Below are 72,089 nucleotides of genomic sequence, written 5' to 3'. Positions count from 1 at the left end.
TTCGTCAGGAATAAGATTAATACCAAACTTGGCTAACTCAGTGAATTTAATTGAGTATTGTTTCACTGACATAGTACCTTACACCAAGTTCTGAAATTCAATAGCTCTTAACTGCTTCTGAGACCTTGGGAAATATTGCCTATTGAATTCCTCAACAAACCTTCCCATGTGATAACAACACCAGGTCCTATCAACTCTACCTGGGACTTCCACCATTTAAGGGCTTCACCAGTTAGCCTTAATACGGTGTATGTCAGCTTTTCCTCATTTGTACACTTGAGCGTGTCGTGCAGCAGTTGGATATCTGAAATCCAAGCTTCAGCTACTGTATGTCCTTGAGTCCCATTGAAAGTACGAAACTGCTGATCAGTAAAGTCACGCATCGAGCAACCGATATGCTGGACTGGTGCAACAAGTTGAGACATCCGTGAAATTGCTTATGTGAATTGCCTAGTAATATCGCCCATAAATTGGACTAATGTTGGGTGTACACCATCATGGAATGCTGGAGGTGGAGGTGGAGGTGGAGGTGGAGGTGGTATTTCATTGTTTTCATTATGAGGTGCTTCGCCTTCCTCAACGACAGGGGGATCACGTCCTCGTACCATAATTCTGTACAAATTAATTAACGACTTATCTATATCAAGGCAAACAACAAAATCACTCAAACATGTAAATAGCATATTTAGGCTTCTATCGCTAATACTTTATTCTCAAACAAAAGTTTTTATAAAAAGTTGTGAGTATTTTATTTAGTGAAGCTCTTGTGTTGTATACCCTAGTCTAGTATGATACTAACTTTCCCATAGAGCAAACCGCTCTGATACCATAATGTAACGCCCCGATATTTGAACTAGCAAATATCGAAGTCGTGACGCTGCAACTTTAGAAAATACAATCTTACAGCGGAGTATGTATATTTTTTTCTTTTTCTACGACCTAGTAATAACTTACACAACACAGTTGAGCTGACTGAAATACCTCGAGGTGATACATTATTAAATAAAATACAAACATGGTTTTCATTACAACATATGTACACACTAGGTGTACCAAATATATGCCACAGACGGCACCTAAATTAACATAGTAATATCTATTAAGTTTACACACATCACCATACATAATAAAAGCGATTAACATAAATGAGACTTGCTCCATAGAGTAAGCATAAATCCTGCAGCAGATGGTCTATCAACCATCAAAACCAGTAAAAGGACCATCGTCCTCACTTTCTATCCCTGCATCAAGATCTATGTAAAGATGACGTTATCATATTTACATAGGCAAACAAGTGAGTAATCTATTTTCCTAGATATAAAGACTAAAAAGACTAGTTTGAACAAATAAGATTAAAGACTAACATATATAATAATGAATGAGTTGTGAATGCAGCGTAATGACAGATTAGTTTGTGTTTTATGATAATTTTTCTTTAGACCTCTTCTCATGAGCTCTCAGCCTGCTTACGTCCGTTATGTCCCTCACACTTTAGAGGTTTACCTGTTTGGTGTTGGCAACTACACCGCCCCAGCTTAGTTATATATTAGGCCTGTTGGACGGTTATATACCCCCATCCACTGAGATACCGACAGTTCCTCGCGGCAATCCACCCAGCTTGTTCTTAAGGTGGCTATCTTATCAGCCCATTTTATTAGACACATTATGTAGCAGTTGTATTGCAAAATTATATCAATAAGACAAAATAAGAATTCCTATAACAATAAAACAAATCTAGTACTCAGTAAGTATATCCATACTTACTCTCCTTAGTGTAGTATTCTGCTCCACTTCTGCACATAATACATACATACAAACAATACTTAGTTCATCCTCCAATAAGAAAATTGTTTAAAGACCCTCATCTTTTTATATTTATTTATTATCCGTCACTTCATCTTTATTTACTCATTTTATTATATTAATCTAAGATAGTCATTTATAACTAGTTAAATGACTGAATGTAAATGTTAAATGCATATTTCGGGGATGAGATCAAATGGTCCTTACCGCCAGAAATATGAACAGAAATTTAAATGACATAAAAGAAATGACTGAATGTAAATGTTAAATGCATATTTCGGGGATGAGATCAAATGGTCCTTACCGCCAGAAATATGAACAGAAATTTGAATGACATAAAAGAAATGATTGAATGTAAATGTTAAATGCATATTTCGGGGATGAGATCAAATGGTCCTTACCGCCAGAAATATGAACAGAAATTTAAATGACATAAAAAGAAATGACTGAATGTAAATACTGTAAAGTAAATAATATATAGATAATATTATAAGTCCTTAATTGATTTTGTCCGCTAGCTCTTTATTATTAATTCACTTGTATCCATTACTTTATTTTACATTATACACTTTATTGGGTCTTTAAACAATTAAATGAGGACAAGTAATAAAAGCAAAAAATCATGATATTTATACATGAAACACTTACCCAATAATCCTTAGAAGTAAAACTCCACCAAATCTTCTCTAGGTAGCTAGTTTTAGAAAAACACTTGAACACTACAAGAAAGATCTAGGCTATATGGTATTTGACTAGACCTAAGAAATAAAATGAAAGGAGGAGCAAACAATTTTATTTGGTCTAAGATTGTAAATAAAAAGCAAGTGAAAGTGACAATAGCTTAGGCTCTATTTATAAGAGAATGAATGGTTAGGATTTATTTTTAAACCTTTGATCTAAGGGTTGAGATGTATTTAACCATAAGAATGCACCTAGTCCATATTTCATACTCTATACCAAATAGTATTTTCGTCCAAAATGAGGGCAGTGCATTCCAATCCATTTTTCAATGTCCAAACGTACTCTGATTGACATGAAATTTTGAGAGTAGATAGAGGACTTCGAGACAAACATTTTATATTTTTGGTTCGTCTACATCCGAGTTCGTTTGAGTCTATTTTTGGCCTATACAAGGTTTCCAATTCAACTTAGGCTTTAACTATTTGCATTCCCACTTGGCCACTTACCTTGTTAAATCATTATAATCTTGATATTTACTATAATCATGATTACTAGAAGACTTTAAGCTTTCAACAAAGGTGACTAGCCTTGGTATCTTTCTTTAGCAGTTTTAATCCCATTTAGACAGTATGAAAATCAAGACACTGCTTTTTAGGCTAAAAACTACAAAGCTTCAAATTAATTTCTAACTTCACTAAACACCAATATAAATAATTTATTTACTAGATTGTGTTTAATTATGCCCATAAACATATTCGTGAAGCTAAATTTTAGAATTGAATGGATATACAAAAGATGTCAAAAATCAATGTAATATACATGTAACACTAAATAGTTATTCAATAACATTAATCCACATATCATTGATCTAATTTATTCATTTAATCTATTTAATATTGTTTATATGAGAGTTTTTAAAATCTAGGTTGTTACATTAGCTTTAGTATTTTTTGATCTTTTTTGTTAGTTTTGGTGTTTTGATGTGTTGCAGGTCATTAAGAGAAAACTGCGGTTTGAGGGTGGAAATAAGCAAAATAATTGAAGATCCTTGGAAGTGCGATCGAGAGCACGGAGCGACGATCGAGTGCACCTGCGCTCGAGCGCAAGCACGGCACGCTCGAGCGCACGACCGCGTCAGCCCTAGCATGCATCATTTAAGTGCAGCGCCGCAGGAGCCTTGAAAGAAAAACCGAGTGCGCTCGAGCGCACTCACACTAACCTGGCAGCGCTGAACCCTAGTTTTTTATTATTTATATACAACTTTTTCTCTTGTAATGGGCATTAGGAGATGCCGTTTTAAGCTGAAATACGACGTATTGCTGTGGGGAAGCTTTTGCTTTGTTTTCCATTGTAAGTTTTATTTCTCTGATAATGACAATTCAATTTTTGTTTGTTATTGTTATCATGAGAGGCTAAATCTTTCAACTAAGGTTGAAGATGAAGCTTCGTCATTGACAAACTCATGTATGCTCGTATTTAGTTTATACAATTTTGACTTTGAATAAGGATGTTGTGGATTTTCATTCAATTGGTTGATTTATATCTTTTAATTGAATGTGATGAACTGTCATGTGTTGGAGTTGGATATTTGATGTGTTTCATCCTTCTGATACATCAATTCATTCGATTGAAATCGGATATCCTTTGTGATTCGTTAACCAAACGGATACATAGGATGATTTAATTTCAAATCGGATAATTGTTGTGATTTGTAAAAATGGGTGGATTCATTGAATGATTTAAACTTGATATATGTAAAAAAATCAAACAACAGTTTGAGCACAATAGTTTGTCGATTGTAGGAACAAATACGAGGATACAGAGTTAACATTTGGCGAAGTGAATTCTAAAACCTTAGTGCTCTTTACCATTTTATTTCATCATTTTCTTTAGTTTATATTTTATTTTTGCACGACAAAAATCACAAAATTCGGAACTAGGTTAAAATAGAATTGGTTTAAATAGAAATTGGTTTACCCAACACAAATCCCTGTGGATCGACCTCGCACTTGCACACGCTGTACTGCACGCGACTCGTGCGCTTGCGAGTACAATTAAATTTGTACATCAAGTATGAATCCATGATAATTATGTGGAAAATTCTATAGATATTAACAAATGTCAATTATCTTTCTTTGTTTTAAAATATCTTTTTGAAGACACTTTTTTTTTTTTTTGCCCTACTTGGATTTCTTTCCATCTATTGCTGCATTTTCTTTTGCTAGAGGTGCATGTTAGCTAATATTACTGGGTAGACACGGGCTTCCTTTTATTTTTCATTTTTTTTCCTAGGGTGGCAAATATTGTCACAAAAACATTTTGAAAATGCACATTTTCCACCTGAATTTCGAACTTATATGATAATAAAATGTTACACTTAAAATTTTTATAGCATTAATATATGCTATGTTTTTATCATCTAGAATGAGATAGCCTAAGAGACATAAATGATTGACTTTATTATTTCATGCATTATGACTTTTGCAATTTATATTAATCATCAGCTGTATGATTACTCTTATTTTGTACCGATAGTTCTATGACGAATCACACATAAACTCAAATACAAAAGTGTTACGAGAATGGATTTTTATGCAGAACAATTATTAATATTATGATATATTAAAATATATGATATGGTATGATATTTTATTGTATTTATTTTTCTTTGATATTGTCTTTATTTTATTCCATGCTAGTCCTCATTTTATTCCATGTAAGAGTCTTGTTGACTAAATCCTAGTTTATATTTCAATAAGAGCTGATGATTATTCCAAACTTTGTGTTTGAAAAGGTTTTAGGTTCTTGTTGTGCCGAATACTACCAAATTAATAGATAATAATCGGTATGTTTTAACTCGCAAGTGCACAAGATCAAAACAGTAGTATAGGGTGCAAGTACGAGATCATTCCCACGAGGATTAGTAAATTTTGATTAAAATTAATTTTGCAATTAGAACAAGAGAAAAGATTGATTTTTGATTCAACAAGAATAAAAGGTAGGTCTTTGATATCCACCACTAATCAGACTAATTAAGATAACAATATGCTAATGCGCCAATCATACTGGTATATTTAATGTTTGCCAACCTAAGGGTATGTGTGTATACTCCTTAAGCTATTGACCTCCCTAAGCAATGAATTAGGCATGGGTGTATACTCTAATTCTTTTCTTTCTCAAATGATTTAACATGGGTGTATACTAAGTTCTTTTTTAAGAAAACATTAATTCAATAGAAATCGACAAATACATGAGGCCTAGGGCATGGGTGTATACTCTCGGTTCCCCATATTGATTACCCTAAGAATCCGCAAAGATATCTTTTGTTACTCTATTAAACCTAGGACTTGATCATCCAAATTGATTTAAATAACTAATTTATACCATATGCATATGCTAGCCACACACATTCATATGAGAAATTCAATAAAGCAGGAAATAATCAGGTTAAGCATCACAATATGATTATCACAAAGGCGCCAATATTGAAATATTAAAAAGATATGATTAAGGCTTCAATGTAGCCCTACTAAAGTATTTAGTTATACATAAGTTTGATACTAATCATGTTCATAATAAAATAAATAGGAAAAGAATAAACCTGGAAAAATGCTCCTTGAAGAGCCGCAAATTCTTCTTCTAGAGATTGTGTATCTTTTTCTATGTTTACAAGCCTATTTGTAGAGGTTAGGGAAAACCTAGAAGCACTTAGAAACCCTAGAAATCGTAGAATAAACCCTAAAGCTCTTTCCAAAATAAGGCCAGCCGCCACACTGTTCTCTGGCGCACGGGTGCGCTCGATCGCAGGGATGGTGCGCTGGATCGCACAGCTACTATCGATCTTGGTGTCGGGCGCTCGAGTGTTGGTGAGCACGAGCCTAGGTCTCTTGCGCTCAATTGCAGTTCCAGCCAATTTACACTTTAATTCCAAAATATCCAGGAATGCCTCATGTTCTTCCATGACCTATAAAAACATAAAAAACACAAAAGGAAGTAAAATTGCACAAACTAACACAACTAAATCAAATATAAATTAAGGGGCTAAAATATGGATATTTTAGCACTTAACACACCCCCAAACTTACATATTGCTAGCCCCTTAGCAATACAAAACTAAAATTAAAATGAAAAATAGAAAACAAAAAGATAAATCCATCTTTCGTGGGATGTACGATTGCATTTAGCAAATGCAACAAGCCTTTTAAACCCCTAGGCATTCCCTAGAGGACGAGCGAAGTCTCGTGAGGGTTCTCCAGGAATGTTACCCACAAACATTGTGCAAATTTCATGTTATCCAAAAATTGAAGTGTCACTCAAAACCATGGTTTTGGCAAGCTTAAAAAGATAAACTCCATCTTCTCAATGAATTGGAATTTAAAAATTTAATTACACAAGATAGGCTAAGGCATCACAAGTTTGAAACAGTGTAAAGTGAACTAGCACATAAATATGAAGCTTCCAATTATTTCCAATGTGCAATATCTCAATATCTCAAAGTTCACTCAAATCCCCATCAGAATGAATAAGTATGGATTAATTTTTTTTTTTTGGTCAGGCTGTGCAATGCTTGGTTCCCTTAAGCTTTCTAATTGACCCATGTAACGAGTGTTAAGTCAATAACTCCCAAACCAGGTGGTTTTAGGGCATTTGGTACACCCATAAGGACTTACTAATTTGAGTCAAAAAGGCTATGAAACCAAACTAATCATGATATTAACCAAATCAAAATTTTTCTCCTTTTAATGTGAACACTCATTGCTTAATGATGCAAGAAGTCCAGTTACTTAGTGAAAAGCTTATCCATGATCTTTTTATTTTTATTATTTATTTATTTATTTTTTTTATATCATGCCAAAGTAACATCTAACAAGTCATTCAGTTTCACCCAAGACATCGAAACATACACATCAGACTCTCATGTCATACCCCCCAAATTATGTGCAAATGTGCATGTGTTAGATCAGATCAAACAGGTGAATTCTTAGATGCCTAAAGTAAGTAACCAAACCGAAAAACTCTATCATCGGATCATGTGTTCAAAATTTTAAGCTCACCAATGAAATCAAATCACAAGTATTCAGATCAGCCACTTCTAAGACACAATGTCTGGATCAGCCACTACCACCACCTTTGAAAAACTCTATCATCGGATGATGCCTTCAAAGGTGGTGGTAGTTGGTCTAGAATGGATCGTAGCAAAGCATCTTGTGCCTATAACAAGTCTCCTTGCTTCTGTAGTAGTTCTTATTGTGCCTTTAAACGTTGTGCAACCAAGAACTATTCCTCCCGAGCTTCCAGTCTCTGGTCAGCTAGCTCATATGGGAGGAATGAAAACTCATCACAGATGTAATGGTACTCAGATATGCCCATGGTGATGGTCTCCTTTTCCCCAGCCAGCGCAGCTGCAGGTTCATCCACATCCATAGGTTCATCCTCCTCCATCTCCTCCTCTGCTGCTGGCACCCTAGGTACCCTTGGCATGTGTGAGCAGCTTTAGTTCCATTGGATGCTGCCAAATTTTGGATGTTCTTTGACAGGTCCATCTTTTGAGGTGCCTTTAATGCCTTTCTTCTGTAGTATGTAAGTGATGAGAAACAGAAATGGTAATCTCCATTTGTTGGTACCGGTTGCTCCTCCTACATGTACCCCTTCCTAAAACTTATGAATCTTGCTTCAGATGAGCACAGGAATGGAATAACAAAGGCCTTTATGAAAGGCGTAGAGTGCTAGGAGGAACATTTCTCGCCTTTGAGTTTTGTGTCCTAAGGGAAAGGCATTGCCATGAAGAGTAGAGTCCACAAGCTAGAGTCGTTGAGGAATCTTGGCCCTGTTGCCAGCATTGTTGTGCTTGTCTGTAAACTGCCCCTCACATATGTCCTCAATGATTTTTGCAATGTAGAATCTAAGAGGTTGCTCCTCAAATTGTGTATGTTCTAGAGGTTGCTCATCATTGCACTTTAAACCAATGGCTATGTTAGTGGATGTCACCTCAATATCCTTGCCTTGTACTGATGAGGACATCACACCCGGCTTGGTGCAGTTATAAGAGAGGTGCTCAAAGAACTATGTGATGAGGCTTTTGTAGGCGGTGGAAGTGACAGGCTTGAACAATCTCGTCAACCCACGACGCTTAAACTCTTCAACCGCCCATTGAGTAGCTTCCAAGTGCTTGCAGTGGTCTTTTATTGGAAAGGCTGTCTCAAAAAGAAGCTCCTTCTCCGCAAAAGTGGGCAGGGAGTCTACGGTTGGGGTTTCAAAAGACCAAGAAAATGAAGCTCGAGCTCTAGGCATTGTTCAGATTGCTTTAGGACTTGTGTCGAACAAGTGGCGTGAACTCCCAAAATCAAGTGGTGTAGAACCACTTCAAAAATAGCTCTAACCCCTTGCAAAACAAGAGAAAACCAACATAGAGACAAGCACAATCCGTAGCTACAGTTTGCGCTTGCCAAAACAAAGAAAAATGTGGTGAGAACGGGGGAAATCGGAAAAAATGGGTTTGGGCAAGAATGGGGGAAAACATAGATGGAGGGACAATGGTGAAGGTGTGTGTGTGCAGGGTGGCATGCGGCGGTGGAGAGCAGTGCAGAAATGACCAGTGAACGGTGCTGGGCAAAGATGGTGGTGCAGCAGTGTGCAGTGAGTGAAGAGAGTGTGCTGGGCGGAGTTCACAGCGTAGGGAAAAAGTGAAGGGGGAAAGGGGAAAGTGACCTAAAAAAGGTCACGTGCGCCCTAGATCAAGTGCGCTCGATCGCACTCATGTAGAGTGTGTGCGTGTAAGTGTTGCGCTCGTGCGCGCAGGAGTGGACGGTGGGAATGCGCTCGAGCGCACAACTGGGTGCGCTCAATCGCACTAACAGAACTAATTATACGTGTATGGTGAGGATGCACTTGAGCGTACACAAGGTGCACTTGTTCGCCGGAACATAATTTTTTTTTAAAAAGAAAAAACAAAATCTAAGTAAAGAAAAACAGACAACAAAAAGAAAAAAAAAAAAAACAAAAACAAAAACACTAAAATTACTATGGAAAGTAAAGAAGAACTAAAAATAAAATTTGACACAATTGAAAGGAAAAACAGAAGTTAAAAAGGATAGATACTTTTACCGCACTTAGTGGCCTCAGTACCACTGGTTTGAACAGACACGCTTAAGCTCTTGAACTGCTCAAACACTTTTGGCAGTAGCTTCAGTGCTACTGTTTTGGGGAGATGCACTTGAATTCCACTGAATGTGGCTCAAGTGCTCTTGGTGGTGCTGCATATTGGACAGCCTAGAGTGCCACATCTTCATCTCTTGGTACCAATTTCAATTCAAGGTATGGCTTTGTTCTATGTCCATTCACCTTGAATGTCTGATTTTTCTTTGGACTACGAACCTCCAATGCTCCATGAGGGAACACTTTGGTGACAACACAAGGCCCAAACCATCTAGACTTAAGTTTATCAAGGAAAAGTCTTAACCTCGACTTATAGGTCAACACTTTCTGTCCCACATGAAACTCTTTCTTACATGCTCCTTGTCATGATAAGCCTTGGTTCTTTCTTTGTAGAGCTTGGCATTCTCATTTGTTTCATGCCTCAACTCCTCAAGTTCATTCAACTGCAGCTTCCTCTTGGCACTTGGATGCGGTGGAAAGGTCTCTAGTGGGTGCCCAGCTTTAATGATGTCATCAGTAACATCTTCACAATTTGGTGGAAAGTCCTACCTTGTGAAACTGTGAGTGCGGATGGCCTCCAATGGATCAATATGTTGGACCTGGGAAACTTTCTCAACAACATCTTGGATCATACAGACATTAAAACTTTCTAAATCATCTTGAGATAATTTTGATGCATCAAATATTTTGAATTCTATCTTTTCACCATTTACCTTTATACTCATGGTACCCTTTTCATATAAATTTTAGTATCAGCAGTTCTCATAAAGGGTCTTCCTAAGATAATAGGCAAAGGCGATGGCATAGGGGATTCTTCCACATCCAATACAATGAAATCAGCAAGTAAAATAAATTTACCTACCTTTACCAAGACATCCTCTAGTACACCTCTTGGTCTTTTGATGCTTCTGTCTGCCAATTGTAAGGTGATTGAAATTGGTTGAAGCTCCCACAAACCCAGCATCACATACACATTGTATGGCAGCAAATTTACACCCGCTCCTAGATCCAGCAATGCACGCTCAAAAGAATGGTCACTAATCCTGCAAGGAATAGTAAAACTATTGGAATCTTTAAGCTTTGGTGGTAATTTCCTTAATAACACCGCACTTACCTCTTTTGTTAAAGCCATTATTTCATGCTCTTGAAACTTCCTTTTATGAGTGCAAAAATCCTTTAAAAATTTAGCATATGAGGAATTTGTTTAATTGCATCTAATAAAGGAATATTAATCTCTACTTTTCTCAAACTCTCAAAAATGTCAAGGAGTTTCATTTCTTTCTTTGGCTTAACTAACCTCTAAGGGAAGGGTGGTGAATTCACCTTCTCCATTTCACTTACCTTGAATGTTGAGGCTTCAATTGGAGGTAATTGTGTTGTCTCTTCAGTTCCTATGATCTTGCCATTTCTGAGAGTTGTTACAGCTTTCAGTTGCTGGTGACCCCTTGGATTGGGTGATAAGTGCTAAAATATATGTATTTTATCCCCTTAACTTATATTTGTTAATTCCTTAATTTTGTTAGTTTGCGCTATTTTATTTCTTTTATGTGTTTTCTATGTTTTTGTAAGCTTTTGGAAGAAAAGGAAGCACTTTTGGAAAATTCGAGCATTAAAGAACAAATTTGGCAAAGCTAGAGATTCTGATAGTGCGATCAATCGTAGGAGACTTGCGGTCGAGCGCACTACCAGAGAATCTCAAGAAACGAGTGCAGCCTTGCGCTTGTGCGCACAGGAAGCAACATCGATCGCATGTATGATCGAGAACCCAACACAGAAGATCGATTGCAAACCCGCGATCTAGCGCACACGGGCCGTGATCGAGCGCACCCATGCGTTGGAGAAAAGACAGATGTGGCCAAGCTTCTTATGCTTTCCATATTAGGGTTTCTCTAATCCTAGTTTCACTAGGACTAAACCCTACGAGTTTACTAAGGTTTATAGGATTTCTAGAGTATTCCTAAGCCTATAAATAGACCTCTAAGCCTCACAATTTAGGCGACAACCTTGGGGAGAGGAATTGGAGCCTTTGTGATGATCATATTGTAATGCTTAACTTGATTAATTTCTGTTTTATTGAATTCCTCATATGTGTGTGATTGGCCATTATTTGCATGTGATATGGATTAGTTATTTAAGTCAATTTGGATGATCGAGTCTTGGGCTTAATAGAGTAACAAAATAATTCCTTATGGGTTCTTGGTTTAATCAACATGAAAAATCGGAAGTATACACCCATGCCCTAGGCTCCATGTGTTTGTGAATTTTTATAGATTTATGCTTTCTTAAAGCACAACTTAGTATACACCCATGCTAAATTCTTTAAGAAACAAAATATTTAGAGTATATACCCATGCCTAATTCATTGCTTAGGAAAATCTATAGCTTAAGGAGTATACACCCATGCCCTTAGGTTGGTAAACATTAGGTTTTCATAATATGATTGGAGCATTGACATATTGTTATATTATTTGAGCATGATTAGTGGTGGATATCAAAGCCCTACCTTTTATTTTATCTTTATTTCTTTTCAATATATCAATATCAATTTAGTGACAACTTTGATCAATTCTAAGCAAAATCAACAATCCATGAGGGAACGATCTTGTACTTGCTGCAATATATTATCGTTTGATCTTGTGCACTTGCGAGTTAGAACAAACCAATTATTATCTATTAATTTAGGTAGTATTTGGCACAACAATTTTTTGGCGCCGTTGCTGGGGATTGTTTAATTTTGTTTAGAATTTTTTTTCTAGTTTGTTTTATTTTGTTTTGTTTTATTTTTATTTATTTTTTTCTATTTTCCAGCAGTTTCTACTCTGCCTCCGAAGGTGCGCTCAAGCACCCATTCTAGGGCGATCGACTGGACCAGTGCGACCAAGCGCACAAGCAAGTATGATTGATCGCACATCGAGACAGCAGTACAGAAACTATTTTTAATTACATATCTGATTTTTTTTCTTTTCATTTATTTTTATTTATTTATTTATTTATTTTTTTTTTCTGTTTTCTGGCAGTTCCTGCTCTGTCTCTGAAGGTGTGCTCAAGCACCCATTCTTGGGCGATCGAGTGCACCAGTGCGACCGAGCGCATTAGCAAGTGTGATTGATTGCACATTGAGACAGTAGTACAGAAACTGTTTTTAATTACATATCTGATTTTTTTTTTCTTTTTGTTTATTTTTAGGGGAAAATCCACTTTACCCCCCTGAAGTTTCAGGGATTTTTCAATTTGAACCCCAAAGTTTAAAAAGTGGCAATGTACCCCCCCAATGTTTCAAAAATTTTCAATTTCAACCTTTTGTTACAATTTCCGTTAAATTGGACGAAATTTTTTTTAAAAAAAGCCTGAGGGTAATTATGTAATTTTAGAGATTTATGTCCAATGTAACGGAAATTATTAACGGAAGGTTTAAATTGAAAATTTTTGAAACATTGGGGGGGTACATTGCTAGTTTTTAAACTTTGGGGTTCAAATTGAAAAACCACTGAAACTTCAGGGGGGTAAAGTGGATTTTTCCCTTATTTTTATTTATTTATTTATTTATTTTTTCTATTTTTCGGCAGTTCCTGCTCTGCCTCTGAAGGTGCGCTCAAGCACCCATTCTTGGGCGATCGAGTGCACCAGTGTGACTGAGCGCACTAGCAAGTGTGATTGATTGCACATCGAGACAGCAGTACAGAAACTGTTTTTAATTACATATCTTATTATTTTTTTTTCTTTTTGTTTCATGTAGGCTCATTCGAGTCTGTATCTTCGTAAGTTTTGTTTTTATTTCCCTTTTAATTTTAACTTCTTTTTGTTACTTTATTTTGTTTTTCACATATGTGGGGAGGCATTCCGATGCCCCATGGACCATGTTCATATTGCCATAACCTTTATCACCATGTAAGAAATTGTCCCTCACCAAGACAATTTCTAACAATTCCTGTGGGCATATGAACACATCATTCTCTAGACCGGGGAACGACCGTCCTTTTGATTCCTGTAACCCGTCATGGAGCCAATAGTCCAATCTCTCGTGGCAAGCTCAAGCTCCTGGGATTCATGCTCCACAATTTCATGGACTGCAACATCAATCATATCCGCAGTTCTATGATCATTCATATTCCTCTCTATTAGCTCCACAAGAGCAATATTAGGCTAAACCACCTCCTCTTGGCGTCTCTAAAGAGTTGCTAGAGAATATTAGAGTGTTGATCAAAAGTACAAAACAAATGACTAAGAGAATACGACAAGACATTGAGGAGATGAAGGCCTACTGCAAATAGAAAGGCGATATTCTCAAAGAAGAAGAAGAAGAAGTATTCCAAGAGGGGCCATCTTCCACCTATTGTCCTCCAAACTACCAAGAAGAGGAGCCATCTCCACAGTTCTATGGTCAATCATATTCTTGTCATAGCCTTAGTTTGAGGCAATCCATTTTTAAGATAGAAGCTCAAGAAGAGGTGTCATCTCCCATATATGATTATTCATATTCTGCTCCACATCAACAATACCAAGAAGAACCACCTCCTCTAAAGAGTTCTGCCTTAGAAGAAGCGTATGATGCCTTAGAAAAAGAGCATGCTGCCTATAAAGAAGAGATGTCAGCTCATCTTAGCCAAATGGAGGAAAGTAAGCAATTATTTGAAAGGATGGAGAACTCTAGCACACAATCATTGGAAAGGATGGAGGCTCACCTTGAACAAATATCAGACATACTTAAAGAAGAAGAAGAAGAGTGCAAAGGTCAATTGGTGGTCAATCCTAATGAGCACTACATGGAGGAAGAGTGCACCTACTATCATGAGCAAGCTGTCACATTGAGGAGTGAAGAAGTGAGTGAAAATCAAGAGGATGAGAGGAAGGAGGAGCAAACAGAGGTTCCACAAGAACCACATTGGGAAAAAGAAGAGAGCACTAAGAATTCTTCGACATTAGCTCTTATTCCCGAAGTACCAAGAGTCCAGGAGAGAAGTCTGTTAGAGCAACCAAATGAGCATATTGAGGACATCAAGATAGAAAAGCTCCCTGAGTTTTCTTCTTATTTTATTCCAGTTCATGATTCCCCACTAGATGAGAAACTGTTTGAGAAAACTCAAAGTGGTCTACCTCGATCTACAGATAGTTGGAATCACCCTGCAATAGGAAGAATTCATTCTCTTTGGTGCAAGAAAAGAAAAGATTGGTGCTTCAAGTTTAAAAGGGACAACAGTCTAGCTGAAGACATTACTTAGTGCTCATGGGAGGCACCCCACAGCATATCCTTTTTACTTCCTTATTTTTTTTATTCTCATTTTATTTTTTATTTTTTATTTTATTTTTGTTTTTGTTTTCCATGATTTCTTTAGTGTTTTATGTTGCAGGGACAAGTGTGCTTCAGTTCATGTTTAGGGGTGTGCTATGAGTCATGTTATTCTAGACAGTTTCATCCATCTCTCGGGTAAGATCTTTCCATGTTATACACACATTAAGGACAATGTGTAATTTAAGTTTGGGAAAATGGGAGACACATTTACACACACTTTGTCCCATTTTTTTTTTTTAATTTTTTTTTTTTTTTTTTTTTTTTTTTATGCATGTTCATGTTTGTCTTAAAATTTTGGTTGATCTGAAAAATTTGTGATTTGATTTCATTGCTGAGCTTAAAATTTTGAACACATGATTTGGTGATAAGAGTTTTTCACTTTGGTTACTTGCTTTAGGCAGTTGAGAATTCACATCTTTGATTTGATCTTACACAAGCATATTAACACATAATTTGTGGGGTATGACAAGAAAGTCTGATGTGTGTGTTTCTATGACTTGGGTGAAACTGAATGATTTATTAGATGGATGCTTTGGAATATATATATATGTGTGTGTGTGTGTGTGTGTGATAAAAAGAAAAAAGAAGAAGAAGAAGAAATGATCATTGATAAGATTTTCATCAAGTAACTGGATTTCTTGCCTCATTAAACATTGAGGGTTCACGTCAAAAGGTGGAGAATTTTGATTTGGTTAATGTCATGGTTAATTTGGTTTCGTAGCCTTTTTGACTCGAGTTAGTAAGTCTTTAGGGGTGTTTTACACCTAATGCCCTAAAACCACCTAGTTTGGGAGTTATTAACTCAGCACTCGTTACATGGGTCAATTCGAAAGCGTAAGGGAAGAAACATGCATAGCTTGACTTAAAAAAAAAAAAAAAAAAATGTTATGCCATAATTATTCATTCTAATGGAGATTTCAGTGAACTTTGAGATATTGAGATATTGCACATTAGAAATAATTAGAAGCTTCATATTTTTGTACTAGTTCACTTTACACTCTTTCGAACTTGTGATGCCTTAGCTTGTCTTTTGTAAGTGATTAGACTTTAAAATTCCAATTCATTGTGAAGATGGAGTTTGTCTTTTTAAGCTTGCTAATGAATGAAAATCATAGTTTTGAGTGACACTTGAGTTTTGGATAACATGAATTTGTGCATAATGTTTGTGGGTAACATTCCATATTAAACCATCATGAGACTAAACTTGTCCTCTAGGGAATGCCTAGAGGTTTGAAAGGCTTGTTGCATACGCTAGATGCAATCGTACATCCCATGAAAGAAGGATTTATCTTTTTGTTTTTTGTTTTTCATTTTGTTTTCAGTTTCGTATTGCTAAAGGACTAGCAATATGTAAGTTTGGGGGTATGATAAGTGCTAAAATATATGTATTTTAGCCCTTTAACTTACATTTGTTAATTCCTTAGTTTTGTTTTTTTGTGCTATTTTATTTCTTTTATGTGTTTTCTATGTTTTTGTAGGGTTTTAGAAGAAAAGGAAGCACTTCTGGAAAGTTTAAGCATTAAAAAGCAAATTTGGGAAAGTTAGAGGTTTTGATAGTACGATCAATCGCAGGGGCCCTGCAATTGAGCGCATTACCTGAGAATGTCAAGAAGCGAGTGCAGCCTTGCACTCGTGTGAACAAGAAGCAGCATTGATCGCATGTGTGATCGAGTGCCCAACATAGAAGATCAATTGCAAACTGCCGATCGAGCGCACCCGTGCGCTGGAGAAAAGACATATGAGGCCAGGCTTCTTTTGCTTTCCATATTAGGGTTTTTCTAATCCTAGTTGCACTAGGACTAAACCCTACGAATTTACTAGGGTTTCTAGAATTTCTAGAGTATTCCTAAGCCTATAAATGAGTTTACTAGGGTTTTTAGGATTTCTAGAGTATTTCTAAGCCTATAAATAGACTTCTAAGCCTCACAATTTAGGAGACAACTTTGGGGAGAGGAATTGGATGCTACTTCAAGGAGTCATTTTCGGTTTCTTCTTTTCCTTTTCTTTTTAGTTTTATTTTAATTATGTGTAACTAATACTTTAGTGGGGTTAGATTGAAGCCCTAATAATTTTTCTTTAATATTTCAATATTGGCACCTTTGTGATAATCATATTGTGATTCTTAACTTGATTAATTTTTGTTTTATTGAATTCCTCATATGTGTGTGATTGACCATTATATGCATGTGGTATGGATTAGTTATTTAAGTCAATTTGGATGATTGAGTCTTGGGCTTAATAGAGTAACAAAATAATTCATCATGGGTTCTTGTTAATCAACATGGAAAACCGGAAGTATACACCCACGCCCTAGGCTCCATGTGTTTGTTGATTTCTGATAAGTGCTAAAATATTTATATTTTCAGCCCTTAACTTGCATGTTTTAATCCTTTGGTTTTGGTTAATTAGGACATTTTACTGTCTTTTTGTATTTTCTTTGTTTTATAGGCTTTTGGAAGAAAAGAAAGCATTTCTGGAAAAATTCCAAGCTTAAAGGGGCAAATTGGGAAGACCTAGAGGATATGGTTAAGCTTAACCAATCATGGAAAGTTTAATCAAATAAATGAAAGGATTAATTCGGAATTTCTCAATTTGAAGTCAAATCGGATTGGATGCAAAATTGGATTCTGAATACGTCTCGGTATTTTGACCATAACTTTCATCTCAGATATCCGATTGAGGTGATTCAAGCGGCATTGGAAAGCTAACTCAAACTACTACAATTCATTGTGAAATAGCATTTTCCCAATTCGGAGCGCCGCAAGGCCAAAATCATGCCGCAAGATAGGACCGCAATTCTGGGCGAATCCTATTCCGATTTGGGCTTAGGTTTTCTTTATCCTAATTGGGCTTGGACTTAAATCTCCGAAATTCCTAGGATTACTAGGGCTTCTAGGGCTCTCCTAAGCCATATAAATAGACCTCTAAGCCTCACAATTGAAGGAGGCCGTTTTAAGCTGAATTACGACGTATTGCCGTGGGGAAGCTTTTGCTTTGTTTTCCATTGTAAGTTTTATTCTTTCGATGATGACAATTCAATTGGTGATTATTTTTGTTATCATGAGAGGCTAAATCTTTCAACTAAGGTTGAAGATGAAGCTTCGTCATTGACAAACTCATGTATTCTCGTATCTTGTTTATACAATTTTGACTTCGACTAAGGATGTTGTAGATTTTCATTCAATTGCTTGATTTATATCTTTTAATTGAATGTGATGAACTATTATGTGTTGGAGTTGGATATTTGATGTGTTTCATCCTTCGGATACATCAAATCATTCGATTGAAATCGGATATCCGTTGTGATTCGTTAACCAAACGGATACATAGGATGATTTAATTTCGAATCGGATATTTGTTGTGATTTGTAAAAATGGGTGGATTCATTGAATGATTTAAACTTGATATTTGTAAAACATCGAATATAGTTTTTTGATTGTAGGAACAAATACGAGAATATAGAGTTAAGATTTGGCGAAGTGAATTCTAAAACCTTAGTGTTCTTTACCATTTTATTTCATTATTTTCTTTAGTTTATGTTTTATTTTGCACGACAAAAATCACAAAATTCGGAACTAGGTTAAAATAGAGTTGGTTTAAATAGAAATTGGTTTACACAACACAAATCCCTGTGGATCGACCTCGCACTTGCACACACGCTATATTGCACACGACTCGTGCACTTGCGAGTACAATTAAATTTGTACATCAATTTCCATAGATTTATGCTTTCTTAAAGAACAACTTAGTATACACCCACGCTAAATCTTTTAAGAAACAAAATAGTTAGAGTAAACACCCATGTCTAATTCGTTGCTTAGGGAAATCTACAGCTTAAGAAGTATACACCCATACCCTTTGGTTGACAAACATTAGGTATTCATAATATGATTGGAGCATTGGCATATTATTATATTATTTGAGCATGATTAGTGGTAGATATCAAATCCCTACCTTTCATTTTCTCTTTATTTCTTTTCAATATATCAATATCAATTTAGTGATAACTTTGATATTTTAATCAATTCTAAGTAAAATCAACAATCCTCGTGGGAACGATCTTGTACTTGTTGCACTATATTATCGTTTGATCTTGTGCACTTGCAGGTTAAAACATACCAATTATTATCTATTAATTTAGGTAGTATTTGGCACAACAAATTTTTGGGTTTTTTAGATTGAAGCCCTTGCATGAAAAATATCAGTTTTTGCTCTTACAGCAGCTTCAGTGCTGTTGTCTTGATCCCTTCTGGAAGTGCGCTCGATCGCTACTGGTACGCGATAGATCGCAGACGTGCGCTCGATCGCTTCTGGTATGCACTCGATCGCACGAACAGAACGCAGGTTGTCCACAAAACTTAAATAATAATAATAATAATAATAATAATAATAATAATAATAATAATAAAATAAAACCAAAAAAAAAAAAAAGAGCAAAAGATTTAGATTTTGGTAAAAATAAAAACAGAATAGATTTAAAACTAAAAATTTAAAAATAACAAAACTAAAGGGAAATAATTCTAAACACAATTTAACGCAATCCCAGGCAACAACGCTAAAAACTTGTTGTGCCGAATACTACCTAAATTAATAGATAATAATCGGTATGTTTTAACTCGCACGTGCATATGATCAAAATAGTAGTATAGGGTGCAAGTACTAGATCATTCCCACGAGGATTGGTAAATTTTGATTAAAATTAATTTTGCAATTAAAACAAGAGAAAAGATTGAATTTTGATTCAATAAGAATAAAAGGTAGGGCTTTGATATCCATCACTAATCATACTCAAATAATATAACAACATGCCAATGTTCTAATCATATCGAGATTACTTAATGTTTACCAACCTAGGGGCATGGGTGTATACTCCTTATGCTATTGATCTCCTTAAGCAACGAGTTAGGTATGGGTGTATACTATAATTATTTTTTTCTCGAAGGATTTAGCATGGGTGTATACTAAGTTGTTTTTTAAGAAAACATAAATTCAATGAAAATCAACAAACACATGAGGCCTAGGGCATGAGTGTATACTCCCAGTTCTCCATGTTGATTACCCCAAGAATCCACAAAGATATTTTTTGTTACTCTATTAAGCCCAGGACTCGATTATCCAAATTGATTTAAATAACTAATCCATACTGTATACATTTACTGGCCACACACATTCATATGTGGAATACAATAAAGCAGAAAATAATCAAGTTAAGCATCACAATATGATTATCATAAAGGCGCTAATATTGAGATATTAAAGAGACATGATTAGAGTTCTAATCTAGCCCTACTAAAGTATTTAGTTACACATAAGTTTGATGCTAATCATCTTCATAATAAAATAAATATGAAAAGAATAAATCCGGAAAAACGCTTCTTGATGAGCCGCAAATTCTTCTCCTAGAGATTGTGTATCTTTTTCTATGTTTACAGGCCTATTTATAGAGGTTAGGGGAAAGCTAGAAGCACTTAGAAACCCTAGAAATTGTAAAATAAACCCTAAGGCTCTTTTCAAAATAAGGCCAGCTACCTGTTCTCTGGTGCACTAGTGCGCTCGATAGCAGGGATGGTGCGCTCGATCGCACACTTGTGATCGATCCTGATGTTGGGCACTTGAACGCTGGTGCACTGGAGCCTAGGTCTCCTGTGCTCGATCGTAGTTCCAACCAATTTACACTTTAATTTCAAAATATCCAGGAATGCCTCATTTTCTTCCATGACCTATAAAAACACAGAAAACACAAAAAGGAAGTAAAATTGCACAAACTAACACAACTAAGGAATTAATAAATATAAATTAAGAGGCTAAAATATGGATATTTAAGCACTTAACAGTTCTCTTCAATGAATCTAAAGGGTCTAGGTTCCCTTAAAACCTAACAATCTATCCCCATTACTTATTTATTATGAGTTTATGAAAGCATTCACGTAACATTGGTATCAGAGCCAAGTTGTTCAATGGTGGATCAAAGAGTAAATTGTTTGGAGCAACAAATTGTGATAAGAGCTGAATGCTGCACATTCAAGCCCCTTAAATTGCATATTATTTCCTTAGCATTGTTATTTGTTTGATTTTGTGTTGTTTTATTGCTTTCAAGTTTTAAATAAAGATGCAAGAAACTACATTGATTTTAGGCTTAAAGCACACTTTGAGAAGACCTATAAGATATGGTTAAGCTTAAACAATTATAATAGATGACCTATATGATGTGGTTAAGTTTAATCAAATAAAATAAATGATTAAATCTGAATTTCTCTAATTGGAGTAAAAATAAGATTTGATTCAAATTTGGATTCTGCACATGTCTCAATATTTTTACCATAACTTTCTGCTCAAGTGTCTGAATCAGGTGAAACCAATGGCATTAAAAGCTAACTCAAAATACTACAAATCATTGTGAAATTAGATTTTCCTAATTCAGACGTTTTCTATTCCAAAATCGTCGTGTAATATAAGAACGTAAATTTGGACGAATCCTATTTCGATTCGTACTATGATTGCTTCCTAATTTGGCTAGGAAATTGAAGTATGATTTTTCTGGAATTTCTAGGGCTTCTAAGGTTTGTTTTACACCCTATAAATAGGCCACTAAGCCTTGAAGAGAGGTGTTGTGCAAAATATCTACCTAAATTAATAGGTAAATAATTGTATGTTTTACCTGCAAGTGCACAAGGACAACATAGTAGTATATGGTGCAAGTACATGATCATTCCCACAAGGATTGCTGAATTTTTGTTTAAAAATAAATTCCTTAAGTAAAACAAAGATTGATTGTCTAAGTGATGATAATAAAAGGTAAGGCTTTGATATTCACCACTAATTATATTTAGCTAATATAACAATATGCCAATGCTTTGATCATGTTATGCATATCTAATGTTTGTCAACCTAAAGGCATGGCGTATACTCCTTAAGCTATAGATTTCCCTAAGCAACGAGTTAGGCATGACGTATACTCTAACTCTTTTCTTTTCTAAGGGATTTAGCATGGTATATACTAAGTTGTTCCTTAGGAAAGCATATATTATATGGAAATCGACAAACACACAAGGCTAACTAGTCCATACCAAATGCATATGTTGATCAGGCACACACATATAAGGAATTCATGCAAGTAGGTGTTAATCAAGTTAAAAAGCACAACAAGATCATTACAAGTGCGCCAATATTGAAATATTAACTAAACATAACTAGGGCTTCAATCTAGCCCTACTAATGAAATTAGCTACACATAAAATTGATGTTAAACATCTTCATAAAGAAAAGAAAAGAAAGGAAAAGAATAAACCCAAGACTTGAACTTGAAGAGCTCATCTTCTTCTCCTTACAAAGTATATCTATTCTAGAGGCTTAAGGGTCTACTTATAGGCTTTAAAAGTCCTTGACAAAGTAGTAAACCTAGGGATTTCGTAGGGTTTCAAAACCTATTACAATTAGGAGTTGGAAAACCCTAATATTGAAAGAGAGACATTTTGGCCACCACTTGATGTGTCTCATGCACATGGGTGCGGTCGATCGCAACTCGTGTGCGCTCGATCGCAGGTCTGCGATCGATCCTTCTCTTGTCTTGCGCTCGGTCGCTCCTGGCCTGAATTGTGTTTGATCTTCTCGGGTACTGCGCTCGATCGTAGATACCTTGTGATCGATCGCAGTGTTAGAGAGCTCCCAATTTTCCTATCTTCTCTCTTTGAGCCCAAATCATCTAGATTTACTTCATTTTCTTCCAAAAGCCTACTAAAGTATGAAAACCACAAAAAAGAATTAAAATGACCTAATTAATCAAAACCAAAGGATTAAAACATGCAAGTTAAGGGCTGAAAATATGAATATTTTAGCACTTATCACACACCCAAACTTACATATTGCTAGTCCCTTAGCAATACAAAACTAAAAACAGGAATGGAAAACAGAAAACAAAAGATAAATCCATCTTTCGTGGGATGTATGGTTGCATTTAGCATATGCAACAAGCCTTTTAAACCCTTAGGAATTTCCTAGTGGACGAGTGAAGTCTCGTGAAGGTTTTCCAGAAATTTTACCCACAAACATCATGCAAGAGTTCATGTTATTCCAAAAATTAAAGTATCACTTCAAGATTATGATTTTTATTCATAAGCAAGCTTAAAAAGATGAACTCCATCTTCACAATGAATTGGAATCTCAAAGTGCAATTACTTACAAAGGACATGCTAAATCATTATAAGTTTGAAATTTGTGTACAGTGAATTAGTACAAAATTATGAGGCTTCCAAATCTTTTCAATATGCAATGTCTCGTTATCTCAGAATTCATTGAAATTCCTATGAGAATGACACAATGGCATATTTCTTTTCTTCTCTCTTTTTTTTTTGGTTAGGTTGTGCGATGTTGGTTCCCTTAAGCTTTCTAATTGACCCTTGTAGTGAGTGTTAAGTCAATGACTCCCAAACCAGGTGGTTTTAGGGCATTAGGTGTAGAGACACCCCTAAGGACCTACTAACTTGAGTAAAAAAGGCTACAAAACCAGCTAACCATAACATTGATCAAATCAACATTTTTCACCTTTTGACGTGAACACTCAATGCTTTGAGGCAAGAGGTCCAGTTACTTAGTGAAAAGCCATCAATGATCATTTATTTCATACTTTCTCTTTTTTTTTTTCTTTTCTTTTTTCATCACTATATATGCCATAGTGTCATCTAATAAGTCATCCAATTTCATCCAAGAGGCAGAAACACACATATCAAACCTCATGTCATACCTCACAAATTATGTGCTAATGTGCTTGAGTGCTCAGATCAAACATGTGATTTTTCAACTGCCTAAACAAGTAACCAAACTAATAGATTCACTCATCAGATCATGTGTTCAAAATGCTAAGCTCACTGATGAATTCAAGGCATAATTCTTTTAGATCAACCTAAAATTTTAGAGCAAACATGAACATGCATAAACTTTTTTTTTTTTTTTTTTCATTGAACATAAACAAACAAACAAACAAAACAATTAACTTGAAATTGGGACAATGTGTGTGAACAATCATGTGTTCCCATACCCCCAAACTTAAATGACACATTGTCCCCAATGTGTCTAAGTAAAGGAAAGAATGTACCCGGGAGATGGTCGATATGATCTTGGAAAGCATGGCTCATAGCACACCCCCAAACTTGAAGTGAAGCACACTTGTCCCTGCAAAATAAGAAAACACACAAACAAGTAAAAAGGAACAAAATTAAAACTAAATAAAAATTGAACTGAAAACACATTAAACAAAAGGATAAACGATGGGGTACCTCCCATGAGCACTAAGTTTTATGTCTTCAGCCAAACGATGGTCCCATCTCAGTGCTGTCCAGAAGTAGATGCTCCAGAATGTGGTGGTGTATAGGGGGAAGTTTGGAGTGCCAGATCTTCATCTCTAGGTAGCAATTTCACTTTGAGATATGGCTTTACTCTGTGTCCATGAACCTAGAATATGCGATTGCTTTCTGGATTGCGAACCTCCAATGCTCCATGAGGGAAAATTTTAGTAATAATACAAGGTCCAGACCATCTTGACTTAAGCTTACCAGGGAAAAGTTTCAATCTAGAATTATAAATCAACACCTTTTGTCCTACATGAAACTCCTTCTTGACTAGTTGTTTGTCATGATATGCTTTGGTCTTTTCCTTGTAGAGCTTGATGTTCTCATAAGCATCCCGCCACAGTTCTTCCAGTTCATTGAGTTGTAGCATCCTCTTGTTGCCAGTTTGTTTCATATTAAAGTTAAACTGCTTGATGGCCCAATATGCTTTGTGTTCCAACTCCACTGGTAGATGACATGCTTTCCTAAAGTCTAACCTATATGGAGACATACCGATAGGTGTCTTGTAAGCAGTCCTATAAGCCCATAGTGCATCATTCAAGCGTAGTGACCAATCCTTCCTATTGGGGTTTACTGTCCTTTCAAGGATACCTTTGATTTCTCTATTGCTAATCTTAACTTGGCCACTAGTTTGGGGATGGTACGGAGTTCCAACCTTATGAGTGATGTCATACTTCTTTATCAAAGAAGTGAAGGCATAATTATTGAAGTGGCTACCTCCATCACTAATTATTGCTCTTGGTGTCCCGAATCTAGTGAAGATGTTGTCCTGCAAAAACATCACAACCACTTTGTGATCATTAGTCTTTGAGGGGACAACCTCGACCCATTTGGACATATAATCTACACCCATAAGGATATACAAATAACCATATGAATTAGGAAATGGACCCATGAAATCAATACCCCATACATCGAAGAGCTCCACCTCCTGAATATTTTGCATTGGCATCTAATTTCTGGATGAGATGTTACCTATCCTCTGGCACATATTACAGGAGCCGCAAAACAAAAAGGCATCCTTAAATACATTAGGCTAATGGAAACCAGATTGTAGTATCTTAAGTGCTGTTCTCTTAGCCCCAAAGTGTCCTCCACAAGCAAACTGATGACAATGCTGCAGAATGCTCCAGTGCTCTTCTTCTGAGACACACCTTCTAATGATTTCATCATGGCAAAATTTGAACAGATAGGGGCCATCCCAATGGTATTGTCTAGATATAGACATCAACCTCTTCCTTTCATGACTAGACTTTCCTTGGGGAAAACCTTGGCAGTTATATAATTCACAATGTCTGCATACCATGGAAGTTGGACTTCAACTGCAAATAACTGCTCATTTGGAAACTTTTCATTCAATGGAAGCTCATCTCCTTCTTCCTCATGAAGTAGTCTGGATAGGTGATCTGCAACCACATTCTCACTACCCTTCTTATCTCTGATCCCAAGATCAAACTCTTGTCGTAATAATACCCATCTGATTAGTCTTGGCTTTGCATCCTTCTTAGCAAACAAATATCTCAAAGCAGCATGATCAGTGAATACAATGACCTTAGAGACAATTAGGTATGATCTAAACTTCTCCAAAGCAAATATGACAGCTAATAATTCTTTCTCAATGGTAGAATAATTTAGTTGAGCATCATTCAATGTCCTAGAAGCATAATATATGGCATAAAGTACCTTATCGATTCTTTGTCCCAAGACAGCTCCCACGGCAAAGTCACTGGCATCGCACATGAGCTCAAATGGTAGACTCCAATCAAGTGCCCTCATTATTGGTGTAGATGTGAGCAGCCTTTTTAGTTTGTTAAAGGCAGTCATGCATTCTGTAGTCCATTCAAACTTGGCCTCTTTCCCTAGCAATGCACAGAGGGGTTCAGAGATCTTGAAAAAAATACTTGATGAACCTTTTATAGAACCCGGCATGTCTAAGAAAACTCCTCACCCCCTTCACTGTCAAAGGCGGAGGAAGTTTGGAGATGATGTCAATCTTAGCCTTATCTACCACAATGCCCTTCCTCGAAATAGAGTGACCCAATACGATGCCTTGTTGAACCATGAAGTGGCATTTTTCCCAATTGAGCACTAGGTTGCATTCTTCACACCTTCAGATGGTTGAGGCATTCATCAAAACTAGATCCAAAGACACTAAAGTTATCCATAAAAACCTCAATGGTTTTCTCCACCATGTCTGAAAAAATGCTTATCATGCATCTTTGGAATGTGGCTGGGGCATTGCATAAGCCAAATGGCACCCTTCTGTAGGCGAATGTGCCAAAAGGACATGTGAAGGTGGTCTTCTCCTAATCCTCTGGTGCTATTACAATCTGATTATAGCCACTGAACCCATCCAAGAAACAATAGTGGCTATGGCCAGCTAATCTCTCTAGCATTTGGTCAATGAAGGGTAATGGAAAATGGTCTTTTCTGGTTACCTTGTTTAGTCTTCTGTAATCGATGCATACCCTCCACCCAGTGGTTACTCTCGTGGCTATCAGCTCATCATCTTCATTCTTCACCATTGTGATCCCGCTCTTTTTCGGCACTACTTGGATTGGACTGACCCATTTACTGTCTGAGATGGGATAGATGATGCCAACATCCAGTAGTTTTAATACCTCTGCCTTGACTACCTCCTTCATGTGTGGGTTGAGTCTTCTTTGTGCATCCCTAGTTGGCTTGGCTTCATCTTCAAGAAAGATTTGATGCATGCATTTGGCTGGACTTATTCCTTTGATGTCAGCAATGGTCCATCCCAAAGGAGTTTTATGCTCTCTAAGTACTCTTAATAGCTTTTCTTCTTCGTCACAGCTCAGATTTGCTGCAACTATGACTGGTAGTGTCTTGTTTTCTCCTAAGTAGGCATATGTTAGGTGGTTTGGCAATTTTTTCAATTCTAGCTTGGTTGCCTGGACAATAGAAGGAACAAGAGAGGTATTAGTAGGCTCAAGAATTTCAAAGGAAGGAGTATACTTACTTGAGTATTTTGGAGAGGCCTCAAGATGATGCACTGTTTCAATGATGTCATTAGTAACATCTTTAGGTTTTGGTTCAATGTCTTGCCTTGTGAAACTATGGGTGAGGGTGGCCTCCACTGGATCTTTATGTTGGTCCTACAACACTATCTCACTAACATCTTGGATCATAAAAATATCAAAACATTCTAAATCGTCTTGAGGTAATTTCAATGCATCAAATATTTTGAATTCTATTGTCTCACCATTTACCTTCATGCTCACAACACCCTTTTTCACACCTATTGTAGTATCAGCAGTTCTCATAAAGGGTCTTCCTAAGATAATAGGTAAATATGATGGCATAGGAGATTCTTTCACCTCTCATACAATGAATTCAGTAGGTAGAATAAATGTGCCTACCTTGACCAAAGCATCCTCAAGTATATCTCTTGGTCATTTGATGCTTCTATCTGCCAATTGCAATGTAATAGAGGTTGGTTGAAGCTCCCCAAATCCCAGCTTTTCATATATAGTGTAAGGCATCAAATTCACCCTTGCTCCTAGATACAGTAGTGCCCTTTCAAAGGAATGGTCTCCTATCCTGCAAGGAATGGTAAAACTACTTGGATCTGTTAGCTTTGGTAGTAATTTTCTTAACAAGACTACACTCACCTCTTCTATTAAGGCCATGATCTCATATTCCTGAAACTTCCTTTTCTTAGTGCAACAATCTTTTAAAAATTTAGCATATGAAGGGATCTGTTTAATTGCATCTAATAAAGGAATGTTGATTTCTACTTTCCGCAAGGTCTCAAAGATATCCATGAGTTGATTTTCTTCTTTGGTTTGACTAACCTTTGAGAAAAGGGGGTGCATTCACCTTCTCCATTTTTTTTACCTTGGAAGTTGATGCTTCATCTGGAGATGCTTGAGGTGGCTCTTCAGTTCCTATGACTTTGCCATTTCTGAGAACTGTGACCGCTTTCATCTGCTGTTGATCCCCTGAATTAGATATTGTTTGAGCTCGAAATTCTCCCTGCATCCTCTCACTCAGCTCCTTTGCCATTTGACCCATTTGCACTTCCAATCTTTGAATGGCTTGATAAGTCTTTATATTGAATTGTTGTTGATCAGCTGTGAATTGCTGTTGTGAAGTCACCAGGTTATGTATCATATTCTCCAGTTGGTTCATCTTTGACTCTTGAGTTGGTTGGCTTGCTTGTTAGGGCCCTTTTTGCCGTCCTTGATTATTACTCCAAGAGAAATCTGGATGGTTGCGCCATCCTGGATTGTAAGTATTGGAGTATGGATTGTTCTTGTGGGGGTAATTGTTTTGTTCCACAAAATTCACCTCTTCTTGCTCTGCAATTGGAGATAAAGGACACATCTCAGTGGTGTGATCTATATGAGAACAAATAGCACATACCTGGATTGGTTTGTCCTGTTGTAGAGGTAAGATTTTCTGAGCAGTCATGGCCTTGACAATCATGTCCAACTTCTTTTCTACAACAACCATCTGATTTTACATTCCACTAATTTCTTCATTCTTGCCTTTGCTCCTTATATCTTGCCTCCTTCTGGATGGCAATTGTTGAGTGTGTTCACTCAACCTCTCAAAGATCCCTATGGCTTCCTCACTGCTCTTCTCCATTAGCATACCTCCATAAGCTGTATCAACAATCCCTTTGTTAGTATCATCTAAACCTTCACAAAAAAATTGTACCTAATCATCTTGAGGGATGTTGTGATGTGGGCACTTTGGAAGCAAGGAATTGAAGTGATCCTAGGCCTTAAGGAACAAATCTTCGTCTCGTTGTCGGAACATTTGAAGTTCCCTTTTAAGTTGTTTTGTCTTCTGGGCTGGGAAAAACCTCTTCAGAAACTTGGTGGTTAATTCTTCCCAAGTATGTATAGAATCTGCAGGCAAGGAATTGTACCACAATTTAGCATTATCTTTCAAAGAGAAAGGGAAGAGAACTAACTTGAGTCTCTCTAGAGTTAAACCTTGGACATGCTGCAACTTGCATAAATCAAAGAATTCTTTAAGATGCAAGTTGGGATCCTCGGTAACTGTGCCTCTGAAGTGAGTCAATGCATTAAGGATTTGAGGAGAGATATAATAGCTGCCATCCACCTCTGGTTGATATGCTATGCATGAGGGTTGATGGAGGTTTGCTGGAACGTATGCCTACTTCATTGGTCTCCTCACCTGTGGAGGATTTGCCTCTAATGGTCTTGGTCCAATTGGATTCTCTTGCAAGTCTTCCATATCAATTTCTTTCTCTTCTTCTTTGTCTCTAGGTCGTTGTCGAATTGTCCGCTCAATTTCAGGATGGAGTGGAAGAACGGTTGAGGCTTGAGATCGACGACCTTGCATCAACTGAATTACTTCTTCAGTCAAGTAGCTTCAGTGTTGCTGGTCCGGGTGCTCCCTGGAACTACACTCGATCGCAGGTTGGTGCGTTCAATCGCAGTGTGCTCGATCGCACTTGGCTGACGATTGATCGCAATCATAGAATGCCAATCCGCAACCTGAAACAGAAAATAGAAAAGTTAGGGAAAACGAAAAATCTTTTTGATTTTTGATAACAACTAAATTAAAAATTGAAAATTACAATGACACAGCTAAAGGAAAATAAATTTAAACAAAATTCACCACAATCCCCGACAACGGCGCCAAAAACTTGTTGTGCAAAATATCTACCTAAATTAATAGGTAAATAATTGTACGTTTTACTTGTAAGTGCACAAGGTCAACATAATAGTATATGGTGCAAATACAGGATCATTCCCACGAGGATTGTTGAATTTTTTTTTAAAAATAAATTCCTTAAGTAAAACAAAGATTGATTGTCTAAGTGATGATAATAAAAGGTAGGGCTTTGATATCCACCACTAATTATATTTAGCTAATATAACAATATGCCAATGCTTTGATCATGTTAGACATATCTAATGTTTGTCAACCTAAGTGCATGGCGTATACTCCTTAAGCTATAGATTTCCCTAAGCAACGAGTTAGGCATAGCATATACTCTAACTCTTTTCTTTTCTAAGGGATTTAGCATGGTGTATACTAAGTTGTTCTTTAGGAAAGCATATATTCTATGAAAATCGACAAACACACGAGGCCTAGGGCATGGCATATACTCTCAGTTTCCCATGTTGATTAACCCAAGAATCGCGGTGTGGATTATTTTGTTACTTCTATTAAACCTAGGACTCGGCCATCCAAATTGATTTAACTAACTAGTTCATACCACTTGCATATGTTGATCAGGCACACACATATGAGGAACTCATGCAAGTAGGTGTTAATCAAGTTAAATAGCACAACAAGATCATTACAAGGGCGCCAATATTGAAATATTAACTAAACATAACTAGGGCTTCAATCTAGCCCTACTAATGAAATTAGCTACACATAAAATTGATGTTACACATCTTCATAAAGAAAAGAAAAGAAAGGAAAAGAATAAATCCGAGACTTAAACTTGAAGAGCTCCTCTTCTTCTCTTTACAAAGTATATCTATTCTAGAGGCTTAAAGGTCTATTTATAGGCTTTAAAAGTCCTTGACAAAGTAGTAAACCTAGGGATTTCGTAGGGTTTCAAAACCTATTACAATTGGGAGTTGGAAAACCCTAATATGGAAAGAGAGACATTCTGGCCACCACTTGATGTGTCCCATGTGCATGGGTGCGATCGATCGCAACCCGTGTGCGCTCGATCGCAGGTCTACAATTGATCCTTCTTCTGTCCTGCGCTCGATCTCTCCTGGCCTGATTTGTCTTTGATCTTCTCGAGTATTGCGCTTGATTGAACGGTACCTGTGATCAATCGCAGTGTCAGAGAGCTCCCAATTTTCCCATCTTCTCTCTTTGAGCCCAAATCATCTATATTTACTTCATTTTCTTCCAAAAGCCTAGAAAAAGTATGAAAAACACAAAAAGGAATTAATATGACCTAATTAATCAAAACCAAAGGATTAAAACACGCAAGTTAAGGGCTAAAAATATGAATATTTTAGCACTTATCAAGAGGTGTGCTTGGTTTTAGAGAAATCATTCACAAAAAGATCTTCTTGTAGGCTTGAAGAGTTGAAGAGAAGATGAACATGGATGGAGGCCATCCTAGCACCAGCATGAGCAACTAATTCTTGAATAGGGTGTTGATGTAGCCCAATGAGTCCTAAATATTGCATATTTGAGCCCCTTAATTTACATTTGTTAATCCTTTGGTTGTGTTATAATTTAATGTTTTGTGTTAGTTTTTTGTTTTTAGTATTTGGTAGGTTGCTAAGGGAAAATTGCAGCTTTAAAGAGAAAAATTGCAAAGTTTTGAAGAAAGTTGGAAGAAGAGCAATTTGGAGGTTTAGGATCGAGTGCATAGCCCTGTGCTTGAGCGAATATGCGCTTGAGCCTAGCAGGATTACTCTAGAGCGCATCCCTGCCCACGGACAAGCATCAACGCGCTAGCACTGCACCATAAGAGATCCATCATAGGCACGAGTGCTATCAAGCACATATGCGCTTGAGCACCGCAGGGTTGTGCTTGAGCACATCCCCACCTACGGACAAGCATCAGCGCGCGAGCGTTGCGCCACAAGAGATCCATCGCAGGTACTAGTGTGATTGAACGCACTCGCTCAGTCAGAGTACGACCCAGATGCGGAAAGAGTCTTTTTCCACCTAGAATTAGGTTTTCATAATCCTAATTGGACTAGGGATCTAACCTCCAAATTACCTAGGTTTACTAGAGCTTCTAGGACTTTCCAGCCTTAAAAATAGACCTCTAAACCTTCATGAAAAATAGACAAGTTTGGAGACAAAATTCCACAGCTTCTCTCTTTAGTTTAGTTTTTCTTTAGGTTTAGGTTTTATTTTAATTATGTGGAGCTAAATTCTTAACTAAGGTTGAGGATGAAGCCTCACCGATGAAGAACAACCGTACTCTCATGTAAGTCTTTATTTGTTTGATTTTATTGGGTTTAATAATTTCAATTGTTTTTATTTCTTTTCAATGTGTGGAATGATTCTTGGATATCTTTTGTGACTCAAGGATTCATTTGATGATTTGAAAGAATTTCACATGATTGATTGCTTGGTTTTATTTACCTAAAAAATTGGATATCCCATGTGATTTGTTCTACGGATACATTAGGTGTTTCAATTGAAGTTTGATATCTTTTGTGATTTACTAATACATCTGATTGATTGATATTAGATTCCTTTTGTGATTTGTGCAATGAATGGATACATGTGATGGTTTTGATTAATTGTTTGAAGCATAGTAAAACATATCTAAGATTTTAATTGTGAGAACTTCAGATTAATATTGATGAACATGGAGTATGTTGTCATGATTCGGTGAGTGTGGATTCCCAAACCTTAGTATTTTATCTCTTCATTTATTTTCTTTTATTTAGTTTATGTTTTGTCTTTTAATTTTCTAGACCAAAATTCAAACTTTTATTGGAACTAGGTTAGGATTTAGTTTAGATATAATTTGTTCTTCAAAAATAGAATTCCTTCTGGGTTCGACCTCGCATTTGCAAAACATTATATTGTAAGCGATTCGTGCACTTGCAAGTACATTAAAATTTGCACAACATTTCCCTTTCCAAGTAATAATGGTTTAATTGTATTTTAATTTGAGATTTTCTATATGAATGATGGTTGTATAACTGTGAGAATTGATCTTAATGTTTAGGGAATTTAGATATAAACTCCTTAGGTCAATGCGCTTTCATTAAAAACTCCCTAGGTATTTTTTTTCGGAAATTTAGTCCCTAGGTCAATCGAAACTACAAGAAACTCCCTACCGTTAAAAATTTTGAACACCTGTTTGGGCCACTCAAAACTCTCTGTTTTACTTGATTAAAATATTAATTTTTTATTAAATTAATTTTAAAAGTTAAATCTAAAAAAAAAAAAGAAAAAAAAAATTGAAGGGTGGCCAGGGGTGGAGGTGCCACCCCTAGCCACCCTTCAATTTTTTTTTTTTTTTAGATATAACTTTTAAAATTAATTTAATAAAAAATTAATATTTTAAGAAGGTAAAGCGGGGAGTTTTGAGTGGCCCTAACGAGTGTTCAAAATTTTTAATAGTAGGGAGTTTCTTGTAGTTTCGATTGATCCAGGGACTAAATTTTCGAGAAAAAAAATACCTAGGGAGTTTTTAATGAAAGCGCGTTGACTTAAGGAGTTTATATCTAAATTTAGATACCCTAATGTTTATATTCAATCATTATGAAATTATTCTCTTGTCTTAAAAAGTCTTTTATATAGATTGAACTCAATCCTTAGTATTTTCTGTGATTATATGAATGATTGTTTTACAATAGGTTTATTGACATATGATCAATAGGATTTGATAGGCCATGCCTAAGGAAGGCGAATTTGTCTACACCCTAGTTTAGTGTAATTTAAGTAGGGTGATAGTCAAATTCGCCCTACTTAGGATGAGTTATGATTATCCAGTGATTGTATGTAACTTATTTAGATATTTGATAGTTTATACCTAGGGAAGACAGATCCTACCGCATCTAGAGGTTAGGTAGACGGTCCGTGCCAACCAAAGATGGATTATACTTATTTCTTAATGATGGTATTTTTTTGACTACTCGAGTGAGACAATCTTTATATCATGCATAGTATGAATTTCTCTTGCTAATTTATGATTGACCATTATTCTGCAGTTAGCGGTGAAATCAACCCCCTATTTCCTCTCTCATCACAATCTACTTTTGCTTTATTTTATGCGTTTATTTTATAAATTGACAAAACAACAATCATCTTTTAATTGAGTTATATTTAATTCTGAAAAACTTGATAACAACACTAGTGCAGTCTTTGAGATTTGATACCCTCAATATAGCCATCCTATAAGGACTTGTTCTATTGAGAGTGATATTTTTATTATTGATATTTTTTTACACAAAAAGACCACATCAATTTTTGGTGCCGTCACTGGGGATTGCAAACAGTTACATTATTAAGTTTTAAGGATTGAATTTAACTTAATTCTTTTCTGCATTATTTTACTTTTCTAATTTTGTTTTTGTTTCTTTCGTTTTTTACTTTATTTTTAAATTTTTTTGCAGGTCTAGAATCAACGCATCACCCTGAGCTCGAGCGCAACTTTCATTAGTACGCTCAAGCGCATCTTCTAGTACGCTCTAGACCTTTTGTGCACCTACCCAGAACAATATAGTGACTCCCTGGACCTGTTATGAGTTTTAATTTTTTTTTCTTGTTTCTTTTTATTTTATTTTATTAATTCTGTTCATGGGGGGATACATTCATGTTAGACAGTGAGAGTGAAGCATGTACTCTTTTGAGAATCATAGTGAATATTATGCACATCATGCTCCAACTAGTAATAGGATACCTTTGGCTACTCAGCTGAATGCTCTAAATCGAAAATACGACTAACTTTTAGCATCTCTATGCCCCTACCACCTCTCCTGCTATTTCAACACCTGATGGACCATGTTTATATTGATATAGTCCTTATCACCATGTTAGAGATTTTCCTACCACTGGATAATTTTCTAACTATTTTTATGAGCATAAAAACACACCATTCTCTAGACCTGCGTATGACCCTTATTCTGATTTCTATAACCCGGCATGGAGCAACGATTTTGATCACTCGTGGCAAGTCCAAGCTCCCGAAAATTATGCTCCATAATTTCGTGAACTGCATAATCAATCATATCCACAATTCAATGATCAAACCTATTATTCCCCTCAATATCAATCAGCTCCACAACAGCAGTATCAAGTTGAGCCACCTCCCCTGAGGAAATCTGACTTTGAAGAAAAGGTGTTAGCTATTCTCAGCAGACTAAAGGCCAATGATCAACTGCTGGACTCTCACCTTCAATTCGTCACCAAGATAAAAGCTCACATCCAACAAATCATCAATACCGTCAATAGGATAGAAGGAGAGCTTCCAAGCCAGCCGATGGCCAATCCTAAAGGACACTACATGGTGGATGGGAGTACTTCCTATCATGAGCAAGCTATCACCACATGGAGGAGTGGAGAAGTGGTCGAAAATCACGTGGAAGAGAGGAAGGAGGAGCAAATTGAGGCCACTCGGGATCTACATCGGGCAAAAGGAAAGGAAATGAGCATTAAGGCTCCTTCATTATCCACTCCTATTCTTAAGACGCCATATGAATCCTAAGCCTCTATTCTAGGTATTCTGAAATCTTCATTTTTAGGGACAGATTACACTTTCCCTATCATTATTGCTTATAACTTACCAAGAGGCCAGGAGAATAGTCTGGAAGAGCAAAAAGAGACCACCGAGGTAGAAAAATTCCCTGAGTATTCTCCTCATTTTATTCTAGTTCATGATTCCCTTCTGGATGAGACATTGTATGAGAATACTCAGAGTAATTTGCCTTGATTTGCAGACATTATGAATTACCTGTATATACGCAAAATTTATTCTCTTTGGTCCAAGAGAAGAAAAGATTGGTGCTTCAAATTTAAACTTAAGGGTCAGAGAGCACTGAGACATTAAGGATGTGGATTCTGTTGACATGGTGGATCCCATATATTTTGACTAGATGAGTCAGCTTCATAGGTTCAAGCGTAGGCCCTGTGCACTCAAACCTCACTCCATCAGGGTACATGATCTTTATCCAGGTTTATTTTCTCCATTGTTCTTTTCTTTTACAGTTTAATTATATTTTGATAACAATGGGTGCATTTGATTGTTTCTTGGTTGGAGCATCACTTTTTTTTTTTCAAGACATGTGTTTTTGCATACAAGTTTGGGGGTATGATATGCCACAGATCTGTTCATTTAGGTATTCCTATCATCTTGCTTTTGTTTTTCAGTTCTATACACATTGGGGATAATGTGTGATTCAAGTTTGGGGGTTTGGAAGAACAAACCACTGTCCAATATTTTTGTTATGTTAATCTTAAGCATGTGGTTGAGCTTTGATTTTGATTTGAATTTCATTGGTGGGCTTAAAGTCATGAACACATGATCACTTGACTAAAAAATTAGAGTCTTGTTACTTGTGGCAACATGAGATACTTCTTGTTTCAATTTGATTATCACAAGGACACTAGCATATAGTATGTGAGATATGAAATTTGAAATCAATTATGTTTGTTGCCAATGTCTTAAATATAGTTGGGTGACTTGTTGGATGAATACCCTTGGCATGATAATAATAATAATAACAAAAAAAAGAATAATAGTGATCACTTCGAGCTCTTCAGTGAGTAACCGGACCTCTTGCCTCATTAAGTAGTGAGTGTTAGCATCAAAAGGTTGGAAGTTCAGTTTGAATGATAACATGGCTAGTTTAGCTTCATAGACTTTTTGACTTGAGTTAGTAAGTGTTGTGCCAAATACTACCTAAATTAATAAATAATATTTAGTACGTTTTAACTCGCAAGTGCGCAAGATCAAAACAATAGTATAGTAGGCAAATACGAGATCATTCCCACGAGCATTGGTAAATTATGTTTAGAAGTAATTTCCTATGTAATTAAGAGATAAACTCAATTGTCACGACTGAGTTAAAATAAAGAAATAAAATAAAAGATAAACAAAACTAAAAAGGATTAAGGTTTTGATATCTACCACTAATCAGACTAATTAAGATAACAATATGCCAATCTGCCAATTATATCGGTATAATTAATGTTTGCCAACCTAAGGGCATGGGTGTCTACTCTAATTCTTTTCTTTCTTAAAGGATTTAGTATGGGTGTCTACTAAGTTGTTCTTTAAGAAAGCATAAATCTGTGAAAATCGACAAACACACGAGGCCTAGGGCATGGGTGTCTACTCCCGGTTCTCCATGTTGATTAACCCAAGAATCTGGTGTGGATATCTTTCGTTACTCTTATTAAACCCAGGACTCGATCATCCAAATTGATTTAACTAACTAGTCCATATCACATGCATATGTTGGCCAGACAGACACATATGAGGAATACAAGATAACAGGTATTAATCAAGTTAAAAATACCAAAATATAATTGTAGCAAAGACGCCAATATTGCAATCATAAAAAGACATGATTAAGGCTTCAATCTAGCCCTAATAAAAATATAAACTACATAACAAAAATAAAAGGGTGGAAGAGAAGAAAAACCCAAACTCCTTTTGATTCAGCCTTCAGTTCCTTTCCAGAGCTTGTGCCTCTTTCTCCACACCTTATTCCTAGAACCTAAGAGGTTTATTTATAGGCTTTAGAAGTCCTTGTTACACAAGTAAACCTAGAAAATTCGGAGTTTTAAGTCCAAGTCCAATTAGGATAAAGAAAACCTAAGTCCAAATCGGAATAGGATTCGCCCAAAATTGCAGTCCTGTCTTACGGTGCGATTTTAGCCTTGCGACGCTCCGAATTGGGAAAATGTTATTTCACAATGATTTGTAGCCCTTTGAGTTATATTTCTAATGCCGCTTGAATCACCTCAATCGAATATTTGAGGTGAAAGTTATGGTCAAAATATCGAGACATGTTCAGAATCCAATTTTTCATCCAATCCGATTTGACTTCAATGTGAGAAATTCCAAATTGATCATTTCCTTTATTTGATTAAACTTAACCATGATTGGCTAAGCTCAACCATATATTCTAGGTCTTCCCAATTTGCCCTTTAAGCTTGTAATTCTTCCAGAAACGCTTTCTTTTCTTCCAAAAGCCTAAAAAACGAAGAAAATACAAAAAGGAAGTAAAATGATCTAATTAACCAAAACCAAAGGATTAAAACATGCAAGTTAAGGGCTGAAAATATGATTATTTTAGCACTTATCACACCCCCAAACTTACATATTGCTAGTCCCTTAGCAATACAAAACTAAAAACAAGAATGGAAAAATAGAAAACAAGAGATAAATCCATCTTTCGTGGGATGTACGATTGCATTTAGCGTATGCAACAAGCCTTTTAAACCCTTAGGAATTTCCTAGTGGACGAGTGAAGTCTCGTGAGGGTTTTCCAGAAATGTTACCCACAAACATCATGCACAGTTCATGTTATTCCAAAAATTAAAGCATCACTTCAAAACCATGATTCCCATTCATTAGCAAGCTTAAAAACAATAAACTCCATCTTCACAATGAATTAGAATTTTAAAATTTAATTACTTACAAAAGACATGCTAAGGCATCACAAGTTTGAAGATAGGGTACAATGAACTAGCACATAAATATGAAACTTCCAATTGTTTCTAATGTGCAATGTCTCAATATCTCAAGGTTCACTGAAATCCCTATTAGAATGAACAACAATGGCATATTTTTCTCCCCCTTTTTTTTCTTTTTTCGTCAGGTTGTGCAATGCTTGATTCCCTTAAGCTTTCTAATTGACCCATGTAACGAGTGTTACGTCAATGACTCCCAAACCAGATGGTTTTAGGGCATTAGGTGTAGAGACACCCCTAGGACTTACTAACTCAAGTCAAAAAGGCTACGAAACCAAACTAACCATGATATTAACCAAATCAAAATTCTTCACCTTTTGACGTGAACACTCAATGCTTTGAGGCAAGATGTCCAGTTACTCAGTGAAAAGCTTATCAATGATCATATTTTTCTTTTCTTTTCTTTTCTTTTTCATTTTTTTTTCACAAATATATATGCCAAGGTATCCATCTAATAAATCATCAAGTTTCACTTAAGACATAGAAACTCATACATTAAACTTTCATGTCATACCCCACGAATTATGTGCTAATGTGCTTGTGTAAGATTAGATCAAACATGTGAATTCTCAACTGTCCTAAGCAAGTAAGCAAACAGAAAAACTCAATTATTAGATCATGTGTTCAAAATTTTTAAGCTCACTGATGAATTCAAGCCACAATTTTGGAGAGCAACTAAAATTTTAAGACAAATTTGAACATGCATATATTTTTTTTCTTTTTCACAAATAAAAATAAAATAACACTGGACAAAGTGTGTTTGAACAAAATGTGTGCCCATACCCCCAAACTTAAATGACACATTGTCCCCAATGTGTCTAAATAAAGGAAAGAATGTACCCGGGAGATGGACGTCATCGTCTTGGAAAGCATGGCTCATAGCACACCCCCAAACTTGAAGTGAAGCACACTTGTCCCTGCAAAATAAGAAAACACAAAAACAAGTAAACGGAAACAAAACTAAAGATAAAAAGATGAAATGAAAATACACAAAGACAAAAATAAAATAACAAGATAACTATGGGGTGCCTCCTATGAGCGCTAAGTTTAACCGTCTTCAGCTAGACTGTATAGCAGCTTCAGTACTGCTGGATAGAGGTGTGCTCAATCGCACTGCCGCATGGTAGCTCAAAGTTGTGAACAGAAAACAGAGAAAAATTAAAACCACAAAAATAATAAAAATAATAAAAACTAACCGACTTTAAAAACAGAAACATAAAACAAAAGGCAAAATAAAAGAAAACAGAAAAAAAAAAATACAAATAAAATAATAGAAATACAAGATTGAAATCAACAGCTTCAGTACTGCTGTTTGGCTATGCGCTCGATCGCAGTGCACTTGAGCTCGATCGCACAGCTGCGCTCGATCTCCGTAGAATGGACGCTCGAGCGCACTGTCGCAAAACAATAAACATATAAGGCTCACAGGCAGTTGTGCGCTCGATCGCAGTGAGACTGCGCTCGATCGCCCTACCGCAAATTAGATGAGATTTGCGGATAGAACAGAAACGAAAGACAAAATAGACAGAAATATAAAATAAACAAAATAATAAAAAAAATATGAACAAAACAGAGCAAAGAAAGAAAATTAAAAAAATAATAATAAAAATAATAAAAATAAAATAAAATAAAAGAATTATAAACCAACAAAAACAAAGAAAATAAAATAAGCAAAATTAAAACAAAACCAAAAATAGAATAGAAACAAATAAGTAAATGGAAAACTAAAAAAAAAAAAAAAATTTGGGATAAAACAAAAATTAAAATTAAAATAATAGACATGAAACAAAAACAAAAAATAGAAATATAAAAATAAAATAAAATAAAATAAAGGCAAAATTGCTCCTTGGAACTGCGCTTGATCGCAGGTTTGTGCGCTCGATCGCACCCGGCCTACGTTTGATCGCAGTCACAGAATGCAGATTCCGCAAGCTGAAACAAGACAGAAACAAGGAAGTAAAAAGAAACAGGAAAATATTTTTGATTTTTTTTTTGATTTTGATTTTTATTTTTTATAAACAAAATTAAAACTTGAAAATTAAAATAACATAACTGAAGGAAAATAATTCTAAACAAAATTTAACACAATCCCCGGCAATGGCGCCAAAAACTTGTTGTATCAAATACAACCTAAATTAATAGATAATATTTAGTATGTTTTAACTTGCAAGTGCACAAGATAAAAACAATAGTATAGTAGGCAAATACGAGATCATTCCCACGAGGATTGGTAAATTATGTTTAGAAGTAATTTCCTATGTAATTAAGAGATAAACTCAATTGTCACGATTTAGTTAAAATAAAGAAATAAAATAAAAGATAAAAAAAATTAAAAAGGATTATGGTTTTGATATCCACCACTAATTAGACTAAGTAAGATAACACTATGCCAATGCGCCAATTATATCGGTATAATTAATGTTTGCCAACCTAAGGGCATGGGTGTCTACTCCTTAAGCTATTGATTTTCCTAAGCAACGAATTAGGCATGAGTGTCTACTCTAATTCTTTTCTTTCTTAAAAGATTTAGCATGGGTGTCTACTAAGTTGTTCTTTAAGAAAGCATAAATCTGTGAAAATCGACAAACACACGAGGCCTATGGCATGGGTGTCTACTCCCGGTTCCCCTTGTTGATTAACCCAAGAATCTGGTGTGGATATCTTTTGTTACTCTTATAACCCAGGATTCGATCATCCAAATTGATTTAACTAACTAGTCCATACCACATGCATATGTTGGCCAGACAGACACATATGAGGAATACAAGATCATAGGTATTAATTAAGTTAAAAATACCAAAATATAATTGTAACAAAAACGGCAATATTGCAATCATAAAAAGACATGATTAGGGCTTCAATCAAGCCCTAATAAAAATATAAACTACATAACAAAAATAAAAGGGTGGAAGAGAAGAAAAACCAAAACTCCTTTTGATTCAGCCTTCAGTTCCCTTCCGGAGCTTGTGCCTCTTTCTCCACACCTTATTCCTAGAACCTAAGAGGTTTTTTTATAGACTTTAGAAGTCCTTGTTAGACAAGTAAACCTAGAAAATTCGGAGTTTTAAGTCCAAGTCCAATTGGGATAAAGAAAACCTAAGTCCAAATCGGAATAGGATTCGCCCAGAATTGCAGTCCTATCTTGCGGCCCGATTTTGGCCTTGCGACGCTCCGAATTGGGAAAATATTATTTCACAATGATTTCTAGCCCTTTGAGTTAGCTTTCCAATTCCGCTTGAATAACCTCAATCGGATATCTGAGCTGAAGGTTATGGTCAAAATACCGAGACATGTTCATAATCCAATTTTTCATCCAATCCGATTTGACTTCAATGTGAGAAATTCCAAATTGATCCTTTCCTTTATTTGATTAAACTTAACCATGATTGGCTAAGCTCAACCATATCTTCTAGGTCTTCCCAATTTGCCCTTTAAGCTTGTAATTCTTATAGAAATGCTTTCTTTTCTTCCAAAAGCCTAAAAAATAAAGAAAATACAAAAAGGAAGTAAAATGACCTCATTAACCAAAACCAAAGAATTAAAACATGCAAGTTAAGGGCTGAAAATATGAATATTTTATCACTTATCAGTAAGCCCTTAGGGTGTCTTTACACCTAATGCCCTGAAGCCATTTGGTTTGGGAGTCATTGGTTTAACGCTCAATACATGAGTCAATTAGAAAGCTTAAGGGAGCTGATCATTAGGCAGCCTACATAAAAAATAAAATAAATAAAAATAAATTATGCCTCGGTTATTTCATCCAATTGGAAGTCTAATGGATTTTGAGCATTGAAATCATTCATGTTGAAATTATTTTTGAAGCCTCATAACTTTGTGCTAGTTCAATATTACACCGATTGGAACTTCTGTTATCTCCACTGCCATTTGTTAGTAACTTAATTTTGAATTTCTTAGAATTTTGAAGATGGAGTTTATTTCTTTAAGCTTGCTAGTGAATGAGAACCATTATTTTGTTATACTTCATTCTTGTGTATAGCATAATAACAATGTTTATGGGTATCAGTCTTGTTAAACCCTCATGAGACTTCACTCGTCCTCTAGAGATGCCTAAGGGTTTAAAATGATTGTTGCATACACTAAATGCAATCGTACATCCCATGAAAGAAGGATTTATCTTGTTGTTTTTCAGTTTATTTTTAGTTTTGTATTACTAAGGGACTAGTAATATGCAAGTTTGGGGTGTGATAAACACCGAATGTTGCATATTTAAGCCTTTTAAACTCGAATATGTTAATTTTTTATCATTGTTATTTGTTTGATTTTGTGTTGTTTTAGTGTTTTTAGGTGTTTAATAAATATACAAGAAATATCATTGATTATGGGCTTAAAACACACTTTGAGAAGACCTAGAAGATGATGTTAAGCTTAACCAATCAGAATAGATGACCGAGATGATGTGGTTAAGTTTAATCAAATCAAGGAAATGATTAAATCGGAATTTCTCTAATTGGAGTTAAAATTGAATTGCATTAAATTTCAAATTCTGCACATATTTTAGTATTTTAACCATAACTTTCAGCTCAAGTTTTGGATTAAGGTAAAGCTAGTAGCATTGGAAAGCTAACTCCAAATAATACAAATATTTGTGAAATAAGATTTTCCTAATTTGAACGTTTTCTATGCCAAAATCGTCCTGCAGTATAAGAATGCAAATCTGCACAAATCCTATTTTGATTTGTACTAGGATTTCTTCCTAATTTGACTAGGAGATTGAAGTACGATTTTTATGGGATTCCTAGTGCTGCTAGGGTTTGTTTTACACCCCATAAATAGGCCTTTAAGCCTTGAAGATAGGTGCGCTTAGTTTTAGATAGAAAATATCTTCTTGAAGAGTTGAAGAGAAGATGAACATGAGGTCATTCTAACACTACCATGAGCGGCTAAATTCGTAATAGGGCGTTGATGTAGCCCTTTGCAAGTAACAATGATTTAATTGTGTTTTAATTTGGATTTTTCTATATGCGTGATGGTTGTATAACTGTGAGACTTGATATTAATGTTTATATTCAATCATTATGAAATTATTCTCTTGTCTTAAAAAGTCATTTATATTGATTGAACTCAGTCCTTCATATTTTCTGTGATTATGTGAATGATTGTTATACAACGGTTTTAATTGACACATGATCGATAGGATTTGATAGGCCATGCCTAGGGAAGACGGATTGTACTACACCATAGTTTAGTGTAATTTAGGTAGACAGTTCGTACCAACCGAAGATGTATTATGGTTATCCCTTGATTGTGTGCAGCCTATTAAGGAATTAGATAATCCATACCTAGGGAAGACAGATTGTACCGTATCTTAGTGGTTAGGTAGACGGTCCGTGCCAACCGAAGATGAATTATACTTATTCCTTAATGATGGTATTTTCTTCACTACTGGATAAGACAAGCCCTATATTATATTATGAATTTTCCTTATTAATTTATGATTGACCATTGTTATGCGATTAGTGGTGAAATCAACCTCATGTTCTCTCTCTCATCACTATTTATCTTTACTTTTTACTTTTATGTATTTATTTTCAGTAAAAAAAAATCAAATCAATCATCTTTTAAATTGAGTTATATTTAATATTGAAAAGCTTAATAACAACACCCACGCAGTCCTTGAGGTTTGACAGCCTCTATATAGCCCTATCCTACAGGGGTTTGTCTTATGAACCTATTGCGAGTGGTAATTTTAGACCACATCAGTGTGCTTGATTTTAAAGAAATAATTCACAAAAAGTTCTTCTTGAAGGCTTGAAGAGTTGAAGACAAGATGAACATGTCAGAAGGCCATCCCAACACCAGCATAAGCAACTAATTCAGTAATAGGGTGTTGATGTAGCCCTTTCCAAGTAACAATGGTTTAATTGTATTTTAATTTGAGATTTTTTATCTGCATGATGGTTGTATAACTGTGAAAATTGATCTTAATGTTTTTATTCAATCATTATGAAATTCTTCTCTCATCTTACAAAGTCATTTATATTGATTGAACTCAATCCTTCATATTTTCTGTGATTATATGAATGATTGTTATGCAGTAGTTTTAATTGACACATGATCAAAAGGATTTGATAGGCCATACCTAGGGAAGACGAATTTGACTACACCCTAGTTTAGTTTAATTTAGATAGACAATTCGTGCTAGCATAAGATGAGTTATTCTTATCTATTGATTGTGTGTAACTTATTAAGATATTTGATAGTCCATACCTAAGGAAAGCAGATCATAACACATCTAAAGGTTAGGCAGATGGTTCGTGACAACCGAAGATGGATTATACTTATTTCTTAATGATTGTATTTTCTTGACTACTCGAGTAAGACAAGCCCTATATCATGTATAGTATGAATTTTCCTTGTTAATTTATGATTGACCATTGTTATGCGGTTAGTGGTGAAATCAACTCTTTATTCTGTCTCGTCACAATCTACTTTTTCTTTATTTTATGCATTTACTTTATAAATTCACAAAACAACAATCATCTTTTAATTAAGTTATATTTAATTTTGAAAAAGTTGTTTAACTAAGTGACCAAGCCAAAAAGAGGATTCTAGAACCCTCAAGAATCCTATCATCCCCCCACCTTTAGAAACAACCTTGTCCTCAAGGTTGAATACTAAGAAAGTCAGGAAACCGCTCCTTGATGGTGTCGTAGGGCTCCCATCTGGCATTTTCTTGGGGCAAGTGGGCCCAGTGGATGAGAACTTAGACGGCAATTCGATTATAGCGTTTGACAAGCCTACGATCCAAAATAGCAGCAAGTTGAGCGCGAACTTATCTGGTAGAAGTAATGTCAGGTAAGTGCTGTTGGGGAAATACATTCGTGCCCATCTTCTTTTTCAAGCAGGAAACATGGAAGGCCGAATGGATCTTGGAGTCAAGTGGAAGATTAAGGTGATAAGCGACAGGACCAATGCGGTCCAGAACTTTATAGGGTCCATAAAAACGTGGTGACAGCTTGTAATGCCCCCAAAATTAGCTTTGGCTAACCTGGCAGGGTTGCTGGCAATTACCCCAATTTAACCAACTTGTGGCTAAATGAGGAATCACCCCTCTAAGCATTATCAGAGTTAATGCATATGAAGGTGAAATAAATCTGAAAAACTATTAAATCATGAAATGGATAAGTGATAAGCGTCGAATGTTGCACATTCAAGCCCCTTAATTTACATATGTTAATTCCTTAGCATTGTTGTTTGTTTGACTTTGTTTTGTTTTTGTGTTTTAGGTCTCATTTGACAAACCATTGGAAATTGGGCTTAAAAGGACAACAAATTGAGCATTCTGGATCTAGGATCGATCGTAGCACTCCTGGGATCGAGCGCAGGTACGATTGAGCGTCTACGGCTAGGGATCGAGCGCATGCTTGCGCTCATGTGCACAAAAGCTAAGCTTGAGCACACAAGACCTCGGATCGAGCGCACTCGGGCTTGTACAGCACGACAGCAATCCTTTTCCAGCATGGACTTGGTTTTTAGTCTCGCAATTGGACTGGGAGACTGACTTTCAACTTTCTGAGGATTTCTAGGGTTTTAGGGTTTTTCAAATCCCTATAAATAGGGATCTAAACATTGTAAACATACACACAGCTTTCTAGAGCAAAATTCAGTAAAATTGTCTTTGAAGCATAGAAGATCATGAGCGGCTAAACCCAATTGTGGGGTATTGATGAAACTCTTTCAAAGCACAATGGTTTGATTGTATTTAATTTCTAGTTTTTCTATTTATGCATGGTTATTGTATAACTATGAGGATTGCTATAATTGATTTCCGTTCTTCATATTAAATGCAATCGTTCTTTAATTCCAATTTAATATTAGTAAAATTATTATCTTATCTTAGAAATTATTTTACTATTATTCAACTCAAATCATTCTTATTTTCTGTGATTACAAGAATGATGGTTATACAATGGTTCTTAATTGGCATGCAATCAATAGGGTTAGATAGATAAAACCTAGGAAAGACGGATCGTACTACACCCTAGTTTAGTGTAATTTAGGTAGACGATCCGTGCCAACCGAAGATGGGTTATGCTATTCCGTTGATTGTATGAAATTATTTTTATATGTTTTCTTGTTTAATTTCTAACATGCATAAAAAGAATTGCTAGAATTAAATATGGTTAACCATTGATATGCGGATAGTGGTGAAATCAATACCCTACTCTCTCTCTCTCTCTCTCTCTCTCATATATTTACTTCCTTTATTTCCGTTTATTTTATGCACTTTAAATTCACACAAACAAATCAATCTCTTTTCATTAAGTTAATTTTAATCTTCCAAATTTTGATAATTAAACCCCTACAGTCCTTGAGGTTTGACACCCTCTCTATAGCCGTATCCTACAAAGATTCGTTCTATTGCAAGTGGTTATTTTTATAATTGATATTTTTGGTCACAAAATTACCACATCAATAAGTATATTCCTTGAAATGAAAGACATGGAGCAACTAATAATAATACTAAACAAACTTGATAACCTTTAAAGCAAAGTCTGTAATGGCAGCCATGACACCCTTGGGATTCTAGCAACAAGCTTCCTAAAAAGGTAATAACAGCGTAAGTCTAACAACTTAGTAAGTAAACCTCACAAGTAGGTATGATTGAGCCCATTTAAGTAGAAATAAATGCGTAGTTTCAGTAAATATTAAAATGAGATGTTGTCTCCATTAATACACCATAAAAATATGTCTGGTTAATAAAAGAGTGATGTACTTCCGGCGGCAATCACCCAAGTATTTTAATGTAGAAAGACTAGTGCTTTATGGGTCATAATTCTCATGTATGGTCTACCCGAGATATTACCCATTCTTAGCAGGGTTGGCACTGTCGTGAAGGACTTGCAATACAATGCCAATGCCCCAGCCATAGTACACTACTGTCCATCCCATTAGTGGCACGATCGAGTCCGACCTCGGGTGGCCCACTCCACTAATGATGTTTGTCCTATAGTGACATCCATTAGGGAATGGCTGCGCCTGGTCGCGAAACCATTGGATCCAAAGCCCACATAACAACACACAAATTTAACCATAGAATAAAGTCTATATAGTAAACCCATGGCCATTATACCGCATGTACTGGTGTACCATGTTATACAATGCATCTTATCAATCAGTTAATTAAGCAGTTACCAAGTAGTTATAAAATGTAGACATGCTCATATCATACTCGTGGTCAGTCAACTAACATATCTCACATTTTTAAGGAAAGAGTTCGTAAGTGTTTGCTTAGCTCGCACACTCGCTTGAATCCTCCGACATTGCTAAATCCTACTATAACGGAATATAACACGTTGTTATGCGCAAAACTAGAGGACCTTCACGAGTAGGATACTAGGTTAACCTAATGAAAAAGGGTTGCTGGGACCTAAGTTGCACAAATGGGGCTAAGGTGGATGTCTAACCTTTTGACCGTACGTCCGGTCAGTGAGTAGGCATTTTGGCCAAAAGCTCCTAACGGGGTTTCAAGGCTCCCATGCAATCTATAGGCTACTATAATTCCTTATAGACTACAAAATAAGCACATGCATCATAAGACAACTCAACATAAGAAATCAAAGAAACTTTAAAACTCTTTTCTTGATTTTGGTAAAAAGATTGTCATAATTTATCATGGTGCTCAGTACATGTAAAAAGTTAATAATGACAACAACAAGAGGATAAGAATAGGTAAAGGATTACCTTGGAAAAATGGCAAGAGCACAAGCTTTCTTCTTTCTCTCTCCCGAATAACAAAACTCACAAGACACTCACACAAGTGATTCCAGAGAGCCTGGGGGCGGAATGATGGTTTCAAAGGGGTGGTGGGGCTTGGTATTTATTGGCTAGAAAAGTTTAGGGCACTACAACCCATTCTGAAAAGTAGCGGATGTCCAGTACTATTGGGGCGTACATTTAGTACTGTTTATTCAACGGTCCAAAGGGTGCATCGTATGTACAGCCATTAACCAATGGTCAACTGAAAAGTAGCGTACATCCGGTGGTCTCCCATCGTACGTCCTCACTATAAGTTAGAGGCATATGTACGATGGTCCCCTATCGTACGCCCTCACTAGAGACAATGGCATACGCTCGGCAACCATAACGTATGTACGGTCAGAAAAGGTTAAGCTTGGGCTTATGCTTTAAAATGTTTAGGAGTTTTTAGGCTATAAGTGTGGGCTTAGATCCTTTGTTATAAAACCAGGTTTTACATAAATTCTTTAATCGTTCTTTGTTGAAAATATTTTAATGAAAACAATTTTTTTTTTTTTTTTTGGGGGGTATTACACAGCTTTAAGGATGAAGGCACTTGGAGGGAGATTTGGCGGTAAGGTTATAGACGGAGGAAGGCCCAATCACTAATGTTTAATTCACGTTCATTCCTATGCTTATCGACCTGATGCTTCATGTGAGATTGGGCAATGGTTAGGTTATCCTTGAGAAGCCACAAAATTTGGGTGCGATCTTGAACAACATGGTCAACCTGATCCACCACCAACCAGCCTGTAGTGTAGGTTGGTAGTATCGGGAGAGGCCACCCATAAACTGATTCAAAGGGAGTCATCTTGGTAGCAGAATGATAAGTGGTGTTATACCACCATTCGGCTCAGGGAAGCCATCGGCCCCACTCCTTGGGCTTATCTCCTATGAAACACCGCAAGTAGTTCTCCAAACACTGATTCACCAACTGTGTTTGTCCATCGGTTTGGGGATGATAGGTGGTGCTCATCTTTAATTGGGTACCCTGCAAATGGAAAAGCTCTTTCCAAAAGTTAGAAGTAAAAATCTTATCCCGATCACTTACTATCGACTATTGAACTCCATGCAACTTGACAATGTTGTCCACAAAGAGCTATGCAATAGTCAACGTCTTGTAGGGATGGGCAATAGAACAGAAGTGAGCATACTTTGTGAGTCGATCCACCACAACAAGGATGGTGTTTTTACCATGGGAGGATTGTAAGTCATTGATGAAGTCCATAGAGCTATCTGTCCAAGCTTCAACAAGAATTGGCTAGGGTTGTAATGGTTCAGGGCTTGCTACTATTTCGCCCTTCTATCGTTGGCAAACTTCTCTTTCAGCGACAAATTGCTTGATATCCTGCTTCATTCCCTTCCAATAAAAAATGTGAGAAATGAGCTTGTAGGTTCGAAGGAACTCAAAATGACTACCACTAGGGGCTGCGTGTAATTCCTGTAAAACAATAGATTTGTGAGCGGAATTTGTAGCCAACATAATTCGCCCTTTGTAGCAGAGATGGTCCACAACCAATGAGTGATGTGGAACGGAGGAGGGATCGTGGGTTAGCCACTGAACAATCTTTTGGAGCTCAAGGTCACTCCACTGCTCTTCCTTAATAAGCTCAAAAGTGGGCCATGTGGGTGTAGATAGACTATGGAGCTCGGCATGCTCTAGGAGGCGAGAGAGCGCATTGGCCACCAAATTCTCAACCCCTTTTTTGGTAGAAAATTTCATAGTCATACCCGAGCAATTTGGTTACCCACTTGTGTTGCTCCATGGAGGAGATCTGTTGTTCCAACAAATATTTGAGGTTGCAATGATCAGTTTGTATTTGGAACTGACGACCAATTAAGTAAGGTCTCCATTTGGTAACAGCATGGATGGCAGCTAGCATCTCCTTGTCATAGAAGAACATGCTAAGGTGTAACGGGTGACAATGCCTTGCTAGCAAAGGCTACTGGTCAGCCCTCTTGCATAAGTACTGGGCCTATGTCAATACCTGAAGCATCACTCTCAATGACAAAGGTTTTAGTGAAATCTGGCAAGGCAAGCATTGGTGTTGTTGTCATAGCATGCTTGAGCTTGGAAAAAGCATCACCAGCCTCAGCAGACCGTTGGAAAGCTTCCTTCTTAAGCAAAGATGTTAATGGGGCACTGATCTTGCCATAATCTTGAACAAACTTTCGGTAATAGCTGGTTAAACCCAAGAAGCCTCGTAGAGCTTTAATTGTCTTTGGAATGGGCCATGCTACCATGGCTTGAATCTTAGAGGGATCTGCTACTACACCATCTTTGGACACAATGTGGCCAAGGTATTCTACTGCGGAGCTTGCAAAACTGCACTTAGACTTCTTCACAAAAAGGGAATGTTGCCGAAGTAAGGAAAATACAGCTCGAATATGACACAGATGATCCTCAAGAGAAGAACTATGAATGAATATATCATAAAAAAATATTAAAACAAACTTATGTAAATAAGGCCGGAATATGTCACTCATAAGACTCTAGAATGTTGATGGTGCGTTGGTCAAGCCAAAGGGCATCACTAGGAATTCATAGTGACCATCATGAGTCCGAAAGGCTGTCTTCAATACATCTTCATCATGGACTCGAATTTGATGGTAGCTCGACTGAAGATCTAATTTGGAAAACTGTTGTGCCCCACCCAATTCATCAAGTAATTCATCTATTACAGGGATGGGATACTTATCTTTAATAGTGATGCCGTTTAAAGCCCAATAATCCAAGCACATCCACCAAGTCCCATCTTTCTTCCTGACGAGTAACACAGAGGAAGAATAAGGGCTGACGTTGGGTCTAATGATGCCAGCGTCGCGGATCTCTTATACGAACTGTTCTATTTTTGCTTTCTGAAAGTAAGGGTAGCGGTAAGGCCGTACATTTGTAGGTGCACTTCTGGGCATAAGAGAAATTCGATGATCATGTGACCGTTGGGACGACATCCCATTGGGTTTAGCAAAGATATCAGTAATTCTGATAGGAATGCTGCTAATGCTAAACTAGAGTCTTCATGTATTTCCGCAGCTTCACTTCTTAATTGTAACAAGTACCCCTTGCAGGACTTCTTTAAGATTCGTTCCATCCAGTGGCTACTGATAGAAGTGATGAGGTGACCACATTTCCCACGAAATGTCACTCTGTTCCCATTCAGTGTAAACTACATGGCTAACTTGGAGAAGTTCCATAGCACATCTCCAAGAGTCCTTAACCATTCGATTCCCAAGACCACCTCATAATCACCAAGAGGTAATAAGTACAAATCAGCTCGTAACTCGTGATCTTGCACAATCAACTTGACATTTGAGGACTTACTTTTGCAAGTGAGGGTGCCCCCATCTGCCAATTTAACTTCAAACGGCTCGCAATGCTCTACATGGATTGAGAGTCTTTGAGTAATACCTTCATCAAGAAAGTTATTTGTGCTACCTGTGTCAATTAACACTGTAACAGGTTGGCGTTTGAGGAGGCCACTAATGTTTTGCCAAATACTTAGCTAAATGAGTAGGTAAATAATGGTACGTTTTACCTCCAAGTGCACAAGGTCAACATAGTAGTATATGGTGCATGTGCAGGATCATTCCCACGAGGATTGCTGAATTTTGCTTAAAAATAAATTCCATAAGTAAAACAAAGATCGATTGTTTAAGGGGTGATAATAAAAGGTAGGGCTTTGATATTCACCACTAATTATATTCAGCTAATATAACAATATGCCAATGCTTTGATCATGTTATGTATATCTAATGTTTGTCAACCTAAAGGCATGGCATATACTCCTTAAGTTATAGATTTTCCTAAGCAACGAGTTAGGCATGGTGTATAACTCTTTTCTTTTCTGAGGGATTTAGCATGGTGTATACTAAGTTGTTCCTTAGGAAAGCATATACTCTATGAAAATTGACAAACACATGAGGCCTAGGGTATGGGCGTATACTCCCGGTTCCCCATGTTGATTAACCCAAGAACCACGGTGTGGATTCTTTTGTTACTTTTGTTAAACCCAGGACTCGGCCATCCAAATTGATTTAACTAACTAGTCCGTACCACATGCATATGTTGATTAGGCGCACACATATGAGGAATTCATGCAAGCAGGTGTTAATCAAGTTAAATAGCACAACAAGATTATTACAAAGGCGCCAATATTGAAATATTAACTAAACATAACTAGGGCTTCAATCTAGCCCTACTAAATAAATTAATTACACATAGAGTTGATGTTAAACATCTTTAATAAATAAAAGAAAAAGGAAAAGAATAAACCCGAAACTTGAACTTGAAGAGCTCCAATTCTTCTCCTTCCAAGCCTCCCTATTCTAGAGGCTTAAGAGTCTATTTATAGGCTTTAGAAGTCCTTGACAAACTAGTAAACCTAAGAATTTCGTAGGGTTTCAAAACCTTTTACAAGTGGGAGTTGGAAAACCCTAATATGGAAATATTAGCATCATGGCCGCAGCTTTGAGGTGTCTCTTGCGCACAGGTGCGACCGATTGCAACCCGTGTGCGCTCGATCACAGGTCTGCGATCGAGCCTCTTCTATTGTACGCTCGAGCGCTCATGGCCTGATTTGTGCTTCATCTTCTCTGGTACTGCGCTCGATCGCAAGAAACCTGTGATCGATCGCAGCGTCAGGGGCTCCCATTTTTCCCATCTTCTCTCTTTGAGCCCAAATCTTCCAGATTTACTTCATTTTCTTCCAAAAGCCTACAAAAGTGTAGATAACACAAAAATGAATTAAAATGATCTAATTAACTAAAACCAAAGGATTAAAACATGCAAGTTAAGAGCTGAAAATATGAATATTTTAGCACTTAACAACTAACCTTCATGGTTTGTGGGTTCGAATAGCCGACCAAAGCATGTACAGTGCAAGTCACCTCACCCTTATCACCAACATTGTCAGTGTCTTCTTGCTCGGAGTCCTCACTGTCAACTTGCTCCATCACCGGCTCGATCATCAAGAGTTTCCCCTGTTTGCACACGTGCCCTCGATGCCATTTCTCATCGCAATGCAAGCAAAGCCCCTTTGCTGTTTTTTCTTTAAGTTCTTCTTGGGTCAAATGGGTAGTTTTCCATGTCGGTGCTAAGGAGGAGCCACCACCCCCATTGACCGGCCTACATGACACCCGGGTCGTTCTAAATGGAACCTCCCAAGAGCGAATGCTCTGATACCAGATGATAGGATCTAAGGGATCTATCACAAGAAATCAGAAAAATAACTGAAGAAAAGAGAATATAATGATCACTTTGAGGGGATCAAGCCTCCTATTCTTGCATTAAGGTAATTTTCCTTCATGATTTTACCATACGGCATCTACAGCTTTTATAGGGGAAAAATTAAGCTAAATATGGAAATACGAATTCAAGAATAACTAAGAAAGTACGTAACTTGCAAGAAAACAATCTATAAAAGGAAATTAACTTAGTGACCAAGCCAAAGAGAGGATTCTAGAACCCTCAAGAATCCTATCACATTGGAGAAAATTGCACAAACAGATCCCAAATATGCTGATATATTTCTATTAGAGAACTATGCAGCTTTTCAGAATAGGTATTTTTTTCCCATGTGCTAGTTATATGTTGTATCAAGAGAAAAAAAAAGGTTATGCTTCATAATCTTTATGCAGAACATCACTTGATGTTTTTTTTAGAAGTAATTGATGTACGAATACAACTCATTTTTTGGAATAAGAGTTGCGTTTTAAGTTAAAAATTACTTTTTTCTTTAAATGTCTTTTAAGTTTGGTGACAAATACATCCTTGAATAGCTTAAAATCCATATAATTTGGGGATTATGTAGCAAAGTTTGTCATTTAACACGTGTGCCATGGTCTTCTGTTTAATGAATTCAAAAACTGTTCATGGTACTATTCTCCATGTTAAGACTTATATCCGTAAAGCACTTTTGGCGCCAGTACTAGGGTAATTTAGTTCTAGGTTTATTTTAAATATAGATGTTTAACGTCAAGTCTTTGGTTCAAGTGGTTGCTATCCTTCTTATAGCCATTTTTTAATTGTTTTTAGACCCTGAATTACAATTTGAGAAACCCCCCCAAAAAAAACTTCTTAATTTGAATCCTTGAACTTTCAATTGCAATCAATTTGAATCCATTATGTCAGATTTTAAACATTAAAAGTGAGACAATGATGTTTATATCCCTGAATTTTTTTTATAAAATTTCAAATTTACCCTTAATTTCAATTTTTTTTTAAAAAAAAAAAAATCAGGGATATTTTAATCATTTTAGGGGTAAATCAAGAAAAGTAATGGCTAACGGAGTGGTTCAAATTGACTACAATTGAAAGTTTAAGGATCCGAATTGAAAGATTTTGAAGTTTGGGAGGCTTTCTCAAATCGCGTGGTAATTCAGATGTCTAAAGTAAAGTTACTCCCTGTTTTTATTAACTTCCCTTGGCATTTCTTAATCTGCTCAATGTTGTGGCTTATAATATCATTACTCCTTAAATTTCAGATTTCATTTCAGCTTGGATTGTCAAAAATGGATCTCCGAAAGATACTAAATTCCAGTTTATCTGGGGTAAGTGCATGGTAAGTTGGATTTTTTTTTTTCTAAATGATGTTCAGGGCTTTGTATCTGAAGGTTCTCTTTTACAACTTTTTTGGCATTGTGAGAAATTGATTGGCGGACAAAGTACATAGGAATCAAATTTTGAAAATTAAAATATTTGGGGTCGAAAAGTAATTATGAAGGGATAAGATCATCACTGAGTTGACATCCTACATTCCTTAGGTAGTTTTTGGTGTTGGATTACTATTCATTTGTTTGAGGATGTTAAGAAATTAAACTAATATCATGTGGTCATTGAGCGTTAAGATGCTGCTTTGGGTTTGATTTCTTATTGCCTAATTTTGTAATACACTATTAATGAGCTTAGTATGGTGCTTGTTGGCAATGCTAATGGAGGTTGTTTTGTATTTTGGCAGGAGTTCCTAGACAAGTATGAAAGTTTTGCTCAACTTGTTGCCAAGATTTACCCCTCAGAGATCACACCATCTGCCGTAGAAATGAGAGACCTTCTGGCTCCCATGTAGAGAGTGAGAGAGAGAGAGAGAGAGAGAGAGAGTCTTGTATAATCTTGAATGGTTTCTTTTGGAATAAAGAGGTGTAGCCTGCTCTATTTATTCTTTTAACCCATTTTTCCATATAATTTGATTTACTGTACCAGCATTTTCGAGCATCTCTTGGTAGTCGAAATAGGTTGAAGAAACTCTTGTATAATTGCCACAATACACGGTATATATATATATTGTGCATGAATAGGCTTTTCCCCCCCACTTCTGTTGGTTCTTGTTGTTATAGATGTTTCGTGTGTTAAGTCAACGAACATAAACAATAATTAAGCTTGTTTGTGTTTATTTATTTAAAAATCAAGTTCATGGCGGCCTTTGAGACTTGATCCATAATTAAGCCCAAGCTCAAACATCGTGTGTATCAATCAGTTCGATATTCTTAGAAGTGGGATTGTGTTGGCATGCGAGTGTATCAGTTTGTCACATGGTTTATTACCTTGTTTTTTTCACAACTCTTTAAGTGCTGTGAAATGTCACATCAACTTAAATAAGAGAACCATATTATGAGTATACATTAGATTGAGTGGCTGCAAGCCTGCAAGTATGATTGTGAGTTTCTTGGTTGTTATGGAGGTTAGGATGTCTCTTGCCTTCGCTCTGTACAAAATAAAAACCTGCCTCTTGAGAATGCCTGTACAATGGGCCGCCAAAAGTAGAGAATGGACTATCTGAAATGAAATCAACTACCGACGTGAAACATTCTATCACTAGCTTGATTTGCAAAAGCCTCAAAGAAAGCATTTCAAAACTCTGATTTCTAAACAGAGACCCTACAGAGACTTCATATAGTTTTAGTTATTAAAGACGACAAACTTTTGCTGAGCCTCCGGAAGAAGTCGCCATAAATACAGAACTCTCCACAATCTTGCAATTTTACAATCCAGCTATAAGGGTGTACCCCCACCATCTGACATAAGAGATGCAGCCGCAGCAGCAGCTGTGGGAACAACCCCTGTTGAAATGCCTGGTTTCGACAAATGTAGGAGCCTGAGAAAAAAATGCCAGAAGCTCAGAGATGCTACAGCCGGACCAAAAATTTAAATACTATGAAATTTCAGGACATGCAACATCAAACATGATTTTTATCATCCTAACCTAATTGCACTTTTCAAGACCCACCAACTATTGAGTCCCACATGGAACAATGCGAACAAATGATCACAACCAGATGATCTAAAGGCAACCTCTATCATAAGACTTATATACAATAAGCAGGTTTGCCAAGTATTGAAAGCTTCCTAACTATGCATCTTAAGGAAATGATAAAAGCTCTTACGGTGCAAGATATTCACAGAAAGATGACACCGCTGCAACAACTTCAGAATAATTTTCAGCTGACGCAGGGGCCGTCACTTCAACCAGCTGTATACCAGGTGTTACAGGCACAGCCTCGTCAGTTGCATGTAGTTTCAGCATCTTATTAACTGAGGACACAGTAACAGTGATCTGGGCACCCCTTTGGAAATGGAAGGTGAATCCCACTCTTAGCAGCTCATGGTCTAACTTGTAGCCTAGTGCATAAAATAAGCGGAGCGCATTCTTGCTAACTTTGCTTTCCACCATGGTCCTAACTAGAACCGAAATTTGCTCAGCACCTGCACCCCTCATTGCACCTCCTATATGTCTAACAGTCCTACAGAATTTAATTTTGACTAATTACAATAACAAGCAGATGTAAACACATCGACACATACAGAAAGAATTTGATAAATATGATGGGAAGGGGAAAATTTTAAGTTTTACCATGTGGATTCAGGCTGCTCAAGATCGCATAAGAGTCGAACCTCCGAAGCTACAACCCCTAAAAAAAAGAAAAGAGAGAAAAGGGAAGAGTGTGAGAAGATGACAATATTGTCAGGTACACAGCCTACCAAATATAGTCCTTACTGTGCTTTTCATTTGAACATATATACTCACCCCTTTCATATGAACATATACACTCATATGGAGTGAGATAACAAAGATCCTCAGAAAATCATGACATGTTAACATTGTTATTTACAAAATGTATAGCAGTTAGTTTGTGACTTTAACAAGCATCTATATTTATATATAACTGGGTAAGCTCTTATGACATATATACTCACCCCTTTCATATGAACACATATACTCACCCCTTTCATATGAACACATATACTCACCCCTTTCATATGAACATATATACTCATATGGAGTGAGATAACAAAGATCCTCAGAAAATCATGACATGTTAACATTGTTATTTACAAGATGTATAGCAGTTAGTTTGTAACAAGCATCTATATTTATATATAACTGGGTAAGCTCTTATGACATCCTCCGAAAATCATGACATGCTAACTTGATTATGTATAAAATGTAATTATGAAAAAATAATTACATATAAATGTGGTAGCATTTAGTATACGACTCTAGCATGCATCAATATATGTACATGGCCAGGTAAACTATTTCTTCCACCACTTTTTCACTTTTCATTTTCTTTCAAGTTTCAACTCTAGGTGGCTGGGTAAGCAACTATGATATAGTTTCTGCCGCTTGTATGATATGAAAGCATGAGTTTAAAATAACATAAAACAAAGAAAGATAAATTACAAATCCCACACTAAAGAAAGTATAATAGAATACAATTAGTAGTTTCTTCTTCTTCTTTTTCTATTCTTCAACTTGATATCAGAGCAGGGGTTCTTAATTCAAATTTTGTCTTCGTAATTTCCTTCACATTTCAATTAAATATTTCATTTGTTAAGACACACTTATTGAGGGAGAGTTTGAACTCACATGTGAGGAAAATGTTAAAACATTAATTAAGTGATTAAATGCACTATTTTCTATTAGCTTAAGTTTTTGGAATAATTGATGATTTAACACTTTTATGAGAACAAATTCCCAGGTCACTTAATTGAACTATGCTAGAAGCTAAACAACCAATAAGTGCGAACATATAATTAGAGTCACAAAGTGAAAGAATCAGATGGGTGACCAACATGGGTCAAAATTGTATCAAATAACTAGGCTATTTTCATTGACTTCAGTATAGGTTCACAGAAGGTTAAGGAGCCATTCCGAATTCGCCTGATAAGTTTGACACATTGGTTTATCAAGCTTACCCTCACCATACAGCTCCACATCAGAAAGAAAGCATACATACATAAACTTACCAAGGTTTGGGCCACTTTTAAGGCATATTTCATGGATTCTCAAGCGCTCTTTATGAACACCACAAAGACCCTGAAGAAGAATCTCGAGGGCCTCAACATGCTGCAAAATGTAAATCATGTCTAAGATACAACTTGAAATACCATGCCTCACTTTTTCCAAAATTGAAAATAGAGAAATAAATAAATAGATCTTTCGAAGGGTTAGCAGAAAGAAAATGGGAGGTAATAATCATCATCGTTAATTTGTGGGCGTAAAAAATGATTTAATTCCATTACCAAAAAAATTACTAAAGATAGAGCGAGGGGTTAAAGTAAATTAGGAGACATGCATGATATGGTCAGTGTTCGATACTAGAAAATGTTGACATTTGGTAATTGTATCAATATGCACATGTGCTTATAAAAGCCATACAGCAAGCAAATCAAGTTGGATGCACTTGCAAAGTAGAGTAGCATAGGCTTAATCCACCACGGGAAAATATATGACCTTATTTATGAAGAACAAAATGGAAAGGCTTTGAGAACAAATTGTACCAAGGAGGCTCAATCAGTTCTTGCAGAGGGAGGACACGAGAGTGAGCTTGAGCAAATTTCAAGGGCAAAGAAACTACTTGCAACAGAAAGGCGCAACAAAGGATAAAGTGGCATAGGATGGAAATTACATTTATATTTAATTAACTTTAAGGTTGAAGAATAGTTAAGTGAAAGACCAAAATTATAGGATAAAAGAAAAGTTAGAGGCAAAGAGGAAATAAGCTAACCACTCCAAGGAGAGGTCTAGATTGCCTCAATGGAAAGATTTACACAAAATTGGCTCAAAGAGAGCAAATGTAAAGAAAAAACACAACACAACCAAAAAACAGAAGTTAAAAAGAACAAAAAACTAATAATAAATATAGAAAAGAGGATCAAAAAATATAGTTGAGATGGAGTTTCATCACACTCCATGCAGTTGACAGGAAATAATGAGCATCATTACCAAGAAAAACAATTACCTATCCAAAGAAATGCAAAGAATTGTTCTCAACAAAAAAATCTTCTTGAAGAAAGAAGCGCAAGTATAACGAATGTTAGATAGGTCTGGTTTGGATCAGAATCCAACAATGGTACAAAATCTCCCAGCAAGCTCAAACACGAAAGTCAAAGATACAAGAGAATCAAAAGGCTGAGTTATAGACAGAAGTGCACGTGTGCACGCACGCATAAAGACTTTCAAATAATTTTTAAAAGTGACTTACACATGCACCTATTGAGTCTTGAATCCTTGACTTCAACCTCCATCCCGTTCTCAAGGGAGAACAAAATGTCATTTAACAAGGGCTCATTGACCAATCATGCTTTCGAATAATATAGATAAGTCAAAATTTAAAACTGAGAATAGTTTATATTGCATTGGCATTAGAATATAATGTTTTTGCTATTGTCCGTGGGGCCAAATTTTTTTTTTTTTTTTATAAGTAAAGTTTATATCAAAAGCGCAGAGGGGGACAACCCAAGTACATAGAGAGTATACAAGAGAAAACGCTTAAAAAGAAAAAGAGAAAAGAACAAGAAAATCAAGATAGCTAATCACTAAAGGGACAAGCCAAGTTGCAGTCCAAGTGAAAAGCGTGTAGAAGAAGAAAGCCATGAATTCCTCCAAAGATCTCTTCGAGTCCTCAAAGCATCTTGCATTCCTTTCTAACCATAAACACCACATTAGGCATAGGGGAATCATCTTCCACACAACAGCGCTCCGAGAACGCCCCCCCCAACCACCAACAAGCAAACAAATCCACCACCTTACTAGGCATAACCCATGACAACCCAAACCGGCTAAAAATAGCATACCATAAAGAATGAGCAATCTCACAATGGAGAAGAAGGCGATCAATCGTCTCCCCGTCCGATTTGCACAAGCAACATCTATTGATCACAATAACATTCCTTCTTCGAAGATTATCAGTCGTGAAGATCTTCCCTAGCACCGCCGTCCAGGTAAAGAATACCACTTTCGAGGGTGCCTTGGTGCGCCAAATGCTCTTCCAAGGGAACGGACTACCCTCTGTGCTGGCCAAAACATTATAGTAAGATCGAACATCAAACTTCCCCTTATGAGACGGAATCCACCAAATTTTATCTTCTCCTTCCTTATTCATTCTATGGGAATACAACTGAGTGTAGAATGAGGCTAACACTTCCAATTCCCAATCATGAATCAACCGAAAAAAGCTAACATTCCATTGAAGACCACCACCCGTGAAGTCCATATTGTCAGCAATTATAATAGCACACAATTTTGTGATTGAATTTGTAAATCACCGTAATTGAATTCACGGTTTGCATGCTATATATATATAGTGATTTACAAGAGCAAGAGATTACATAGAACTCCTAATTCCTATCCTATAATACATTGGATAACTATTCAAGAGTTTAGATAGAGTCCTAACTCCTATGATATTTATCCATTGGATAATTATCTCTAGAGTTTGGATAGACCTAAACTACTAGTAACCAGAACACATTAGATAATTATCTCTAGAGTTTAGGTAAACCTAAACTACTAGTAATCGGATAGGAATGTGCTTCAACAGCCCCCCGCAAGCTTAACGGGGGAGAACACACGTTGAGCTTGGCACTGAGGGTTTGAAATCTCTTAGCTACAATCGGTTTAGTCATCACATCTGCAATTTGGTCCTTGCTAGATAAAAACAGAATCTGGATAGATTTATCTGCCACTCGGTCACGAACAAAGTGGAAGTCTATTTCCACGTGCTTGGTTCTTGCATGGAAAACCGGATTAACCGATAAGTATGTGGCTCCAATATTGTCACACCATAGTTTTGGTGGAGAAGAGAGAGTGATTCCTAAGTCTCGAATAAGGGCTTGTACCCATAGAACCTCTGCAGTGGCATTTGCTACAGCTTTGTACTCGGCTTCAGTGCTGGAACGAGATACGGTTGGCTGTTTCCGTGAACTCCATGAGATAAGATTAGCTCCAAGAAAAACACAATAGGCGCCTGTAGACTTGCGATCATCCGGGCAACCTGCCCAGTCAGCATCTGAGAATGCCTCTAGGTGAGAGGAAGAGGTGTGTTTGAGCAAGAGACCATGGGACACTGTGTGCTTGAGGTACCGTAGTATTCGTTTGACTGCCTGCCAATGTACAGTAGTTGGACGATGCATAAACTGACATACCCTGTTGACTGCGAAAGCCAAATCTGGTCGTGTTAATGATAGGTATTGGAGAGAACCTACAGTACTTCGGTAAAGTGAAGGATCATCCATAGCTTCGCCACTGAACGCCGAGAGGGAGCTAGAAGAAGACATCGGCGATGACACCGGTTTGGCTTCATCCATTTTTGTGCGTTTCAGCAAGTCAAGTATATATCTGCGTTGTGAGAGGAGCAGTCCACTGTCTAGATGCAAGACTTCAATCCCAAGAAAGAAACTTAGATCCCCAAGATCTTTTACAGCAAAGTCTACTCGAAGTAGTTGCAATAACTCGTCAATAGCAGCCTGATTTGAACCAGTGATGATGATATCATCGACGTAAATGAGGATGTAGATGGTAGTGGCAGCCGACTTGAATGTGAAGAGAGAGGAATCTGCCTTTGATGCCGTGAACCCGATGTCAAGGAGTTTGTTGCTCAGCCGTGAAAACCAGGCCCTAGGAGCTTGCTTCAACCCATAAATTGCTTTGTCTAGCCGGCATATATGATTAGGAAAAGAGGAATGAGAGAAACCTGGTGGCTGGCACATATAAACCTCTTCGGCTAGGTGTCCATGTAGGAATGCATTCTGTATATCTATTTGTTTCATAGGCCAGCCAGCTGAATGTGCTATGGATAGGACTGTTCGGATAGTAGTTGGCTTCACAACCGGACTATATGTTTCTCCAAAATCAATCCCGGCTTGTTGGTGAAAGCCCTTTGCCACAAGACGAGCTTTATGTCTCTCAACCGTGCCATCAGCCTTTCTTTTAAGTTTGAATACCCATTTGCAGCCTACAACGTTTTTGGCCTTGTGAGGTGGAACAAGAGTCCATGTCTGGTTGCGTAGAAGCGCATTGAACTCCTCTTGCATTGCCTTTCTCCATTCTGGAACTAGAACAGCCTTGGTGTAGCATGTGGGCTCATCTAGATTAGAGTCCAGCTGGGAATGTAAAGCATGAGGTATGGGGTACCGAATGCGACCATCCGTGAACTGTCGTGGCTGTGTGATGTTGTTTTGAGCACGTGTAACCATGTGATGTGTCCGTGGAACAACAAGTGGAGGAGGAGAGTCCACAACTTCAATAGAATCTGCTGGAAAAGTAGATGTGCTACAAGGAGAAGAAGGTTGTACCAGGGAAGGTGTTATAGGTGACACAGGAGGAGGTGGAGGCTGACATAATGGGATTGGGCTGGAGGAGACAACAACCGGAATTTGAGCAGATCTGATAGACGAAGTGGAGACTTGAGAGGGATCTGAAGGTTGTTCCAAGAAAGGGAATGTAGACTCATGAAAGATAACATCCCTGGAAATATATATGCGGCCAGATTCACGGTGATAGCAGCGGTAACCCTTGTGGTGAGTGCTATAGCCTAAGAACACACAAGGTTTGGAACGAAAGTCAAATTTATTGGAGTTGTAGGGTCGGAGGTGGGGAAAACATGCACATCCAAACACTTTTAAGAAGGTATAATCTGGCTGTTTGGAAAAGAGTTTTTCAAAAGGAGAAGCATGATTAAGAACCGGGGTAGGTAATCTATTTATGAGGTAACAAGAGGTTTGACATGCTTCGTCCCAAAAGAACTTGGGTACTCCACTAGTAGCAAGGAGTGCGAGAGTGGTGTCAATGAGATGACGATGTTTTCTCTCAACGCATCCTTGTTGTTGGTGGGTATGAGGACATGAGAGACGATGATTGATTCCAAGAGATTGAAAATAGGTGGTGAGTGAACGATATTCACCTCCCCAGTCGGTTTGAACATGCTTAATTTTAGTGTTAAGTAAACGTTCAACCATTTTTTGAAATTGGATAAATACGGTTTTGACATCAGATTTATTTTGAATGGGAAAGAGCCAAGTATAACGAGAGAAAGAATCAATAAAAGAAACATAATATTTATTGCCAGAAAGTGAAACAACTGGGGATGGTCCCCAAACATCTGAGTAAATTAAATCTAGAGGATTACAAACATCCAAACTAGAGGAACTAAAAGGTAATTGATGGCCCTTGGCAACCGGGCATGCTGAGCAGAAAACTCGAGCTTTATTGGACTGAATTGGAAGACTAAATTTGGATAGAATGCTCCGGACGACACGAAAAGCTGGATGTCCTAGGCGCTTATGCCAGTGATCAACCGAGGTCTTCTCACCAACCATGACGCGTTTTATTGGAGGAGATGCAGGAGACGTGTGGAGCTGGTAGAGGCCATTGTTAAGTGGGCCGTGATGTAGAGGAATCCTTGTGCGGGAGTCCTTTATAACAAAGTGGTCAGAATGGAATTCAAAGAAAACACAATTGTCTTTAGCAAATTGGCTAACAGAGAGTAAATTTTTGCATATATCGGGAACTAACAAAAGTTGTTTGAGAAGGAATTGACGACTTGGTACAGAAAAAGTAGCAGACCCTATATGAGTTATAGACAAACCTGATCCATTGCCGATACGGATTTGATCAGAGCCAGAGTATTCCTCGGATGCAATATTCAGATTTCCCATATCATTGGTGAGGTGATGGGTTGCACCGGTGTCTGGGTACCATTCCTCATCCGAGAACAGTGATGGAGAGGAGTAATAAGCTTGAGGAGATGATGAAGAAGCTTGCTGGAAATTCTGATCAAACCTGGAATAACACCTAGGAGCTGTGTGCCCATGTTTTCCACATATCTGACAGATGTGGCGTGGGGCAGCATTGCTGTTGTTGGAGTAGAAAGATCCCCGAGCATGGTTTGGAGAGAAGGTTCCACGACCTCGAGAGCCACCACGACCTCTAGAGTAGGATCCACGGCCACGGAACCCACGGCCACGATTGAAATAGCCACGAGCAGTAAAGTGAGCTGCTGGTTGTGAGGCATCAATGAATGAGAGTTCTTGTTCCAGCCGAGCTTCATGTGCCAATAGATGGCCATAGACTTCTTCAAGAGACATGGGATCAACCCGTGTGGTGACTGAGGTCACAAAGGTATGATAATCGGGGCCCAAGCCAGCAAGTAGGAAGGAGAGGCTTTCAAAATCGTTGAGTGGCTGTCCAGCAGCAGCCAATGTGTCACTCATGTACTTGATTTTCTGAAAATATTCTGTGATGGTGGAGTTACCTTTCTTGGCAGTGGCTAATTGAAAGTGGATTTGCATCACCCTAGCACGTGATTGGGAAGCAAACATGGAGACTAAAGTTGTCCATAAATCATAGGCCGTTGCACACCCCACGGCATGTACTACATAGGCGTCCGAGAGGGTGGAGATGAGTATACTAAGGATCATCTGATCCCTCTGAGTCCATGTGAGGAACTCAGGATTGGGAACGGTGTCTAGAGCACCTTCTTCTTTGCTCGTATTGGAAATCATCTTTGGTGGAGGAAGAGAGGATCCATCCACAAAGCAATAGGCATCCTGCCCTTTAAGATAGGCCAAGATCTGAGTACGCCATGCCATGAAGTTGTCTTTGGCCAGTCGAATATGAAGTGAATGATTCATATTTGGAATTGTGAAGGCCACAGCTTGGTGGTTGTTGGCTGACTGATTTGTGGTGAGATTGGTTGAGCGTGGTGATTCCGAAGAAGAAGATGAAGATGAAGATGAAGCGGAAGACATGAGAGCAAGAGACGTTAGTCTATGAGGGGCTCTGATACCATATAATAGCACACAATTTTGTGATTGAATTTGTAAATCACCGTAATTGAATTCACGGTTTGCATGCTATATATATATAGTGATTTACAAGAGCAAGAGATTACATAGAACTCCTAATTCCTATCCTATAATACATTGGATAACTATTCAAGAGTTTAGATAGAGTCCTAACTCCTATGATATTTATCCATTGGATAATTATCTCTAGAGTTTGGATAGACCTAAACTACTAGTAACCAGAACACATTAGATAATTATCTCTAGAGTTTAGGTAAACCTAAACTACTAGTAATCGGATAGGAATGTGCTTCAACAGCAATAGACGCGTCTTTAGCACAAGCTATGTTGTATAGGCCTGGGAAGACTTCCTTAAGACACACTTCTCCACACCAAACATCATCCCAAAATCTGATTTTGGATCCATCACCTGGATCGAATCTAGTGTGGCTGGAAAATAACTGCCACCCCCTACTAATATGCCTCCAAAGACCCACCCCATGAGGCCCAGAAGTGTCAGCAAAATGCCAACCACCCCACTTAGAACCATACTTGGCTTCCACAACAATTCTCCACCAAGCCTCCCTTTCGTGTGCATAACGCCACAGCTACTTCCCTAGCAAAGCCTGATTGAACAGTCTCAACTTTCTGATCCCTAGACCCCCTTCGGAGATAGGAGAGCAAACCTTGTCCCAATTAACCAAATGAAACTTGAACTCATCGTTTAAATCTCCCCACAGAAAATCTCGTTGGAGCTTCTCTATATGCCTGGCCACCGAAGCAGGAACAGGGAATAGGGACAAAAAATAAGTAGGAAGATTAGAAAGAGTGCTCTTTATAAGAGTAACCCTACCTCCCTTAGAAAGATAGAATCTTTTCCAACTTGCCAACCTACGATCAATCTTTTCCAAAATATCATCCCAAATGGTTTTGGCCTTAAAGTGTGCGCCCAAGGGGAGCCCCAGATATTTCAAAGGCAAAGACTCCATTTCACAACCCAAAACACCAGTCAATTCTCCCATGTTGGCCACATCACTTACCAGGACCAAAGCTGATTTAGCCATGTTCAACCTGAAACAGCCTCAAAACAGACAAGGCTTTAATTGAACGGATTTGATCAATATTCGCCCCACAGATAACCAATGTATCATCTGCAAAAAGAAGGTGAGATATGTTAACCCTCTTAGATAAACTGGCTCCCACTGAGAAACCCGAGATAAGACCACTATCAAAGGCAGTAGTAATCATCTTACTAAATGCCTCCATAATAATGACAAACCAAAACGGAGACAACGGATCCCCCTGCCTCACCCCTCGAGAGCTACTAAAGAAGCCAGCAAGAGTGCCATTGATCAACACAAAAAAACGAGCAGTCGAAATACATTGCTCCAGCCAAGAACACTATTTCTCACCAAAACCACTCCTCAACAAGTACAAAAGAAACTTCCAATCAATGTGATCATAGGCCTTCTCTATATCTAATTTACAAAGCAACCCCGAATCCCCAGAACTGATATGCCTATCCAAACATTCACTTGCTATAAGAAACGAGTTCATGATTTGCCTGCCTTTAACGAAAGCGTTCTGAGGCTATGAAATCACCCTATCCATCACCCTCCTCATCCTATTAGCAAGAACTTTGGCAATAATCTTATAAACACCACTTATGAGACTAATGGGACGAAACTCCTTAAGCTCGGATGCCCCAGGAATCTTTGGAATAAGGGAAATAAAAGTAGCATTAAGGCTTTTTTCGAACTTACCACGGGTATGAAAGTCTGAAAAAACCGCCATAATGTCTTCCTTGATCACTTCCCAGCAATCTTGAAAGAAAGCCACTGAAAAACCATCCGGCTCAGGAGCCTTGTCTCTATCCATACCTTTCACCACCTCCAACACCTCCCTTTTCTCAAAAGGAATTTCTAGCCGATCAGCCTCACCTGCTTCCAAACTTTCAAAATCAAGGTTATCCAATGTAGGCCCCCAATTGCATTGTTTGGAGAACAAAGACTTATAGTATTGCACTGCATGATCCCTAATGATGTCTTGATTAGAAGTAGGATAGCCATTAATACGTAAGGGACTCAATGGAATTACTCCTTCTATTAGAATTGGCAATCTGATGAAAGAATTTAGTGTATTTATCTCCCTCCTTAAGCCATCAGATCCTAGATTTTTGTCTCCAACTGATTTCCTCTTGTAATAGAGCAATCTCCAATTTCCTAACAACCACCCTTTTTCTTTCCTTCTCGTCTTCACCTAATCCTCTCTCTTCCTCCAACCTATCCAAAGTCTTCAATTCCTTCGCTTTTTCTATGCAGATAGCGTTCACATTTCCAAATTCGACTTCATTCCAATTTTTGATGTCCATCTTTAAAGCCTTAAGCTTCTGGGCCAAAATGAAACTCGGAGTGCCAAAGAAATTATAAGACGACCACCATGCCCGCACCCTATCCACAAACCCATCAGTTTTCAACCACATATTTTCAAATTTAAAAGGCCTCTTACCCCTATTCAAGCCATCACAATCGAGCAAGATGGGAAAATGATCCAAACACAATCGAAGCAACCTTTTCTGGATCAGGCTAGCATATTAGACTTCCCATTCCGGAGAGACTAAAAAGTGATCAATCCTAGACCGAGAATAGGAATTGGACCAAGTGAACGTCCCTCCTGCAAGGGGAAGATCCATAAACCGCTGCTCTGAGATGAAAACCGAGCAATCTGACATTGCTGTGTTGAATCGCGCTCTCCCCGACCTTTCACTCGGGAAATGAGTGACATTGAAATCTCCACCGATAACCCATGGCACCTCCCATTAACTAATAAGACCAGCCAGCTCTTCCCAAAGAGACCATCTAATAAAATCAAGATTCGGGCAATAGACCCCCACAAAAGCCCAAACAAAATCATCCTCCACATTTTTGAAAGAACAAGCTGCTACAAACTTTCCCACATAGACCTCAAGCTTCGTGACCACCCTTTTATCCCACATCAACAAGATGCCCCCCGAAGCTCCATCAGCAGCAACAAAACACCAATCGCCGTAAGCGCAACACCACAACTTTTTCACAAACCTTCTACAAATAAACTCCATCTTTGTCTCTTGGAGGCATACAACATCCGCCTTCCATTGCCTAAGCATATTTTTCACCCTTAAACATTTATTACCCTCGTTCAAACCCCTCACATTCCAAGAAATAATCCTTGGCTTCATAACAATTATCGTTGAGCCCTACCCTTAACCCTCCCCCAACAAGCACTACCTTCATAATTAATGGAGCATGCCAGATTATTGAGTTCTCTCGAACCTCTCTTACCCGCTTTAGAGGCCACACCCGCTCCCTTTCCTTCATTGCTTGCAAATAATCCGTGGGGCCAAAAAATTACTTATCAAAAAAATAATGTTTTTGCCTATTGTAAGGAACCCTTGTTTTCTTGGTAATTTTTTGCTACATTAGTTCTTGAAAAAAGCTTTTGGTACCCACTGAGGTTCCTATGTACCAACAGGATTCAGGTTGTAAATGGTTCTAGTACCTCCCTTTTGGAAATGCATGACTTTCTGCTCCACCTTATGCATATAATAGCCAAATATATGGGGTTACGATCACCAGAAAGTTGCTTAGGATGTATCACTGCCTATTAAGACTAAAGACGCAGCTTAGGCTGTGCCCCGCATGGAGGCACAGTTATAACTAAATATTTCAATGCACTTCAGGATTTTGTGGTGAACTTATCAAGACAGTGCTGCTGAGTGGTCATATTTTCAATCTCATATCATGGTCATTCTCTATAGTATTACCTTTTGATGCATATATGTTTCTTGGTCACTGCATCAACATCTTCATCAATCCTCTATACTAATGGAAGCCAACGAGTCAAGTAACACGATTTTATACCAGTTTTATTATAAAAATTGCTATCTAAGAAAACACAAGAGAGTAGAAGCTATAGGCAGGTAAAATTGGGCAGAACATCTTAAGCACTCGAAACGGAAATCAAAGCAAAAAAACATTGGCACCAACTAGAAAGGAAAAAGCTTTTGAAATTTACCTGGGTCTCAATAATTCCCTGAACCACGCACTCCATCCAAATTAGCTTTGATTTATCTCCAATGCACTCCTAACCGAATAAGATAACCAAAACCAGGGATGAACTTTATAGCAAAACACAGGTAAATATCGAAAATCCGAACCCTGAGTAAAAGCAATCATTGAAATGTGTAACATGCTAAGCATTGCAAGGACACTTGGCAATGGCTTAGGAAGACACGTGGAAGACCATAAGCTGCAATTCTTAAACAGTTTTCAGTTTCTGTTATTTCAGTTAAATCTGTTAAAGAAGTTGGTTAGCTGTTAGTTGGTTAGTTTGTTGATTGTATTAGTTGTGAGTTGGTTAGTTGTTGATTGCAGCAGGCAGAAAACAGCAGTATAAAGGCTGGGATCACTGTAATCAAGTCTCAGTTTTTGGATAGTAGATGCTCAGTTGTGAACTTGGAGGTTGAGCATCCTCGAAGTTAAAAGCTATGAAGTCATGAATATCAATCATATGGAGAATTACAAGAGAGAAAGAAATCATCATGATTGCAAGTAGCTAGAAAACTTTATCGTTTGTGGGCAAATTGGGCTTGAATGAGAGTATAGTTTAATCAATAAGCCTTTTCAGTTTGAATTGAAATTGAAAAAAGTTTTGAACCAAAGCCTCTTTTAAGTTTTTCAATTTTCTGGACTGATCATGAGCATTTTATGAGTTTGGTGAATCATGGTTGGCAAAGACAAGTTAGAGGTGTTCTTATTAATTATAGGCTTTCTTCAAAATTAAAATCTGTAAAGGAATTCTGAAAATAAAGATTAAAAAGAAATTTATGGAAGTCGTCCATAGAAGGTCACTACAAATATTAATTCTCAGTGTTTTTTTTTCGGCGCTGCTAAACCTAGTGTTGTAAATGTTATTTTTTTCTTGGCGTATAACCAAATACCGAGAAAATTTTGAACTTTCACGACATTATTTTATCAACGTTTATCATACACCGCAAATTTATCAAACGCCAATAAATCCTTGACATATATATAGCTAAAAATTTTGCACTTTTACCTCTTTTTGTTTTATGGGATCATTCAAACCCATACTAAAAACCAAGGATAATTCAAAAATCTCAAGTATGACCACCACCCACTTCCCCGATTCACGTAAAACCCAAAATCAAGAGCCCAAAGACTACATTTTACACTACGCACCACTCAGATCCACCCACCACAAGTGCAAAGACAAAAACAGAAGCTTCTGAAGCTTTTCTTGGGCCCAAGAAAAAAACAAAGAACAGAACACAAAATGTAATAAAAATACGTTGTCACCTCCAGCATATGATTCTCAAGAATTATTTATTCGATTTTAAATCTGGGTGAAGGAAAACAGAAATCAGGAAACCAGGAGACGGATTTAAGAACACACCTGCGGGTTCGATGGAAGCGATCTACGGTGTTGGCTGTGTCAATCGATGGCAATGGCACGCACGAATTGCAGAGGAGATCAGAGGGAGAACGTGAGAGAAGAAGAAGACGAAGAGACCCAACGCCAGCGTGAATTGCAGAGGAGATCAGAGGAGAACGTGACAGGAGAAGAGGAGCGTGAACTAATGTCGCTGCTAAAGGTCACATTTCTTGTAGGGAATTGATATGAAAGCATGCGTTTTTAAATAGAGATAAATTACAAGTCCCACACTAAAGAAAGTACAATAGAATACAATTAGTAGTTCATTTATTTATTTTTCTCATTCTTCAACTTGGTATCAAAGCAGAGGAACAAACAAGAGCTCATATTCTCTCAATTGCAGGAGTAAATTCCACAAACTCTTATGAGAAGTATCTCGGCCTCCCGGCTCTAATAGGCAAATCCCGTATCCGTTCCTTTAAAGGAATACAAGGGAGAATTTGGGAGCGTCTCAATGGATGGAAGGAAAAAAATTTTGTCCCCCGCAAGAAAGGAGGTGCTTCTCAAGGCAGTGGTTTAAGCTATTCCCACTTACACAATGAGTGTGTTCAAGCTCCCCAAAACGCTATGCAATCGTATTAATTCTATAATGTCCCGGTTTTGGTGGGGACATAAGGAAAACACCTCCCGGATCTCTTGGTTGAGTTGAAAAAAGTTGAGAAAGGCCAAAGACAAGGGTGGATTGGGATTCAGAGACATTGAAATTTTTAATGCGGCCCTTCTAGCAAAACAGGGGTGGAGACTTATTCAGAACCCACATTCTATGGTAGCAAAAATTTTTCAGCAGAAATATTACCCGCAAGGAATGTTTCTGTGTTCATCCTTGGGCAACAAGCCTAGCTATGCGTGGCGGAGCATATGGCAGGCTAGAAAATTACTCCAGGAGGGAATGATCTGGAGGGTGGGAAATGGGCACTCCATAAGAATCTAGGAAGACCGCTGGGTCAGGACTCCAAGCACCTATAAAATCCAAACTCCTCCTCATCTAATCCCATGAGATTCAACGGTGAGTGCACTGATCGATGGAGCAACTAAAGGATGGAATATTCCACTTATTCAGGAAATCTTCTCTATGGAGGAGGTTGAACGAATTTGTGGCATGGCGATTAGCCCCGTGGGAAGCGAAGATCAATTGGTCTGGCTGGGGACTACTAATGGTGTCTATTCTGTCCGCAGTGGGTACCATCTTGCCTCAGCCATACTGGAATAGAAAGAAGGAACCTACTCCGATCATAGCCGTACCAGCAAGCTTTGGAGAAAAGTGTGGAATGTTCGAGGTCCGGGTGTGGTGCTCATGTTCTTATGGAAGGCATGCCAGAGTATTTTGCCCACTAAGGAGAATCTCCACAGGCAGGGG

General features: G+C 37.3%; 1 protein-coding gene across 1 annotated transcript; it reads right to left on the bottom strand.

Moving 5' to 3' along the window:
* Positions 1–55,952: 55,952 nt before the first annotated feature.
* Positions 55,953–70,959, bottom strand: LOC132165744 (mediator of RNA polymerase II transcription subunit). The gene is made up of 6 exons (XM_059576422.2): positions 70,694–70,959; positions 69,296–69,364; positions 58,424–58,523; positions 57,027–57,084; positions 56,560–56,916; positions 55,953–56,270 (listed from the first exon to the last, which is right to left on the bottom strand). The coding sequence occupies exons 2-6, from the start codon at positions 69,329–69,331 to the stop codon at positions 56,168–56,170; spliced, it is 654 nt and encodes a 217-aa protein (XP_059432405.1). The 5' UTR covers positions 69,332–69,364; positions 70,694–70,959; the 3' UTR covers positions 55,953–56,167.
* Positions 70,960–72,089: the final 1,130 nt, after the last annotated feature.

This window comes from Corylus avellana, chromosome 11, assembly GCF_965113065.1.
Source record: "Corylus avellana chromosome 11, dhCorAvel1.hap1.2, whole genome shotgun sequence".
NCBI classification, from domain to species: Eukaryota; Viridiplantae; Streptophyta; class Magnoliopsida; order Fagales; family Betulaceae; genus Corylus; species Corylus avellana.
Note: the sequence above shows the minus strand (reverse complement) of the source record. Positions and strands in the feature narration are given on the sequence as shown.

Bases quoted from the DNA above. Each gene is read 5' to 3' on its own strand.
- LOC132165744 (XM_059576422.2), bottom strand. From the start codon at position 69,331: ATGGAGTGCGTGGTTCAGGGAATTATTGAGACCCAG. The intron at 57,085-58,423 runs GTAAGTTTATGT...TCTTTTTTTTAG, and splicing joins TAAAAGTGGCCCAAACCTTG to GGGTTGTAGCTTCGGAGGTT. The intron at 56,917-57,026 runs GTAAAACTTAAA...TAAATTCTGTAG, and splicing joins GAGCAGCCTGAATCCACATG to GACTGTTAGACATATAGGAG.